This window comes from Oncorhynchus nerka, linkage group LG12, assembly GCF_034236695.1.
Source record: "Oncorhynchus nerka isolate Pitt River linkage group LG12, Oner_Uvic_2.0, whole genome shotgun sequence".
Taxonomy (NCBI): domain Eukaryota; kingdom Metazoa; phylum Chordata; class Actinopteri; order Salmoniformes; family Salmonidae; genus Oncorhynchus; species Oncorhynchus nerka.
The window spans coordinates 65506522-65578610 of NC_088407.1; the positions used below are offsets into that span (position 1 = coordinate 65506522).

At 42.6% G+C, this 72089-nt stretch overlaps 2 protein-coding genes across 3 annotated transcripts in view; one reads left to right on the forward strand and one right to left on the reverse strand.

Annotated features, from left to right (window-relative positions):
* Positions 1-1485: 1485 nt before the first annotated feature.
* LOC115138615 (gamma-aminobutyric acid receptor subunit beta-1-like) lies at positions 1486-57140 on the forward strand. The gene is made up of 9 exons (XM_029675654.2): positions 1486-2135; positions 2231-2322; positions 2453-2520; positions 21822-22042; positions 34675-34757; positions 42595-42729; positions 42975-43127; positions 52496-52749; positions 52915-57140. Exons 1-9 carry the CDS (start codon positions 2056-2058, stop codon positions 53287-53289), a joined length of 1461 nt encoding a protein of 486 aa, XP_029531514.2. The 5' UTR covers positions 1486-2055; the 3' UTR covers positions 53290-57140.
* An 8969-nt stretch (positions 57141-66109) lies between these two features.
* The window catches only part of LOC115138616 (COMM domain-containing protein 8-like), an 8098-nt gene continuing 2118 nt past the window's right edge, over positions 66110-72089 (reverse strand). For both annotated transcript variants that reach the window (XM_029675657.2, XM_029675656.2), the window contains exons 3-5: positions 68272-68424; positions 67841-67996; positions 66110-66548 (exon numbers count right to left, since the gene is read on the reverse strand). In XM_029675657.2, coding sequence (XP_029531517.1) covers positions 66528-66548; positions 67841-67996; positions 68272-68424 — 330 coding nt within the window. In that variant the 3' untranslated portion in view covers positions 66110-66527. The remainder of the gene's footprint in view (positions 66549-67840; positions 67997-68271; positions 68425-72089) is intronic.

Sequence of the window (72089 nt, forward strand, 5' to 3'; positions counted from 1 at the left end):
CGTGAAGCATGGAGGAGAAGGTGTGGGGATGCTTTACTGGTGACACTGTCAGTGATTTGTTTAGAATTCAAGACACACTTAACCAGCATGGCTACTACCACAGCATTCTGCAGCAATACGCCATTCATCTGGTTTGCACTTAGTGGGACTATCATTTGTTTTTCAACAGGACAATGACCCAAAACACACCTCCAGGCGGTTTAAGGGCTATTTGACCAAGGAGGGTGATGGTGCTGCATCAGATGACCTGACCACAATAACCCGAACTCAACCCAATTGAGATGGTTTGGGATGAGTTGGACCGCAGAGTGAAGGAAAAGCAGCCAATAAGTGCTCAGCATATATGGGAACTCCTTCAAGACTGTTGGAAAAGCATTCCACATGAAGCTGGTTGAGTGAAAAACAAATAAGCTAACTGTGGACTACAGAAAACGGAGGGCCGAGCACACCCCCGTCCACACCACAGGGCTATAGTGGAGTGGGTCGAGAGCGTCAATTTCCTCTGTGTCCACATCACTAAGGAATTATTGTGATCCACACACACCAACACAGTCATGAAGAAGGCACGACAACACCTTTTCCCCCTCAGGAGGCTGAAAAGATTTGGCATGGGCCCTCAGATCCTCAAAAAATTATACACAGCTGCACCATTGAGAGCATCTTGACTGGCTGCATCACCGCTTAGTATGGCAACTGCTTGGCATCCAGCCACAAGGAACTAGAAAGGGTCATGCGTACAGCCTAGTACATCACTGGGGCCTAGCTCCATGCTATCCACCAGGACCTCTATGCCAGGCAGTGTCAGTGGAAGGTCATAAAGGTTGTCAAAGACTCCAGCCACCCAAGTCATAGACTGTTCTCTCTGCTACCGCACAGCAAGCAGTACCGATGCACCAAGTCTGGAACCAACAGAACCCTGAACAGCTTCTACCCTCAAGCCATAAGACTAGTAAATAGTTTGTCTGGGTAACAATTGGTTAACTATTTAACTATCTGCATTGAACCTTTTTTCACTAACTATTTTGGCGCATTACACGCTGTTGCTACTGTTTATTATCTATCCTGTTTCCTAGTCACTTTATCCCTACCTATATGTACATATCTACCTCAATTACCTCAGTTCACACACCCACATACACACAGGGATACCCCCTTCACTAATCCAATATTTTGCCATGATAAATACGAGTTGTCATTTGATGGTGGCCAATTATCCACAAATCACCCATTTTCAATACACCACTAATTATGATTGAAATAATCATGTGGTCTAGCACATGGTGACCAGATAAACAGCAATCGATTTGACAAATTAGTCAGAAGTCTGTCAATATCATCACTAGACATAGCAGAACGTGTATTATTATTAATTATGTGGTATATAGCACGTCATGCTGCTGCAAGGGACATTGCATAAGCTATAGCGTATCTTATCCCCTTTCATTAATTATAGGTACGGTTACGATTTTTATGCGTTTTCTGGGTTTTTAACTCATTATTAACTTGTGCTGTAGCCCGTGACGCGTGGGGAATGCAATCCGCTGCGAGGGAGCTCAAGCGTCCAGGTACACCTCAGAAAATGCGCAGCTCCTCAGACGTGCTTGTGTTGCACGATGCCCCACATAGCGCTGACTAAAGGTGAACTGAGAGCCGTGTTCAATGCTTATTCTTTTAAGATCTTTAGCCGATCAACACGGGGAGACCTGCTTGATGCAAATCTGCTCCGGACACTGCTGTGTCTGCTGAAATGCTCGAATTAACCGGAGTGGATGGGATCTGCCTAGCATATTGATACCGTTCAGCTACTGCATGCATCCCGGCGCGGGCTTCTTGCGCCATCATCGACACCTCGGGTGAAACGCGAATAGCCTACCCGTTTTAATTCAAAGCCACCGAAATTTCTACGAAATAGCGTGGTTTTTGTGCAAATACAGTTTTGATGTTGGTAAAAAGACGCGCATGCGTTGGTTTTGGAATAATTGGACAGCCTGTGATTTAAGTAGGTAGCATTCCTTAAATCTTCGCTCAAAGTCATCTCTCTGATCAAAGTTAGTGATGTGCACGGCTTTGGACCGCGGACGCTGGGGGATTTTTTGTCTTTTCCTCATGGTCGCCATGGTCTGCGGCGCTCAAAGGTGAGATCCAACGGGTGTGATGTCTTGTTTCTGCCTGTCCCTTTGCAGTTTTTTTTATTAAGATTCTGAATCAATACCATATCTGTTTCCTTTAGCGCCAACGAGCAAAGCAACATGTCATTTGTGAAAGCGACCGTCGACAAACTGCTGAAGGGGTATGACATTCGTCTGAGGCCTGATTTTGGAGGTAAATACCTTTTTGGTGATGAAGTTTACCCAATGTTGGCTAATAACAAGTCGCATACAGATTCATTTATCGCGCCAGCGAGCTGTCTGATTAAAAAGCCACTGATACCTGTTTTACATGCAATTTAAAGGTGCCCCTGTGGACGTTGGCATGAGCATAGATATCGCCAGTATCGACATGGTTTCGGAAGTCAACATGGTAAGTAGCCTAGCCTACAAAATGTTTTTGCCTCGTGCAACACATGTTAGTGTGAGAACACAGAACACGTGATTACGGCTGTGGTAATTGTCTTCGTATTTGCGTGTTTCATACCACTGTCCTCTAGATGTAGTGATAAATCCTCGTATTCTTGTCTTTGCCCTTGGTTTGGCTACTAGTATAACGTTTTTCCTTTGACCAAAATGGTTCGCTGCATTTCAGCACCAAAGGAGAGCTACCGCAATGTGTGAAATCCAATCCATATGCAGAAACTTCCCTGTGGTGTCAGAACCACTAAAATCAGAAAATTAATCCGGGGGGGGGGGCGCGTTGGTGATGCACATGGATTTACAAGCGCGTATTTTACAGAATTGTGAGGTGTTAAAAATACACATTCCGAGCTATGAAACAGGGTGAATTGACGAGGAGGAGACTAAAAAAATGGTGCTTGTTTGCTGCTTTGGCCTCAATGCAGTAATTACATAATGTTGTCAGTGACTCAACAAGGAGGCCCAGAAAAGCCAAATTGTGACGCTGAATGTGGGCACTTAGTGTGTGCATATGAGTATTGGCATGGTGCCAGTGATTGATACAAATTCATTTATGCTTGGATCAACTTGCCTTAATAAATAATAACAGCAGGCATGACTGTAAAGTGTGTGTGTGTGTGTGTGTGTACTGTCTGAGCGTGTGTGGCGAGGGAGAACATTTTTTTCTACTCAGCTTCCAAGCAAACACTTGGTGTTTATGGAATGTCGGGTAGTTCAATGTTTTCATGATGCTACAGAAAACTGCAGTCTTTACAGTCATATTGCTCAGGGAGCTTTGGCATTCTCATTTTGATTGTAGAACCTTGGTCTGCAGAGATACAGTACCAGTCAAAAGTTTGGACACACCTACTCATTCAAGGGTTTTTCTTTATTTTTTACTATTTTCTACATTGTAGAATAATAGCGAAGACATCAAAACTAAGAAATAACACATGGAATCATGTAGTAACCAAAATAGTGTTAAACAAATCAAAATATATTTTTAGATTTGAGATTCTTCAAAGTAGCCACCATTTGCCTTGATGACAGCTTTGCACACTCTTGGTATTCTCTCAACCAGCTTCATGAGGAATGCTTTTCCAAACCATCTCAATTAGGTTGACATACTGGTTATGTACTGGCCATGCCCATTAAGTTTTTTTAAAATCACAAGTTAACACATACTGTAAATCTTGTCACGAGATAGCTTTACTGTTACTCTGAATAGGACGTACAGTGCATTTGGAAAGTATTCAGACTCCCTGATGTTTTCCCCCCACATTTAGTTACATTACAGCCTTATTCTAATATATATATTTTATTACCTCATCAATCTATCCACGATACCCCATAATGATAAAGCAAAACAGTTTTTTGGGAAAATGTAGCAAATGTATAAAAAAAAAGCTATAATAATACCTTATTACATAACTCTTTAGACCTGTTGCTATGATACTCAAAATTGAGCTCAGGTGCATCCTGTTTCCTTGATCATCCTTGAGATATTTCTACAACTTGATTAGAGTCCACCTGTTGTAAATTCAATTGATTGGACATGATTTGAAAAGGCACACACCTGTCTATATAATGTCCCACAGTTGACCGTGCATGTGAGAGCAAAAACCAAGCCACGAGGTCGAAGGAAATGTCGATTGTGTTGAGGCACAGATCTGGGAAGGGGTACCAAACAAATTATGCAGCATTGAAGATTCCCAAGAACACAGTAGCCTCCCATCATTCTTAAATGGAAGAAGTTTGGAACCACTAAGACTCTTCCTAGCGCTGGCCGCCCGGCCAAACTGAGCAATCAGGGGAAAAGGGCCTTGGTCAGAGAGGTGATCAAGAACCCGATGGTCACTCTGACAGAGCTCCAGAGTTCCTCTGTGGCGATGGGAGAACCTTCCAGAAGGACAACTATCTCTGCAGCACTCCATCAATCAGGCCTTTATGGTAGCGTGGCCAGACGGAAGCCACTCCTCAGTAAAAGGCACTTGACAGCCCGCTTGGAGTTTGCCAAAAGGCACCTAAAGGACACTCAGACCATGAGAACAAGATTCTCTTGTCTGATGAAATCAAGATTGAACTCTTTGGCCTGAATGCCAAGCGCCACGTCTGGAGGAACCCAGGCATAGCTCATCACCTGGGCAATACCATCCACACAGTGAAGCTTGGTGGCAGCATCATGCTGTGGGGATGGTTTTTCAGCGGCAGGGACTGGAAGACTAGTCAGGATTGAGGGAAAGATTAACAGAGCAAAGTACAGAGAGATCCTTGATGAAAACCTGCTTCAGAGCGCTCAGGACATCAGACTGGGGCGATGGTTCACCTTCCAACAGGACAAGAACAGCACACAGCCAAGGCAACACAGGAGTGGCTTCGGCACAAGTCTCTGAATGTCCTTGAGAGGCCCAGCCAGAGCCCGAACTTAAACCTGATCGAACATCTAAGGAGAGACCTGAAAATAGCTTCAGAGAAGAATGGGAGATACTCCACAAATACAGCTGTGCCAAGCTTGTAGTGTCATACTCATGAAGACTTGAGGCTGTAATCACTGCCAAAGGTGCTTCAACAATGTACTGAGTAAAGTGTCTGAAAACTTATCGAAATGTGAACTTTTCTTTTTTTTTTTAAATTTTTTTGCAAAGAAATCTAAAAACCAGTTTTTTCTTTGCCGCTATGGGTTATTGTGTGTAGACTGAGGGAAAAAACGATTTAATACATTTTAGAGTAAGGCTGTAATGTGGGAAAATGAAGGGGTCTGAATACTTTTCGAATGCACTGTAAATTAGAGTGACGCTATACACACTGGAACTCATGTGTTGGTAACACTATAATAACTCCTATAATAAAGTATTTATAATAGATTAGTAAATAGTTTATTCATCATTTGTTAATCATTACTCCCAAATGTGTGCATGTTAGTAACCTAGTTATTCACACATTATAAACAAACTTTAAAGTATTTAATATTGATTCATAAGATCATTCATGAGATTTTTAATATAGGTCCTTATAAACCTTATAAACCATTAGTTGCATATTTTTGTATGGACTCATCTAAAGTGTGGGCTATTCATACTTTATAAATGTTTGAGTGGCCGGTGTAATTTCCCACAAAAAGATGGACATGCCATTGGTTGACATTCCAGCATTACCTGATGCTCCGTAAGGTCTCAAAATGGCCCCTAGAACATATCAATGGTAACAGTATAAGGACACAACACAGGACATTAAATGAATTATATAGAACATTTTATCCCAAAACAGTCACACTGTTGTAATATTGTGATGTGTAACTTCAGACACACTATGCTGAGTAGAATAACATTTTTAACCCAGAAATGCTAACATAAGTGTTTCTTGGCAGTGACTTTTCTACCAAAATCAAACTGTGGATTGCAGTCACTAGTTAGAGCATTCTAATATCGGTTAACCCAGATCTAAAATATTGCATCATTTGGTCCGCTGCATGATTCAATTCTGGGTCCATATGTGATAAAAATTGAGAGTTCCGGTTTGCGATTGTCGAAATAATCAGTGATGTCCGTCGAAATAATAGTGACGAAAACCAAAACACCGGAACTACTGCTGCTCGTTATCCTGCGCTTTCCATCCTGTCGCAACTGATGAATCGGTTTACACAACAGATTAATTAAGAGCAGTCCATAGACTGCTTACAAGGTAAGGAAACAAATATCTGAATACATTATTTCACTCGACGATCATATTAAGTTTATAGAGTTACTACCTTTTAAAGGTCCAGTAAAGGTGCGTGTGAAAATACATGTAACATTTCTACCTCATCAAGGGAGACATAACCACCAGTGCACACACATAGTCTGCAAATCATAACTGTAGGAAAATCGGGTTAGCCAAAAACACTACAGTAACTCATGTAAAAAGGCTAAACATTTGTCCAATGTTCATCATTGGTCAGGTCCCGAAGATTCTCATCTCTATAGTTCTTTCAAACACACACATGGAATTCAAAACTGTCTCTCAAACACCCATAATGAAGCGAGGTTTTTGATTGGTGAACATTTTTAGTTCAATAATGATAATTCCAAAGTAATAGATGTAATAATAGTAATATATCTGTAATGGATTATTGTCTCTGGTTTCAACACCATTGATCACATATGAACAACAGACTATTTGCACGTTGACATACTACAGTAAGTAAAAATAATTTGGTATCTGTGTTTCCAGTCATTCAACTGGCTATTGAGTATCAATGACATTGCCTTCATACATTTCTATATTTTTGGTTGTCTGAAACCCAGTCATCCAAAGAAATGGTCCCGTTACTGAGCAGTCTACTACTGAGTTATTTGTGACATCTGATAGTAGAGTGCCTGCAGTAGTTTTTCACATGTGAGCTGCCCTTCTGAAATTGCCTTTTATTCTTGGGTAGTAAAAGGCTTCATTAAATTATAAATTGGAAGTCACAGGCTTGCACCTGAACAAAGCCTTTTACGTTCATAGCGTTCATACATAAGTCATTTCCACATGATATACTGAATTTGTCAAGTAAATATAGACAGAGTTTGTGGAGTCAATGATGTGCTGTCATCGTGAGCCAAGGCTATGAATTGTTTATTAGGTTGAATTCCTACCGACGAAATCCCCTCTTGGAAAATGGAAGGTGCTTCTTTCTTTGAGCCGGGCCCAGAGGACTTCTGATTGGAAAGCCTAACAGCCTGGACGGGTCATTGATTGTGCCTCTGTGGCCTCTTCCCGGTTTAGCATTTTAATGTGTATGCGACTGGGAAGCTGGAAGGGGTTTTATGCTCTGTCTGATAGACATTTGGCACCGGCTCTCCTTGAGAAAGGCCACACCGAAACATTGGTCATACTGGTCACAATATGAATATCCATCAATAAATTGATTATATACTATACCTATTTCATTTTACCAGGTAAGGTGACTGAGAACATGTTCTCATTTACAGCAGCAACCTGGGGAATAGTTACAGGGGAGAGGAGGGGGAAGAATGAGCCAATTGTAAACTGGGGATTAGGTGACCGTGATGGTTTGAGGGCCAGATTGGGAATTTAGCCAGGACACCGGGGTTAACACCCCTACTCTTACGATAAGTGCCATGGGATCTTTAATGACCTCAGAGAGTCAGGACACCCGTTTAACGTCCCATCCGAAAGACGACACCCTACACAGGGCAGTGTCCCCAATCACCGCCGTGGGGCATTGGGATATTTTTTTAGACCAGAGGAAAGAGTGCCTCCTACTGGCCCTCCAACACCACTTCCCATCCAGGAACTGACCAGTACCAACCCTGCATAGCTTCAGAAGCAATCCAGCAGTGGGTATGCAGGGTGGTATGCTGCTGGCATTACATGTACTTCGCACCCTGCTTCAGCAACATCACTGTCACCCAGTAGACTTTTTGGGGGCAAGCACTGCAGTTTTTATGACAAACTACGTGATACAGAGATTGACTGTATTGGATGTTGGCATCTAGAAAGGGTTCTGAATGTACAACCTTGTGTTTTTTTGCATCACACATCGCAAAACCACACCATAGTTTTGGGTTTTGAGGGTGGTTACTACGGAATAACTGAGTGGCAATTACATTTGTATAAGAACCAGTTGCAAAGTGTACAAACAAATGCAGGGGCAGCACCCTGATTGTGGCTTAATTAAAAGGCCAAATTATAGCTCTTCTGGGTTAAGCTAAGAGCTGTGTGATCATCTGTGCCTTTTTTGGACCTGTTCTCATCTGATGGCAAGATCCCCCCCCCTCTCAATTTCTCTCCAACTCGCTTTGGCTTGTATTGTTATCAACAGGAAGTTTATTTTGAGATCAGATTATGTGCTGTTGATAATGCAGCTATATGGCATTTGTTGTATGGTCAGTCACGTCTGTAAAATTGATCAAATGCATCTGTGATCTTTCCTGGTTAAATAAAGATTGTGAATAAATACCTGACTCTCACTCGACTACCATACTGCAGCATATTTGCACACACACTTACCCCACCAAACATGCCACCAGGGGTCTTTTTACAGTCCCCAAATCCAAATTGAAGAAAGTGTACAGTAGTATAGAGAGCCATTATTACACAAAACTCCCTTCCATCTATTATTTCTCAAATTAACAACAAACCTGGTTTTAAAAAACAGATAATGCCTCTCCCCTATTTGACCAGGTCCCAGTTTATTTATAATGTACTGTTTAGGTGTAAACTTTTAAGCGTTTGATGCTTGAAAGGATAGAAACTGTGTTTTTTTTTGTAGTTATGAAACTGGACGTCGCTCAGTCATAAAGGATGTCCCTCTTAATGAAACTCCTTTTCTTCCACTTTTGTCAAATTCTCTGCAGACTTCACACCCCATTAGCTTTTTGTTAAAGCTCCTCAGCTAAAGCCGCTTGACTATCCCTGACAGATGCCAATGTGCTTCTTTGGTCTAACCTAAAGTGAAATACACTTGTGATAGATTAGCAAAATAAGAATTTAGAGGAGCAAGACACATCTGACTAAGATTATGATTTTATTCAAATAGCGCTTTGGAAATACTCCATTTTGAACAAAAAAGGACATGCCTTAGAAAATGTGATCCGCAAATGCAAGTGAGCCAATTAACAGCCAAATAATGTTACAGGTAAAGTATATAGTATGTGAGCTAATCATGGTTTGGAAGAGCAGTTTACACATGCAATAAAATATGTTGAATACGGGTTATTGGGACATCATTAAGAGACAGTAAATGTGTTGATTTTATTATTATAAGGTCGATCGGCTGCTTACTATCTAACCCTAGAAAGTTGAATGATCAGCATGTGTACTGTATATAAGAAAATGGGCCAAAATGCATCACAAGTGCCGAATACGAACTAAAATAGATATTTACACATCCATCTTAAAAGCACCCAGCCTAGCCTACATAGACTAGCTAAGTGCACATGACTTGTATGTTAGCGTTGAGTTCAGATACTCTGATGCCAACAGTGGTACTGTATTATTTTCTTATAATGCTAGTACTGTTAGTTTGCTACACTGAGATTCTTCCAAGAGATTTAATGCTAGCCTAAGCATGACAATTCCAGGCAAAATCGGGGTTTAATTGTATTCTTACCAAATATCACAGAGGGGTTTCTGATACCCTTACTTCTTCAACAAATCATACAACCTTGCGGTAACATTGAAATTAGTCCGAAAGGCGGGCTGTATGCTGAGTTAGCGCCCGAACGTGGCAATACCAGAATTATTATACAAGTATATTTCAGGTCAGTGTGTTACTGCTCTCACTCTTACTGACCTTAGTAATCATACATGCTATGCTGTGCTGTCAAAGGCAACCGGCTAGTGAACCAGACAACACTGATGTGACATGAGCTGTAGGAGGTTTGCTGTGAGATACCAAGGGTCAGACTCGTATTCTTCCCCACCTTGAGTTGAGTGGTTGTCTGTGGCAACATTTTTGCCTGAGCGACCTCGGACATTCATTGGAAAGGGGCTGCTGCATGTGTTCAGGTCTTCGATAGCCTACATTGTTGAATGCCGTCAGGATGTCACACATGATAGTGGTGCTTTCCCCATGGGGCAGTATGCTACAGTAGTAGTAATAGTCAAGGCTGCATGATTTCTGTTCAGTCAAGAATACATTTCAAGAGATTAAAGGAGTATTTGATTAAGTTAGTTTGTGTTGGAGACTTCAAATAACGGCCCGTGACGGATGTGATCAAGGGAGAGGTGAGCGGTCTTTTTTTCAGATGATTTGATAGTCTGATTCCTGCAGGATTGTAGCGGCAGAGAGATTTGAGCACTCTTTGCTCTACTTAAGACTTTAAGACTTAGTATTGGGCTGAAATAGCAGGTAGTTCTCACCTTGTGGCTGGTGTGAGATACTGTAATGAATTAGTCCTGGTCTCTTTATCTTTCTCTCTCCCTCCCTCTTCCCTGCACTCTCTCTCTTCTCTCTCTCCTTGTCTCTCACTCTACCTCCCTTTCTTTTTTCTCTTGGTTTTCTTCCTTTAACTGTCAGAGTTTTCATATTGCGGACTGTACCTAGATTTTTGTGGTTTGTTTGCTGGACATGTGAAGGTCTCTCTTTTACAAGCTTGAGTGACGACAAGTAAAAGTGGTGTTTGTTAGCAATGTGTGAAAGCTATTTTGTTATCATGACAACCACAGTGGAATTGCTTTGACTTTCTCTCACAGTCCATATATTTGTGGAGATTTGAAAGCGGCAACTCAGTTTCTCAAGGTGAGAGCGGTAGGAGTGCACGGTTAGTACAGCCATGACTCTCATAAAGTGACTGTCACACCCTGACCATAGAGAGCCTTTTTATTCTCTATTTTGGTTAGGTCGGGGTGTGACTAGGGTAGGTAATCTAGGGAGTTTATTTCTATGTTGGCCTGGTATGGTTCCCAATCAGAGGCAGCTGTTTATCGTTGTCTCTGATTGTGGATCATATTTAGGCAGCCATTTCCCCACTGTGTTTTGTGGGATCTTGTTTGTGTAGTTGCCTGTGAGCACTTCATTTTCTTCACGTTTTGTTCGTTCTTTATTGTTTTTGTGCGTTTCATTCATTAAACATGTGGAACCCATATCTCGCTGCACTTTGGTCTGAATGTTCTTACGACAATCGTGACAGTGACGGCCACACTCAACATACTGTAGAACTCTCTCCCAGGCCCTATGGAAGCCCACTTGTGCCAAAATCAATCAACAGCACAGATAGGAAGGCAATAATCGCTTTATTGAGGTGTTAATGAAAATGCAGGTGTCGTATGTTGCATTGGTTAGCCAACAATGTGATTATACTGTGAGAACTCCTCATAGTAGGCCTAGTTGTTAGTATGAGGAAGCGTACGAACCCTCACTATTCCTCCTGTCATGGCACCTTATGTATCTCCACAGCAGCTCCTGTATAGAGCGCCTTATGAAGCCCTCATAGTGGCTTGTGGTCAGGAGTTATTGATCTGTTTGGGAGATTGATGTGTCCGCCGCCTCTTTAGGATGAGGATTTATGTGATGCTCTGCCGATAGCACTTCATCTCACTAGTGAGAAAGATCAAGGTGTCACGAGTGGGTTCTCTGTTCAAACAACTTAATTTGAACTCAAAATCTGTTGCCCATGCTGTGCCATGATCAGGGGTCCAAGCACTGAGGACGTAGGAGCCCACCTGGATTTGATTTCCCCCTGGAATAGAGAAACAAAGGCACTGTACAGTGTGGGTGCAGAGGTTTGTCCAACTGCCCCCCAAATTTACTTCAATAGATCCTATGATTTTCCTATAGTCTCTGGTAGAGGTCGACCGATTAATTAGGGCCGATTTCCAGTTTTCATAACAATCGGAAATCTATATTTTTGGGCGCCGATTTGCCGATTTTGAAATAATTTTTTAAAATTTGATTTTTTTTATACCTTTTTATTTTAACTAGGCAAGTCCAGTTAAGAACACATTCTTATTTTCAATGACTGCCTAGGAACAGTGGGTTAACTGCCTTGTTCAGGGGCAGAACGACAGATTTTCACCTTGTCAGCTCGGGGGGGATACAATCTTACAACCTTACAGTTAACTAGTCCAACGCAATAACCACCTGCCTCTCTCTCGTTGCACTCCACAAGGAGACTGCCTGTTACGCGAATGCAGTAAGCCAAGGTAAGTTGCTAGTTAGCATTAACCTCTTGAAGCTAGGGGGCACTATTTTTATGTTTGGAAAAATAACGTTCCCAAAGTAAACAGCCTATTTCTCAGGACCAGATGCTAGAATATGCATATAATTGACAGATTAGGATAGAAAACACTCTAAAGTTTCCAAAACTGTCAATTTTGTCTGAGTTAAACAGAACTGATATTGCAGGCTAAACCCTGAGGAAAATCCAATCAGGAAGTGCCCCTGTTTTTGAAACCTCTCTGTTGTTATGCATCCCTATTGCCCATTTTAAAAGGGATATCAACCAGATTCCTTTTTCTATGGCTTCCCTAAGGTGTCAACAGCCTTTTAGACATAGTTTCAGGCTTTTATTTTGAAGAATGAGCGTGAACGACCACATTGCGTAAGTGGAGAGGTGGGGGCTCTCAGAGTGAGTTGTGCACAAAAGAAAAAGGTGGCCATTGTTACTCCCGGTCCTAGTGAAAAGCCAACTGTCCCGGTTGATATATTATCGAATAGATACAGTGGGGCAAACAAGTATTTAGTCAGCCACCAATTGTGCAAGTTCTCCCACTTCTGTCATAGTTGAAGTGTACCTATGATGAAAATTACAGGCCTCTCATCTTTTAAGTGTGAGAACTTGCACAATTGGTGGCTGACTAAATACTTTTTTGCCCCACTGTATTTGAAAAACACCCCGAGGATTGATTATAAAAAACGTTTGACATTATGGATATAATTTGGAATTTTTGTCTGCGTTGTCGTGACCGCTCTTTCCGGTGGATTCCTGGGCATAACGCACCAAACTAACGGAGGTATTTGGATATGGAACAAAAGGAGAACATTTGTTGTCTAACTGGGAGTCTCCTGAGTGAAAACATCCGAAGATCATCAAAGGTAAACGATTAATTTGATTGCTTTTCTGATTTTCGTGACCAAGTTACATGATGTAAGTGTACTTATTGTTTTGTCGAGCGATCGATAAACTTACACAAACGCTTGTATTGCTTTCGCTGTAAAGCATAATTTCAAAATCTGAGACGACAGGTGGATTAACAAAAGGCCAAGCTGTGTTTTGCAATATTGCACTTGTGATTTCAGGAATATGAATATTTTCTAGTAATATTATTTGACTGTGGCGCTATGCTATTCCAGCGTTGTTGATGACAATTATACCGGATCCGGGATGGGTGGTTCAGAGAGGTTAAACTTATCTTATAAAAAAACAATCAATCATAATCACTAGTTAACTACACATGGTTGATGATATTACTAGATATTATCTAGCGTGTCCTGCGTTACATATAATCTGACTGAGCATACAAGTATCTGACTGAGCAGTGGTAGGCAGAAGCAGGCGCGTAAAACGTTCATTCAAACAGCACTTTCGTGCGTTTTGCCAGCAGCTACTCGCTGTGTGTCAAGCATTGCGCTGTTTATGACTTCAAGCCTATCAACTCCCGAGATGGCTGGTGTAACCGAAGTGAAATGGCTAGCTAGTTAGCGCGCGCTAATAGCGTTTCAAACGTCACTCGCTCTGAGCCTTCTAGTAGTTGTTCCCCTTGCTCTGCATGGGTAACACTGCTTCGATGGTGGCTGTTGTCGTGCTGTTGCTGGTTCGAGCCCAGGGAGGAGCGAGGAGAGGGACGGAAGCTATACTGTTACACTGGCAATATTAAAGTGCCTATAAGAACATCCAATAGTCAAAGGTTAATGAAATACAAATGGTATAGAGGGAAATAGTCCTATTATTCCTATAATAACTACAACCTAAAACCTCTTAACTGGGAATATTGAAGACTCATGTTAAAAGGAACCAACAGCTTTCATATGTTCTTACGTTCTGATCAAGGAACTGAAACGTAAGCTTTCATACATAGCACATATTGCACTTTACTTTTTTCTCCAACACTTTGTTTTTGCGTTATTTAAACCAAATTGAACATGTTTCATCATTTGGTTGAGGCTAAATTGATTTTATTGATGTATTATATTAAGCTAAAAATAAGTGTTCATTCAGTATTGTTGTAATTGTCATTATTACAAATACATTTTTAAAAATCGGCCGATTAATCAGTGTCTGCTTTTTTGGTCCTCCAATTATCGGTATCGGCGTTGAAAAATCATAATCGGTCAACCTCTAGTCTCTGGTACACCATTTACTGTATATTACTGCAGTAACCACAGTATGAGTGTGTCATGGGGTGTCTGATTAGGTCCTTGTACTCCATAGATTTGATCTCTATGAAAACAGTGAGGGAGTAGGGCGTCACCAGCACTATAGACTGAGATGACGACAACACAAAGATGTTGTCAGAGAGTCTGTTTCTCCATCTTTTTGTCATTTGACACATTAAAGTTGGGGGGCTCATTGATACGTATTCACAGTAATAGGTGACATTTCCCAGTGCGAGGCAGACTGCTGCAGTGGAACTGCACTTATTCTTTGTGCTTTCTCACCATTCAGTCCTGGAAATAATGCAGGTGAAGAGATGAGTTAAGATATTCTTGCGCTAAGAGCTCTGTGAGATTAATTTAAAGCAAGTAACTTAATTTTATTTAACCCCTTGGTGAGCCTGAAGCAGAGCAGATGGGTGAATGCTGCGTTTTATCTAATCTGTCCCTTCGGTTCTGTCTGTACTGTGAAGTCCTGTCTTGTACTGCACTGTACTGATACAGTGCTGATGCTGTCTAGCTGTAGTACAGAACACTGGGCCTTTTTATAAAGCAGTACGAGTGCATTCTGTTCACCATCTTGTTCTGCAGAAGTGGATTAAGAATTCACTGAATATTAGTGTGAAGGAACTTTGAGGGCGTCTTGCTGCTTATTTGTAAGCCTTTTTAGTCAACTAATGCATGTTAGAAAGCACTTGTGTTTGGTAGCTAGTGCGAAAATTATAGATTTAGCATTCCATGGATCCATTTTCTGAATAAGAGTGAGAGCTAGGATTTCATCACACATAGAGTACACACTGAGCCTTTTAACAGCTAGACCTGACCACCGTTCTAGTGTAATTCCATACCAGAGTAAGACCCATTAGACTGGAAGTTAATGGTTCCCCATCTGATTAGATGTCAAGAGGCATTTCCTATAAGGAACATCACAGGCACTGCTCAGTCAGTAGGAGCGTGGGATAAAATAGGAGGCGGCGCGACAGAGGGCACTCAGGGTTAATGCTAAATGGAATCGTTCTTCCCTGACCCAAGCCTCTCAGGATATCTAGAAGATAGTCTGAGAAACGCCTTTCTGCTCTATTCATTACCAAGAGAATCTTCATGATAGTTTTATTGAATTGTCACTTTCTTACATGTGTATGACTTCATGCAGAGGTGTTGGCATGGAAACAAGGGGAGAGACGGGACTAGAGGAGGAGATGGTTATTGGTCTAGGGGACAGGAAGAGGTGGGGGGGGTGTAATTAATTTGAGTTCCAGTAGACTTTATTTTGTCAATTCATTGAAATTTCAATTAATTTGACACCGTCTCTGGTATGCATACATATCAATTCCTTGCCATGCCTGTCTGTTTGTACATTCTAGTACAGACAGTCTTATCCAAGGCTTCAGTCCACTCAAACAGCAATGTAGTCAGTCGCCTGCAGTAACACATGGTGACAAAATCTGACAAGTTCTTAGTTATGCTGTGTACCCAAGTTGCACTCATGTCTCAAAAGGACATTACTAAAATCTTGAACAATAACTCATTGACAGTAAATGTATGAAAATAAGGCCTAGATTCAATCAGATCAAGCACTAGCCGACACCCGAATAGCTGATGTTTTGGCGGTGTAGGCTATATAGAAGTAATGATGCTCAAATTGAAAATCATTGAACAAATGAGGATTTCTCTCAGCCTAATCAAGGTGTAGATTACATCTCACATTCCAGTGTTTCGAACTTCTAAACAAGGCTGCATGGAGTTTATCTTAATGTGACGCCGTGCAGCCAATGGCAATGTGCACTTTAGGTAAACGGCAGAAGCTTGTAGATTTGAAAGCTCAAATGCAGTTGCACCTCTGACACCGCCAAAACAACAGCTATGCTGATGTCGGCTAAAGCGGATCAGATTGAATAGAGCCCGTAGTCTTGGACGTCCTTGAAACATAATAACACAGAACATTATACAGGTTTTTAACTGCAACCAGTGCTGACATTTCTCTGTTACACTAAGCAGATTGGAGATTCCTCTGACTTGTGAGAACCGTTTGGTGGGATCTTCGAATTTGATTGAAAGATGAGTCTTGAGTTGTGTCCTTCACTTTTCTTCATTGGCACGTCCGACAGCAGAAGAAGCTGCAGAGACCTTTGTCAAAACTTTCCTCAGTGGGACTGAATTGCATATCATGTTTGTTTTTGTCAGGGATCCAACCCTGTTTGGATAGTGTCAGCCAAGATGGAGGAATTCCTACCTCAGAATCCTCTTATGTCAGCTAAATACATCATATGCAAGAGCTGAACCATGGGACAGTTAGACAGCAAATCGTTACCAAACCACAACAGGAATAGCCCTAAGCAACATTTCCACACAAGACACCGGGAACGATCAGAAGAGTATACTATTGATAGAGAAGAATAGATGAATAGATGCAGATGTTTGTAGTCTTTTGAGGGTGCTGCACACCATAGTGGAATTTGGTACTTTTGTGTTTGTGTTGGTTCGCTTACTTGTGTGTGCGTCCATGCATGCACGCATGAGTGAACACTGCAATGACGCCCAGCTAAATCTGAAGCAAGTCTGTTCTCATGCAATGAACACCATTCATCCAATGAATATCTGCAGATCCAGTTGCCAGCAACTTTTTTTCATCATGATTGCCAAAAGCCGCAGAAGTTTTGACAGTAACTAGGCTGGGAGGGAGGACTGCGCCACCATCTCTACCCCTCTCCTCCCACCCTCGATCCTGTGATGTCTGCACCCGTAGATGGGCATGGATTGGGAGGAATTAGGTCACGAAGAAGCACACTGCAGAGGGGATAGCGTGGTGCAGACGTGCGTAGGAGAGAGCCCATGTTGTTGTCCGCGGTGCGGTGAAATATGGAGAGGAGTAGAGGAGCACTCACTTAAGGTCTGCCTATCATACATCAACAAAGGAAATGGGGGTGAGAGGAAACATGCCAAGGGCATCGCCTGCCCCTGTTTCCCTTCCTGTGAGAGTGTGTGTGTTTACAGTGCAGCAGCGGGCGCTCTGCTTTAGCGCTCTCAAATGCATAACGGTATTCCACTCACGTTTAAGACTTTGTGCTGTGGAAACGCTGAGGTGCCAGAGTGATGATGGGAAAGCGGGCGTCGAGGGAAACAGCTGTTTCTAATAATAGGCTCCAAGGAAAGTGTTCATCCCCAATGAGGGACAGAGCTGCAACGCCCCCTTCCTCTCCTCCTCTCTCCTCCGTTTCTCTGTTCCCAGCCTTATGAGGCAGCAGTTCTCACTTAAAGTTATGTCATCCCAGGTTTATGTTGCTCACTAACAGTTCCTGTGGATTTCTAATTCCCCTATCTGTTATTTATTGGTTTGCATGTAAGGTACAGTAAGAGGCTTGTAGCTGTACTTTCCAGGTTTATGTAATCATACCTGTTATGATGGTGATAGAGCGAGCATTAAACATCTATCATGTTTTTTTTATTCAGGTTGCAGGTTCTCCTATACAGCAATTAATTAGCAAATCAACTATGTTATGTTCATTTTTTATTTCTTGCTCACATCTTAAAGGCCCAGTGCAGTCAAAATTCAGTTTTACCTGTGTAAGTGTCCTATTGTACAACAGCTGATGAAACTGACACTATAAACATGTTAAAAATGTGATCAGTGTTATTTCTTCATAGAAAATACAATCTGCACAGGACCTTCTCATCAGCCGTTTTTGCAAGGGTGGAGTTTCTTGTCTGGTGACATTACCAGGCATTAAGTTAGTTAATAGACCGATAACAAAGCGAGTTCCAAAATGATTTTCAATAACAGCTAGTTTTCCCCTCCCCACTCAAACCACTCCCAGACAGTCATAGCAAAATTCTTTCTTGCTAAGTAGTTTTTTGCTAAAAAATCAATTTGTTACTTTTTGACAATGTTAATTGAAACCTGTTACAGTAAAGTACTTAATTGACACCCAGAAATGATTTGATACTGATATTAAAACGGCAGAATTGGGCCTTTAATCATGCACATTTGAGTGAGATAGCCTGTATTTAATTTATTATGTGGTTATATGAATCCAATGTGAGATTGCTGTGTATGATCAGGACCCCCACAATTGAAGGAGGGTTCCATATTCTGGGTAATAGTGAAAATAATTACTGTGACATCTGCATTCTAGAAGCAGTTATATCTGACACCTGGTGGAGGGTTGACAGGTACAGATCTCTTGGCCCTGATCATACACATCAATCTCATATTGCATTCATCATGTTGTCTCTTTCAACTGTCTGAAGAAACTACTTTTAATTACTAGTGCAGTCTAAGCCCAAGCAGCAGGCATGTTTTAAAGCAGGTACATTATTTAGTTTGTCCAAACATTTAGTTTGTCCATGAATAACCAACAAATTGTTCCTTCATAATTGAATAAGAGAATAAAATATGAAAATGTAACTCCAATAAGCTTTTTTCCCCAGAAAGTTGATTTCCCTGAAGCATGTTCTGAAATGCCTGTATAAAGCATCTTCACAAACTGCAACGAATACTGGAAAGCTTGAACGCTGTGAGTGGAATCTTAACTGCAGCTTTGCAACCCAGATTAGATTGATAGAAACCCGAGTGATGCAACTCTGCCCTGCCAGCCCTCAAAGAATGTTACCAGCAGTTAAGTGAAGCATTTTGAAGTGCGTTTCATCAAAATGCCTGCAGGGCTTTTTGGATGGCTGATATAAATGATCTCCATTCATTGTTAATCCTTTGTTTTTGGTTGGCTCTGTTCCCGCTGTCCCGTCAACAGCAAATCTTCAGATTGGGAAAAGACGCTGCAGTGCTGTCACTAAGATCAAACCGCAGCAGCGGCTCATAAAGAGCCATATTTAAGACGGGCCCAGAAAAGAGCCCTGGGGAACACCTCACTTGACCTTTGATAAAAAATCTAAAGCGAGCTAATTGAACATTAGATAACGTATTCAATCCTGCCAGATTAAACATTTACTATTATTATCTTCAAAGGCAATGGCATTTATTGTATACTGTATATAACAAAGAACTTTGAAATGAGACATGGGTATTAAAATGTACCGTCTCATGTTAGTTCTCATTTCTTTCCCACAGTATGTTTTACTTTTTGTCCTCTCTTTATTTGTTAGGAATTTCACACTGGTGCAAACGCTGGGTAAACCTGGCACACCATTTTCAATATCAACGCAGTACCAAATTACAAACACAGTTAAGGTCTTTCTCATTTAGCTGGTTTGCTGGCACGTCTCTTTCTCAACAACCTTGAGTGATCTTGAGGACCTTGGCAACTGTCTCTGTCGTCTAATGATCAGCTCTGTTATTGTTATTCCCCACCCTCCTCTCACTCTCTTGCACTGTGATACACACCACTCGATATGCAAGGGAAGATACCCTCTGATATCGGACAGTGTGTTATGGCAGAGCCAAAATGTTAGCCCTTCATGTTGCACCTCCAGGTTTATTGAAACATCATCCTTCTTCTCTCTCATCAGTAACTTCCCAATGACTTATCTAAACTAGCTTGAAACCCGACTGAACGTTCAAACTTAGCCATTGATAGTCACAACAGTGCTCGTGCATGTAGCTGTTATAAGTATAAATGCAAACCCGAGAGAACAACAGAACAGAGTAAACAGGTAAAAAGAGGCAAATGTTCAGATTGACGTTTGGGGTGCTGATGCAAGGGTAGAGAGAAAGGGGAGAGTTTGAGGGCAGGACTGGATGGAGGGCTTGACAGGAGTGACAGTGGGGCAGGTGATGGAAGTAGAGTACTGTATCTGCTCAGCCTCTCCAAGGAGCAGAGGAGCCAAGTGTAGCGAGCGAGAGTCGACTGTTTGCTGCGCTTAATAAGAACTGACGTTACACAACAGAATCCACCTCAGCAGTATGTGGCCTTATTGCAGTCTGTGGTTACCATTTTTAAAAAGGTGTGCACTGTGTGGGAGACTGCAGTGCAACCCCGACTGACAGCAGAGATTCAGTCTGGAGCATTGGTAACACACTCACACATATACATTTAGTCATGCACTCATCCAGGGAGTCATACACAGAGACAACCAGACAACACACAAAGGACATACAATACATTTAGAAAGTGTTCAGACCCCTTTTTCCACATTTTGTTATCTTACAGCCTTATTTTAAAATGGATTTAATCGTTTTTTTTCTCTCTCATCAATCTACACACAATACCCATAATAACAAAGCAAAAACATGATTTTAGAAATTGTTGCAAATGTACAAAAAATAAAGCATAAGTACATAACTACGTAAGTAGTCAGACCTTTTGCTATGAGACTAGATATTGAGCTCAGGTGCATCCTGTTTCCATTGCTCATCCTTGAGATGTTTTCTAAGATTGGAGTCCATCTGTGCTAAATTCAATTGATTGGACATGATTTGGAAAGGCACACATCTGTCTATATAAGGTCCCACAGATGACAGAGCATGTCAGAGCAAAAACCAAGCCATGAGGTCGAAGGAATTGTCCGTAGAGCTCCGAGACAGGATTGTGTCGAGCACAGATCTGGGGAAGGCTCCCAAAAAATGTCTGCAATATTGAACACAGTGGCCTCATTTCTAAATGGAATAAGTTTGGAACCACCGCCTGCCAAATTCAGCAATCCGGGGAGAAAGGCATTGGTCAGGGAGGTGACCAAGAACCTGATAGTGACTCTGACAGAGCTCCAGAGTTCCTCTGTGAAGATGGTATAACTTTCCAGTTCTACTATTGCTGCAGCACTGTACAAAAAAGGCCTTTATGGTAGAGTGGCCATACGGAAGCCACTCCTCAGTAAAAGGCACATAACAGCCCGCTTGGAGTTTGCTAAATGGCACCTAGACTCTCAGACCATGAAAAACAAGATTCTCTAGTCTGATGAAACCAAGATTTGATCTCTTTGACCTGAATGCCAAGCGTCGTCTGGAGGAAACCTGGCATCATGCTGTGGGGATGTTTTCAGAGGCAGGGACTGTGAGACTAGTCAGGATCGTGGGAAAGATGAACGGAGCAAAGTACAGAGAGATCCTTGAGAGGATCTGAAGGGAAGAATGGGAGAAACTCTCCAAATACAGGTGTGCCAAGCTTGTAGCGTCAATTTAATCGCTGCCAAAGTTGCTTCAACAAAGTACTGAGTAAAGGGTCTGAATACTTATGTAAATGTAATAATTCTGTTTTTTATTTTCAATACATTTGCTAAAATAAAAAAATAAAAGGTTTTTGCTTTGTCATTAAGGGGTGTTGTGTGTAGATTGAGGAAAAAAACACAAATTAATAAATGTTAAAATAAAATAAGGCTGTAACGTAACAATGTGGAAAAAATTAAGGTGTCTGAATACTTCACAAATGAACTGTACACACAGTGCCACAGCCAACAGGCACACTGTGAACACTCTAACAACAGAGCGCTAATCCCTCCCATAAACACTATACGCCATGTACTTTCCTATTGTGTGCCTAATCATCCCACCCTTTCCTCTTCTTCATCTTCCACCCCCCTAGGATTACACCATCACTATGTACTTCCAACAGTCCTGGAGGGACAAGCGCTTGTCATACACAGGGATTCCCCTCAACCTGACACTGGACAACAGGGTGGCAGACTCACTCTGGGTCCCTGACACCTACTTCATCAACGATAAGAAGTCCTTTGTGCACGGGGTCACAGTGAAGAACAGAATGATCCGACTTCATCCTGACGGAACTGTGCTCTACGGCCTCAGGTGAGTGTGTGTGCATCAACGTTATGTGTTTTTGTTTGAGGTTTGTGTGTCTTTGTCTTCGTGTCTGTGTGTGGCTGGTTGAAAAACATGCAACCATAGCTCCTACACAACATCTCTTAGTGTGTGGGTGCTGCAACTCTACTGCAGAAACATGGGCAAGGAAACCCTCCATTCCTCAAAGCCCTCTCAAACAGCCGTTGCACTTTCTCCTCTGCCTCTGGAGCGTGAGAGGAAGACCCAGGTGGTGAATTATTTATGGAGCCGTGCTCCCCTGCAGTCCAGAGCACAGCAGCAGTGTAGCCTCGTACTCTACATGCTCCCCTCCTCGCCTCTGCAGGGCTGAGCCGTGCTGAAGCCAGCCGCGCCGAGCTAACGAAGGGAATTGAAGGGCAGCCACTGTCAATAATGCTGTGGAGATCAGAGGGATTCAGCGCTTTGGTGGGGGGGAATGATGACTTGACAGTTTTTCTAGTTAGATATACTTTTTTGGAGCTACGAGGCAGAACTGTAGGCTTGGTAGGGAAGATCCAATACATGTTTATTACTTCAGTCGGGGGGGCATTTCTTGTAATCATGCCCGCGCTGAATGTGGATTCTGTCAAACGTGCTCTTTTGAGGGGGTTTGTTCAAGCCAAAAGGAGTAGTTTGTTTGGGAAGACATTTGTGTTGTTTTCGTTATCCAGCAGTACCCTGGACCATCAGGGTTGGATTAAAGTAGTCCTGCTCTACCAAATCACTGACATTAATTCATCAATTAAGTGTGAGGGAGAAAGGAAAACCAGTGGACACTGAGGCCTTTGAGGACAGAAGTTAGTCACCCTCTGCTATAGCAAGTTAACTGACTTAGTTAAAGGCTAGCTGGTAGTTCTGGGAGATAACATCTGTCTCAAAAATTCAGGCAAGATTACATCACCACAATAATCTGACTCAGATTGACCTCATCTGCTGAAAAGACACTAGGGGTTGTGATCTGAGTCACGGAACCAATGTGACCGTCAACTGGAATCAAACCCGTGTTGACAGCGAGATGGGCCCATCACAAAAAGGACAGTGTTAAGTCTGATCTAGCCATTAGCTCTGAAAGCTAACATCTGGCGCCAACATCTGTCTTCGGGTCTCCGGGGTAGGTTACATCACGGCAGAAGCTAATGACAAGGCAATCAAGCCCATGAGCTACGTTAGCATGAGTTTCTGTGACTGCACTCGACGTCTAGATGAGGGCAGTTTGTGTGGTTCAGATCTTTGTGAGGGAGCTGCAGTGTTTTCTTCAACTCCATGTGACTTGTTAGGTTAATTAGGGCTGAGGGGGAGTCGTGCGTGGAGTTAACCTAGTATGGTGGTGGAAAAAAAGGTCTTTGGTGTGTCATTTGATTAAGCATTGGTTTAGGCAACATACATATTGGCTGTGCCCATAATACATCTGAGGGGTTATTTTTGGTTTATAGGCCTGTAGTATAATTTGGTGGCAAGGCAAATTTAAGATCATTTGTTCTTGTTTCAGTTGTCGCTAAAGGATTTGGTAATATGTATTAGATTGCTGAACAGCATGCTCCTGATTGTTTACTGGCATGAACATGTATGACAACAAAAACATGGTTATCAAGGTAACATTTAGGACCGGATTCAAACCTACCAAAGCAATGTTTATGCAACTGCTTTGTTTACACGTCGAATTCCAATTCACTCCATGAATGGACTGAATTCAAATTAAATACACACCATCCCCGTCTTTAGGCAAACACTCAACTCACCTTAAGCCTTCCTTAGTCCTTTGAAGGGCACATTTAAAGGTAGACTGATCAACATGACATCATCCTACACAGCAGGACAGATTGCCACTATTGGCTCTTCCCAGTTTGGGCATGCCCACATACTGATAGTCTTGGCAGATTTGTATTCTGTTGTTATTGACGTCTGTAAGCAGGAAGTAGCCCTTCTGTGCATGATGACGTCTTATTGCCTTGTGTACCTTTAACAAATCCTATTGATTGACATTTCAAGCTAGCCTACTGTAGAAAACCACGTTAGCTTGGTTTGAGTTGAGTGGTCTGCCTGTTGCTTGAGCAGCAGTGGCCTGGGTACTGGCTGGCACAGGCCTGTGGAGACATTCATTAGCGATAGCCATGCCTCTCAGGAGGATCAGGTGATTCACCCTGCTGGCGCCGGCAGCTCCAGTCTGCCTCAACCATACGCTGCTCTCCCCAGGAGCACTACCAGGAAAACCTGCTCCGCTCGCCTCTCATCTCCAGTCCCCATCTCTTTTGTCTCTCTAAGAGGTAAATGTTGCCCAGTGCATGCAGTTATCCAGTGGTACTGTACTGAAGTGTAGATCCCGTGTTGGTACCAGTTTAGAGTTACAGTAACTAATAATGCTTCAGCATCATAGTTCTCCCCATGTCCCTGACCACTGCCATAATAATTAGTTTTTTAACAATAAACAATATATCTTTGTTATGGCGTTGTCATTTCCTAGGATACGTTATACGTACAGTGTATTTGGAAAGTTTTCAGACCCATTGACTTTTCCCACACTCTCTCTTACATTACAGCCTTATTCTAAAATTGATTAAATTAATTAATTTCCAAATCAATCTACACACAATACTGACAAAGCAAAAAACGTATCCTGTTTCTTTAGACATTTTTGCACATTTATGAAAAAACATGAGGTCGAGGGAATTGAGGTCGAAGGAATTGTCCGTAGAGCTCAGAGACAGGATTGTGTCAAAGCACAGATCTGGGGAAGAGTACCACAAAACTTCTACAGCATTGAAGATCCCCAAGAACACAGTAGCCTCCATCATCCTTAAATGGAAGAAATTTGGAACCATCAAGACTCTTCCTAGAGCTGGCTGCCTGGCCAAACTGAGCAATATGGGGAGAAGGGGCTTGGTCAGGGAGGTGACCAAGAACCCGATGGTCACTGTGACAGAGCTCCAGAGTTCCTCTGTGGAGATGGGAGAACCTTCCAGAAGGACAACCATATCTGCAGCACTCCACCAATCAAGCATTTATGGTAGAGTGATTAGACAGAAGCCACTTCTCAGTAAAAGGCACATGACAGCCTGCTTGGAGTTTGCCAAAAGGCACCTAAACAAGATTCTCTGGTCTGATGAAACCAAGATTGAACTCTTTGGCCTGAATGCCAAGCGTCATGTCTGGAGGAAACCTGGTACCATCCCTACGGTGAAGCATGTTGGTGGCAGCATCATGCTATGGGGATGTTTTTCTGTAGCAGGGACTGGGAGGCTAGTCAGGATGGAGAAAAGTACAGAGAGATCCTTGATGAAAACCTGCTCTAGAGCGCTCAGGACCTCAGACTGGGGTGAAGGTTCACGTTCCAATAGCACAACGACCCTAAGCACACAGCCAGGACAATTCTCTGAATGTCCTTGAGTGGCCCAACCAGAGCCCGGACTTAAATCCGATCAAACATCTCTGGAGATACCTGAAAATAGCTGTGGAGCGATGCTCCCCATCCAACCTGACAGAGCTTGAGATGATCTGCAGAGAACTCCCCAAATACAGGTGTGCCAAGCTTGTAGCATCATACCCAAGAAGACTCTAGACTGAAATTGCTGCCAAAGGTGCTTCAACAACGAACTGAGTAAAGGGTCTGAATACTTATGTAAATGTGATATTTCAGTTTGTCATTATGGGGTATTGTGTTTAGATTAATGTGGGTGGGGGGGGACACAATTTAATCCATTTTAGAATAAGGCTGTAACGTAACAAAATGTGGAAAAAGTCAAGGGGTCTGAATACTTTCTGAATACACTGTACATAACATTCAGTTTGTGGCAAGAATTTTGTATAGTAATTTAAATGTAAAAACTAAATTCTGAATCAAGTGTTCTTTTGCATATCAGTTCATAAACCATGTGCCACGGAATCGTCACATCGAAGATCTCATCCCAAATATTTTGCAACCTCTATGGCGCCGCGATCAACATTTTGGTCCTTTAGTAAAACTGATGTTTTTTTTATTTTATTAAAAAATACAAATCTACAATTTCGTCTTTAATAATGGGCAAACAAACACGTTCCCTACCTTCTCCACCTACCACTTGCCTCCTCCATTTTTTGTGGTAATGCTGCATTGTTGGTTGTTATTTTAGATAGAGCAAACATTTCCAAAAATGTTTGTTATATGCACCTGTGATATCATCAGCAAAGATAATTATTTTCTTTTTTCCCATTTTTTTTCAATTAGTATATTTGAATTTAACCATATTATTTGTTGTAATATTTGTTGTCTTTTCTGGAAGATGAAACCAGCTTTGTGTGGCTTGTTTTTAGAAAGGGAGATATTTTGACAAAGGTCCCATTTTTCAATTAACTGAAATACCTAGTTAAATAAATGTTACATTTTTTAAAAAATAAAGTGAGAGGATGTAATCTGGATAAAGGGAAAATGACATTTTTGAACAAGGGATGAGCCATTCTTACTAATCTACTGGAGAACCAGTTCGGGTGTAAGTATAATGTTTGTATGATGGTTTTAGTGAGAGGTTTAATGCTTTAATATTTAATCATTTTAGCCCCCCAAACTCATATTCGTTATAGAAATAATCACGTTTTGTCTGGCTTGCCATTCCAAATACAGTAAAATCTTTCTTGCTTAAATAAATTAAAATACAAATTGTTCGGCGTAGGCAGGGCCATAAGTAAATGGGTAAACTGGGTTTTGACAAAATAACTAATCAGGGTGATTTTTCTACAAATAAGACAGGGATTTACCTTTCCATGGTAGCGAGACCTTAGCTGTTTTTGCTAAATTTCGGTTCAAATTTGTTGTAGTAATGTTCCTTTATTTCTTTAGGGATATGAATACCGAGTATGTCCACTTCACCTTCAGACCATTTTATTGGTAAACTCAGTGGAGGAAAAGTACTCAATTGTCATACTTAGTAAAGATACATTAATTTAAAAAAATACTCAAGTAACAGGGAATGTCACCCAGTAAAATACTACTTGAGTAAAATATTTTAAATAGCATTTTTTTTAAAGTATTTGATTTGAAATATACTTCAGTATCAAAAGAAAATGGAATTGCTATGTACTTAAGTATCAAAAGTAAAATTTATAAACCGTTTCTAATTCCTTAAATTAAGCAAAGTATTTTTTATTGACGTATATAGCCAGGGGCACACTCCCACAAAGCATTTGTGTTTAGTGAGTCCGCCAGATCAGAGGTAGTAGAGATGACCAGGGAAGTTCTCTTGATAAGTGTGTGAATTGGACCATTTTTCTGTCAAAATGTAACCAAGTACTTTTGGGTGTCAGGGAAAATGTATGAAGTAAAGTACATTATTTTCTTTTGGAATGTAGTGAAGTAAATGTTGTCAAAAATATAAATAGTAAATTAAAGTACAGATACCCACAAAAAACTACTTAAGTGGTACTTTAAAGTATTTTTACCTAAGTACTTTACACCACTGGGTAAACTACACGGTAATGTAAAAGTTGTATTTTTTTGCGATCCAAAACGTAATAAGGTACACTTATCATAGTTCGGTTGTAATCCAGAGAGGTTAGAAAAGTTATCTAGATCCTTTATGAGGCTGTGCAGGGATCCAGATTGTGGATTTAAGAGGAAATGTGAGTCATCAGCATACCTTTGTTTTTAAGACCTGGATGTCTAGCTCTTCTATATTATTATTATTATTATTATTATTATTATTGGATCTGAATTTAATAGCTAATTTTTGATGACCATAATAAATAGATATGCTGACAGTGAACAACCTTGTTTTACTCCTCTTGACAGTTTAATACTTTCTGAGAAGCCATTACTTATTATTTTAACCCTGAGGTTACTCTACATAACTTTAACCCATTTTATAAGAGATTCTCCAAAATTAAAATAGTCCAGGCATTTATATATAAATTCTAGCCGTACTTTATCAAAAGCTTTTTCAAAATCTGCTCTGAATACCAGACCTGGTTTCCTAGATTTTTCATAATATTCTATTGAAAAAACCCTGTCTGGTCAGGATGAATAATATCCGACAACACCTTTTTAATTCTATGTGATTAATTCTATGCATTTTGCAAGTATTTTTACATCACAACACTGAAGTGTAGGGGGCCTAATTTTTTTTTTTAGATAGACTGGAAATTTATACTTACCACCTGGGTCCTGGTTCAGTAATAGTGAAATCAAACCTCGCTGAGCACCTGATAGTTTACCATTTTTATAGGAATGGTTCAAATGTGCTAATACTGGATCTTTGAATAGATCAAAAAAGGTTTCATATTTTTATTTCACCTTTATTTAACCAGGTAAGCAAGTTGAGAACAAGTTCTCATTTACAATTATATACCTTAACTGCTATGCCATCTAGCCCTGGAGTTTTCCCTGGCCTAAAGGCTTTAATTGCATCAATACGTTGCAATACATGTCTTTCTGTACAGGTGTTAATTTTACTCTATTATTAGGAACAAATTCCTTACAGTTAACTTTAGCTTGTGGAAATGGAGGAGACTGAAAATAGAACATATGCTTAAAGTACTTTTGCTTTCTCTTTCATATAATTTGGTGAATCATGGATGACTCCGTCATCTGTAACAAGTTTCTGTAAATAGTTTTTGGTAGCATTTCTATGTTGAAAATTCAAAAATAATTTGGTTCATTTTTCACCATTTTCCATTCAACTCGGTTTATTTTTGTAATACATTATACTTTATTGTTCCCGAATAAGTTCCAATTTTTTTTTCCTCCCTCTAACTTAATCTGTGCCTTTATGGTACAGTTTTTATTGCTATCCATCTGTATTGTTATTTCTTCTATTTCCTTTGTTAATATGAACTATTTTGGCCCAAATATATATATTTTTAAAGATGAATATTGAATTGCATGACCTCTTAAGGCACATTTTAATAGTGTCCCATACAATAAGGGGATCTGCGGTCTATGTTATGCAGGCAAAAGTCAGTTATAAATGCGGATGCCAAATACAGTATTTGATGGCTCGACTGCATTCTGTCCCCTATCAAAACTTTCCTTACTTTTGGTGCCAGCGCGAAGGATACAAGAAAGCAATCAAGACCGCTAGCTTGATTAAGCCTCCTCCATGTATATCTCCCTGAGTCTGGATTTTTAAGCTTCCATATATCCACTAATTCTAATGTGTCCATAATATTCGTAATTTCCTTAATTGCACGAGGGTGATAGTTTGTAGCGTGATTTCCTTTACGATCCATTGAGGTACTTAAACTGTATTATAATCTGCTGTCATAATAATAGAGTAATTGGTTGCTTTTGAGCTCGATAGATTAGTACAGTATATATCATTTTGAAGAAGTATAGATCATTATTATTTGGACCATATAGATTAATTAGCCAAATGTGTTTATTGTCCTATAGCATATTTAAAATTATCCACCTTCCTTTCGGATCTGTTTGCACATTCGGATCAAAATAGTTATTTATTAATATCATCACCCCTTTTGAGTTTCTTTGACCATGACATAAATATATTTCCCCCTCCCAGTCCTTTTTCCATACAACTTCATCTGTATTTGTAGAGTGAGTTTCCTGTAAACAATATATATTATATTCCTTCTCTTTTAGCCAGTTAAAGACTGATCGTCCTTTTCTTATTATCTCCTAAGTCATTACAATTATAACTAGCTATACTTATTTCACCACTTACCATAATGGCATAATGTTTCAATGCTTACCATACGATATGCCTGTAAACGTACTACCACAAATGACCATGATGATCAAGCTGCTAGAATTTATCCATACTTACCAACACTACCAGAATCAATGTCTGACATCTACCCATGTACCTCTACCATAATATATGCACTGCTAAACATACTGCAGCTGCAACTGATTCTAAGTAAACCTCCAATTGTCTTCCAATATCCCTCCCGTGAAATCAAATCAAAATCAAATTTATTTCAAATTTATTTATATAGCCCTTCGTACATCAGCTGATATCTCAAAGTGCTGTACAGAAACCCAGCCTAAAACCCCAAACAGCAAGCAATGCAGGTGTAGAAGCATGGTGGCTAGGAAAAACTCCCTAGAAAGGCCAAAACCTAGGAAGAAACCTAGAGAGGAACCAGGCTATGTGGGGTGGCCAGTCCTCTTCTGGCTGTGCCGGGTGGAGATTATAACAGAACATGGCCAAGATGTTCAAATGTTCATAAATGACCAGCATGGTCGAATAATAATAAGACAGAACAGTTGAAACTGGAGCAGAAGCACGGCCAGGTGGACTGCGGACAGCAAGGAGTCATCATGTCAGGTAGTCCTGGGGCATGGTCCTAGGGCTCAGGTCCTCCGAGAGAGAGAAAGAAAGAGAGAAAGAGAGAATTAGAGAACGCACACTTAGATTCACACAGGACACCGAATAGGACAGGAGAAGTACTCCAGATATAACAAACTGACCCTAGCCCCCCGACACAAACTACTGCAGCATAAATACTGGAGGCTGAGACAGGAGGGGTCAGGAGACACTGTGGCCCCATCCGATGATACCCCCAGACAGGGCCAAACAGGAAGGATATAACCCCACCCACTTTGCCAAAGCACAGCCCCCACACCACTAGAGGGATATCTTCAACCACCAACTTACCATCCTGAGACAAAGCCTTCCCCCATCCCAGAAGGAGGTGTTGTCACTGAAACTATCATACCACCCCTGTACCTGTAACGCTCCTTTAGCATCCTAAAACACTTCTTCAACCACCTATCCGCGTGGTCCAGGTAAAAACCCGGGACTCTCCCATAAACCTGTTTTCAATACTGCCACCCCTCAAGTGCCCAGCCAAAACCCCTATAAGTCTATGGCATGACCACGAGAGGAGCATCCTCTTTAGGAATTAGCCACATAACAAATGGAAAAATTTAAAAAGAACAGAGTGAAAGTTTAAAAAATAATTGGGTAGTACTGAGGACAATAAGCCCTACAAAATGTACAAAAATACCCAGAAAACAACATTACTAAGTTATTAACGTCCTGAACCACGGCAATGTCTTAAGCACTGTCATACTAGATTGCACTAACAGACAGTTACTCTGCACCATGAGCATGTAATTCATGTGGCTATCTGTCAGTGTCAGTGTTTCCCCTGCTCTCATGTCTTTCTCTGTATAATGTGAATACCACTCTGCCTCTCGTTGTCTTCCTCCCTTCTTCTATCCCCGCCTCCCTCACAAACGCACCCAGAAATAACTTGCATGTCATTATGGCAACTTTTCTCCTTTGCTTCTCACACACAATTCTCACAGTTTCACATTGAGCAGTGAGACCTCTTCACATTCGAATGCTGCAGAATTATTATTCCCCGCAGACTAACAAACTTATTCAGCCAGTGTGTTGCTGCCTGCTGTCTACAGTGAGCCAGCTATATTTAGGCTGACTGGAATGACCTCACCAGTTACTGTAGTGTACACATGTCTGCTGTTACCTTCACGTGTTTATAGTATCCACCCATATGCATATGGTCTGAATGGTCACTGCACACGCTATCAAACAGTAGGCCTATTAGTTATGCTCAATGAAGATTGATTGAATATTGCAACGTATTTTTAGTTCAACCTTTTAATCAATCTAGCATCACGTTCATATCTGGTAATTACTCATTTTTAGGCAGCACTGACACTTCTTCTCCCGGTGCTTCAGCATGTGAAGGAAAAGAGTGTGTGTGTGTGATTTAACATTTCATGAAGTATAGCGGTCATGTAACAAAAAGCTTTATGCTCAGTCAAATTTGACAGGTTATTTAACAGATCAGCGCTCTAGCTAGCACACTTTTTCAGTAAAAAAAACAAACACCGTAAGACAATAGAGTTGAGCATGTCTTACCTTCATCTTCCCCTGGAAAACAGTATCAATTGTTACTGAGTGGACTATCCTGGTTAAATCACTATACTAGTAGAACTGCAGACATTTCAATAGCATCACTTCTCCAATATCAGTAATGATTCCTCTCACATTAACAATGCATTACTCTCGCCAGCTGCATTCGCCATCTCAGAAAACACAATCCAATACTAATGCTGCAGTCAGTCACGCCTGTAACATCTATCACGTATCAATCATGACGCTCATTACCATCACGGATGCAAAGCCCACCTCTGTTCCTGATGTGTGTTTGATCTGTATTGATCTGATGTGGAGGGGATGTTAAACACCAGGGTAATTGGGAGAGGGTTTGGCGCTTATAGCGAGCTCTCTGCTGGACGGTAGGGTACACCCTTACTGACGCCCCTACGGTGCTCTATTTTTACCCCATCTCTGCAGCTGCTTTATAATTCATCCAGACTTCCCTAATGCATTTGGTGTGTCCGAGACATGGTCCACAGTCACAGAATTTTCAGCTGCAGTGTAAGATAAATTATGCCCAGAGCTTTTTACTTCACAACATCGTTGCGGCTGAAATTGACAGATATTGGTCCCACTGGACACTCGCTATCACTTGGTGAGGAAAGTGGCTATGGGCCAGTGAGATTAGCTTTTACAGGGCAGGGCTTTTTGGATTGGACGAAGACCAGAACTAATGCACTGCAGACAGCCACTGGACTTTGGGATGCCCTTTACCTGTGCATGGTTATAATGCTACATTCCAAATCGATTCCTAGCCTCTAGCCCCTTGGCACTACATCTGGATCTGAAAGGATTGGATTGGTATACTGAACTGCATGGTTATAGCTCAGCCTTGCCCTCTAATAGGCAATAACTATCCAATACTTTCAGATCAGCGTAGGTAGTAGGGGCTAGGGGAGGATTCAAAATGTAGCATGTACTACTATGCTTTCCAGGTTTTGGCAATAGGTTCTTCCCTCAAACTGAGCAAGTGGCAGCTTGAGTGAGTTTTAGGCGCTCAGCGATGTTTGACATTTTGCGGCAGGAGAAGCTAGAGAGTAATGGGGAAACAGCAGAGGATCAATGGAAATGTCTAAAACAGCTAGGGGACTCAGGTTGGGTTAGGTGAATTCATTGCTGGCTATTACTCATATATCGGCAGTCTCACTGTATGAGTGTGTGTGTGTCTGCACGCTCTTTTTCTGTCTCAGGTCTCCTCTCATTTTAAACAGGGGTTATGCAGTGGAAAATGGACACAGAAACTTTACAGTAGTAGTTTCCTGTTCACAATGATAAACCAATGTGCAAACATGTTAGTTGTACAGGGCAACAGGAGCTTGGTGGCACTTTAATTGGGGAGAACGGGCTTGTGGTATTGACCGAAGCGGAATCAGTGGAATGGGATCAAACAAATGGTTTCCATGTGTCTGATGCTATTCCATTTGCTCCGTTCCGGCCATTATTATGAGCCAGAACAGTAAAGTGCATATGTTGTATAAACAAATAGACTTCTCTGAACGTCTAATGTTATCTGTGAACAGTGACACCAGCACACTATCTAAAGTAATCCTTTACTCAACATAAGCGGTTTACATAAAAATCTATGAAATTGACCTATTCTCATCGTATGTGGTTTGTGAACATTGAGAACTCCACAAGGGATGTGACTCTGACCCTTCCCCCCCCCCCCCCCCCCCAAGGGCCAGCCAACCCCTCGGCAAACAGCTTGTAATAAAATGTGGTCACAACCTTGACCCTTTTCTCTCAGAGACCAAATAAACGTCATGAATACATAAGCACAGCCACTAACTTCACTGTTTGCCAACATTTTGGGTTTAATCAATACTACAAGAATAAAGCACTCACAATCCACAATCGTCAAATTGAAGTGTGCTCTTTCAAATGACACCTAAGAGTGAAGAAGTCACAGATTTTAAAGTCCGCCAGTGTTCATTCTTAAATAATCGTAGTGGTAATTAAGATAGAGCATTTTAAATAGGGAGGGCGCAGTATGAAGGCAATTATGGGAGTGAAAAATAGTTAAATTTCCAGTGAAACCATGGAGAGATTTGTGCGACAGAACGCTGAGTACAGTATGTACTTTGTGTGCTTCCTGAGTCAATGTGTGCGAGATGGATGCGTTTTTCATTTCTCTCTGTTATTAGGTCAACCTTTTTCACTGCACCTGGAAGGGTTTACATGACATTTTATGAAATGTAATACATCTCCGCCCCCCAAAAAAACATTTAACGTAGGTCTCATATTTAACTCTTGTTTCTCAAGTGTTCCTGACCATAACATACTACTCCTGATTAATGATGTCTTCACACATATTGTATACTATATGACCTGCGCTTATAAAGACACACAGATGTAGCATCTTAATTTGAACCAGTTTGCTACAGCAGGAAAATAATCCTGCAACAACCTGGAATTGTGAGTTATTATGTGGATTATAATTAATGAACTTTTTTGTAGGGATTAATACATTTTTCGTAATGAAAATAAAGTGGAAATTGCAAACTTTCGAATCCTTTAACATCAAATACACTACAAGTTTCCTGCATTGCAAGTCTAATGGCAAACAGGGTGATCAAATTAAGATCCTACATCTGTACATTATGGTAAGGGTTAGTGAGATAGTAGTCCTATCGGATGTGGGGGTATATTTCACATTTCTGTGCTAGATACAGTATATGCAAATGATGGAGAGAGAGGGGTGGGGGAAGGTAGAGATTCTCTCTCTCTCTCGACATACCCACCCACCCCCCTCACTCTTTATCTCTCTCTCTCTCTCTCTCTCAGGATCACCACTACTGCAGCTTGCATGATGGACTTGCGTAGATACCCACTGGATGAGCAGAACTGCACCCTGGAGATCGAGAGCTGTGAGTGACATCACTGTAAAATCACTGTAGTGTAGAGACCTATCTCAGCTTCATGTGGGCTATTTATCACTACTGGCAGAGCCACCCCTAGCCTTTTGGGGGCCTTAAGATACATTTGTTTGGTGGGCCCCTCCCACCTCGCAGGCAAAACATTTTAGTGTCACCCGCCTTGGCAGCGATAATTTCCTGCAATTCTATACATGTGGACATGGCATAAATCATTCATGCCAAAATGTGTAGAATTGCAGGAAATTTGCTTTAAAATGGTAAAAAAAACAAAAAATAAACACTAATGTTCTCTCCACCCCATCACAAAATGAGTATCTGAGAGAGATATCAATGGGAGCCCCCTGGAGGTCAGGGTCCCTGGGCGCATGCCCTGCGAGCACTGGTCAGTAATTTGGTGATGATTACTACAATGTTTCGATAGCTGGCTAGACTACCGTACCAAGCAATCTACAAAAAAATTGCTGACATGGGCTAATTGAGTGGCTGTCAGTGATTGACATAACAAGTGAAAACTGCTGATGCACAACCAAATTTTGAATGTATTGGGAAGTATTCTACTTTTCAGTAGGTTGAGACTCTGACTGAGTTCCCCAAAACATTTAAAATATATATATTTTGTATATTTTTGGGGGTCGAGTCCCCCTAGCGGCCGCGGGGCTCTACACACAACGCGTAGTCTGCGTATAGGCAGAGGCGGCACTGATTACTGGGCATGTTTTTGAAAGCTTGTGCCTATACATAAATCAAAGGTCTACATGACTATGGGTGCTTTTGAATACATCCTAAGTACCAGTTTCCCTGACCAAGATTGAGCCTATTCATGGACTAAAAGGCACTTTCAATGGAGATTTTCTATTGAGCATGCTTTTTAATCCAGGAATAAACATAATCTGGGTCACTGAAACCGGCACTAGCTACATCCTTCAATTATAACATTCTTCTCGCTCTGTTTTAATGAATCTACACATCTCGTGACAACTTTCTCTCAAGTCGGTAAATTTTCACACATTATTCTGTTAAACAGGTCTATGTACCTCATTTAAGGGATAACTTTTTTCCAAATCATGGCAAAATATCTTCCCAATTGACGACATGACGTACATTAAGCAGGAAAACAAACAGCACTTTACTACTTTTCAGCACTTTTCAACTATGCAAACTGGCATTTTTTGTTAAATCAAACTTGGCCGGAGTGTTTCAGTTGAATAATACATGCTACCTGCATGGATTGTTAAATCGGTGCAACAGACATGGATGCTTAGCTTTGGTCATTATGACAAGGTTATAGCAATCACTATAAGGCCCTGTGGAGCTGCTGGATTGACCGGGTTGATGTATATAATCATTTTGACAACACCTTACTCAAACCCTCTATCATATCATTGGTCTTAATTATGAGATAGTTACCTAGGCGCAATAATAATTTTTGCAACAATCAAGACTGCAAGCCAGACAAAATTAAACTGGCCTATTTATTTATATAATGAATATTAATTTGGAGGGCAGAAATAATTAAATATTAAAACATTGGACCTCTCACTAAAGGCTTCAGTCATACACAAACTATACATACATTTGAACTGGTTCTCTAGCAGATGAGTAAGAATGGCTCACCTGTGTTCAAGAATGGCCTTTTTCCCTTCATTCAGATTACAACCTCTAACTTTTAGTTATTTGAAAATGAAAATCTCAAATATCGCTATTTCTAAAACAAGCCATAGAAAGCTGGTTCCAATTTCAGTGTAATCCACCTGAAAAGACAGAACAAATATTATGGTTAAACTCAAATATAGTTTTTGATAAATGTTTTTTGTATACATTTTGTAAATTATATCATAAATAGGACAAAAATTATGGAAACGTCTGCTCTATCCAAAATTACAACCAACTGATTGCAGCATTAACACAAAAATGGAGGAAGCATGTGGAAAGGGAGGCACTTGTCTGTCGGCCCTGCATTAAAGACCAAAATTGGCAAAAAAAAAAAAAGTATACCAGTTCCATTTAAGGACCCCAAAAAATTACAGATGCACCATACATTTGCCAGCAGCATACCACCCTGCATATCACTGCTGGCTTGCTTCTGAAGCTAAGCAGGGTTGGTCCTGGTCAGTCCCTGGATGGGAGACCAGATGCTGCTTGAAGTGATGTTGGAGGGCCAATAGGAGGCACTCTGGTCTAAAAAAATCCCATTGCCCCAGGTGCAGCGATTGGGAACACTGCCCTGTGTAGTGTGCTGTCTTTTGGATGGGATGTTAAATGGGTGTCCTGACTCTCTGAGGTCATTAAAGATCCCATGGCACTTATCGTAGGGGTGTTAACCCCAGTGTCCTGGCTAAATTCCCAATCTGGAGATTTTGAATGTACCTATTCCATGGAACATGGTTTATGAACTGATAGTCAAAATGATGCCAGATTCAAATCTTAAGAGTATTTAAATGATACAAAAGTCTTGCAACCAATAGAATGTTATATACAGTGCATTCGTAAAGTATTCAGACCCTATAACTTTTTGCAAATGTTGTTAAATTACAGCCTTAATTCTAAAATTGTATTACTTTTTTACACACCATACCCCATACTGACGAAACAAAAACAGGTTTTTAGAAATTGTTGCTACTTTATTAAACATAACACTAAAATATTACATTTACATAAGTCTTCAGAAGCTTTACTCAGTACTTTGTTGAAGCACCTTTGGCAACAATTACAGCCTTGTGTCTTCTTGGGTATGGTGCTACAAACTTGGCACACCTGTATTTGGGAAGTTTCTTCCATTCTTCTCTGCAGATCCTCTCAAGCTCTGTCAGGTTGGATGGGGAGCATCGCTGCACAGCTATTTTCATGTTTCTCTAGAGGTGTTCGATCGGGTTCAAGTCCAGGCTCTCTCTGGGCCACTCAAGGACATTCAGAGACTTGTCCCGAAGCCACTCCTGTGTTGTCTTGGCTGTGTGCTTCGGGTCTTTGTCCTGTTGGAAGGTGAAACTTCGCCCCAATCTGAGGTCCTGAGCACTCTGGAGCAGGTTTCCATCAAGAATCTCTCTGTGCTTCATTCATCTTTCCCTCGATCCTGGCTAGTCTCCCAGTCCCTGCCGCTGAAAAACATCCCCACAGCATGATGCTGCCACCACCATGCCTCACAGTAGGGATGGTGCCAGGTTTCTTCCAGACATGACACTTGGTATGTAGGCCAAACAGTTCAATCTTGGTTTCATCAGAAAGAAGAAACTTGTTTCTTATGGTCTGATAGTCCTTTACCTGCCTTTTGGCAAACTCCAAGCGGGCTGTCATGTGCCTTTTACTGAGGAGTGGCTTCCGTCTGACCACTCTACTATAAAGGCCTGATTGGTGGAGTGCTGCAGAGACGGAACGGATTCTTGGTCACCTCCCTGACCATGGCCCTTCTCCCCATATTGCTCAGTGTGGCCGGGCGGCCAGCTCTAGGAAGAGTCTTGGTGGTTCCAAACTTCTTCCATTTAAGAATGACGGAGGCCACTGTGTTGGGGACCTTCAATGCTGCAGAACTGTTTTAATACCCTTCCCCAGATCTATGCCTCAACAAAATCTTGTCTCTGTGGTTTACAGATATTGACCTCATTGCTTGGTTTTTGCTCTGACATGCACTGTCAACTGTGGGACATTATATAGACAGGTGTGTGCCTTTCCAAATCATGTCCAATCAATTGAATTTACCACAGGTGGACTCCAATCAAGTTGTAGAAACATCTCAAGAATTATCAATGGAAACAGGATGCACCTGAGCTCAATTTCAAGTCTCATAGCAAAGGGTCTGAATACTTATGTAAATAAGCTATTTCTGTTTTGTATGTTGTATAAATTTGCAAACATCTCAAAAAACCTGATTTCGCTTTGTCATTATGTGTAGATTTATGAGGGGGAAAAATAAATTGAATACTTTTTAGATTAAGGCTGTAACGTAACAAAATGTGGATAAAGAGAAGGGGTCTGAATACTTTCTGAATGCCCTGTATATAGGGGATATAACCATCACATCTCTGCAGATTATTTTGCAACAGAATCATTAGATTACTTGTTTTGGTACTACCCATATTTAGCTTGTTTTGGTCGCAGATTCAGGAATGTCTGAAAAATTGCAACATTTACTTGGTGCTAACTCTGCAAATAGCACTGCTGGGTGAATTGAAAAGTCATAGTCAATTGATCAATAGTATAATAATACTCTTAGCAAAAATGTGTATTTTTTAGTTGCAATCTGTAGAAGCTATGAGAATAGGAAGATTCAGATATTTTGTGAAACATGACAGTGGAAAAATGTATGGCAGCTAGAAATCAAAACTCCAAGATCTTCAGAGATATATTGGAGGGGTTGAGGGTAGCTAAAGGCTGGGACTAAAAACAAACAAAATAATAATTAATATATGTACTGTGTCGGGGCCTCCCGGGTGGCGCAGTGGTTAAGGGCGCTGTACTGCAGCACCAGAGACTCTGGGTTCGCGCCCAGGCTCTGTCGTAACCGGCCGCTGTGTTAAGAAGCAGTGCGGATTTTCTGTATCGGAGGACGCATGACCTTACAGGAGTTGTAGTGATGAGACACACACACACAAAAAAAATGTACTGTATATAATATATATATAAGCTGAAGTTTATTGTTGTCCATTGGTTTATTCCAATTAGGGGAGAGGTTATGGGAAAATAATAAAGAATTTAAATATATATATATATATACCAGTCAAAATTTTGGACACCTACTCATTCAAGGACTTTTCTTAATTTGTACTATTTTCTACATTGTAGAATAATAGTGAAGATATAAACTATGAAGTAGCGCACATAGAATCATGTAGTAACCAAAACCAAAAAAGTGTAACGCACTTTGCACCTTCTTGGCATTCTTGGCGGCAGGTAGCCTAGTGGTTAGAGCGTTGGACTAGTAACCGAAAGGTTTCAAGATCAAATCCCCGAGCTGACAAGGTAAAAATCTGTCGTTCTGAACAAGGCAGTTAACCCACTGTTCCTAGGCCATCATTGTCAATAAGAATTTGTTTTTGACTTGCCTAGTTAAATAAAGGGGACTTTTGTTTTTCTTCTCGCAATCAGCTTCAAATGGAATGCTTTTTCTACAGTCTTGAAGGAGTTCCCACATGCTGAGTACTTGTTGGCTGCTTTTCCTTCAGTCGGCAGTCCAACTCATCCCAAACCATCTCAATTGGGTTGAGGTCGGGTGATTGTGGAGGCCAGGTCAACTGATGCAGCACTCCATCAAATAGCCCTTGCACAGCCTGGAGGGGTGTTGGGTCTAATGTCCATTGCTCGTGTTTCTTGGCCCAAGCAAATCTCTTCTTATTATTGGTGTCCTTTAGTAGTGGTTTCTTTGCAGCAATTCGACCATGAAAGCCTGATTCACGCAGTCTCCTCTGAACAGTCGATTTTGAGATGTTGGTTAATTGAACTCTGTGAAGCATTTATTTGGGCTGCAATTTCTGAGGCTGGTAACTCTAATAAACTTATCCTTTGCGGCAGAGGTAACTCTGGGTCTTCCATTCCTGTGGCGGTCCTCATGAGAGCCAGTTTCATTTCAGCACTTGATGGTTTTTGCTACTGCAATTTTCTGGATTGACTGACCTTCATATCTTAAATTAATGATGGACTGTCGTTTATTAAAGCTGTTCTTCTCAAAATATGGATTTGGTCTTTTACCAAATAGGGATATCTTCTGTATACCACCCCTACCTTGTCACAACACAACTGATTGGCTCAAACGCATTAAGGAAAGGAATTTCACAAAGGAACTTTTAACAAGGCACACCTGTTAATTGAAATGCATTCCAGGTTACCTCATGAAGCTGGTTGAGAGAATGCCGAGTGTGCAAAGCTGTTATCAGGCCAAAGGGTGGCTACTTTGAAGAATTTCAAATATAAAATATATTTTGATTTGTTTAACACTGTTTTAGTTACTATATGATTCCATATGTGTTATTTCATAGTTTTGATGTCTTCACTATTGTTCTACAATGTAGAAAATAGTCAAAATAAAGAAACTCTGGAATGAGTAGGTGTGTCAACTTTTTACTTGTACTGTATGTATGTGTGTGTGTGTGTGTGTGTGTGTGTGTGTGTATATATATATATATATTTATTGCAACAAAAATATGGGTTATTGAAAATGATGCAGACAATTACATCGATAGAAGCCACAATATACTGTACAGTATCTACAATATTAATGCCGATCTACCCTCTAAAAAATACAAATAAAACAACAATCAAGACTAAGGTTACTGCTAGCGTGGATGTCATTATATTTACATTTAAGTCATTTAGCAGACGCTCTTATCCAGAGCGACTTACAAATTGGTGCATTCACCTTATGACCTATATATATTTTTCATGTTATACCCCCACGGAAATAGCAGGTGCAAAATTTCTAGCTGTGGGCATTCTGGTCCAGTTTCTGGCTGTGGGCATTCTGGTCCAGTTTCTGGCTGTGTGCATTCTGGTCCAGTTTCTGGCTGTGTGCAGTCTGGTCCAGTTTCTGGCTGTGTGCAGTCTGGTCCAGTTTCTGGCTGTGTGCAGTCTGGTCCAGTTTCTGGCTGTGTGCAGTCTGGTCCAGTTTCTGGCTGTGTGCAGTCTGGTCCAGTTTCTGGCTGTGTGCAGTCTGGTCCAGTTTCTGGCTGTGTGCAGTCTGGTCCAGTTTCTGGCTGTGTGCAGTCTGGTCCAGTTTCTGGCTGTGTGCAGTCTGGTCCAGTTTCTGGCTGTGCAGTCTGGTCCATTCTGGTCCAGTTTCTGGCTGTGTGCAGTCTGGTCCAGTTTCTGGCTGTGTGTGCATTCTGGTCCAGTTTGCAGTCTGGTCCAGTTTCTGGCTGTGTGCAGTCTGGTCCAGTTTCTGGCTGTGTGCAGTCTGGTCCAGTTTCTGGCTGTGTGCAGTCTGGTCCAGTTTCTGGCTGTGTGCAGTCTGGTCCTGTTTCTGGCTGTGTGCAGTCTGGTCCTGTTTCTGGCTGTGTGCAGTCTGGTCCTGTTTCTGGCTGTGGGCAGTCTGATCCAGTTTCTGGCTGTGGGCAGTATGATCCAGTTTCTGGCACTGGGCAGTATGATCCAGTTTCTGGCACTGGGCAGTCTGATCCAGTTTCTGGCACTGGGCAGTCTGATCCAGTTTCTGGCACTGGGCAGTCTGATCCAGTTTCTGGCACTGCAGTCCAGTTTCTGGCACTGGGCAGTCTGATCCAGTTTCTGGCACTGGGCAGTCTGATCCAGTTTCTGGCACTGGGCAATCTGGTCCAGTTTCTGGCACTGGGCAATCTGGTCCAGTTTCTGGCAGTGGACACAGATACATGTGCTGCTGTGCTATTCTTCGTAGTCTCATTGAAATCAACTATCTCCATATTGGTCTACACATTTCTTTACATGTCATTCTCCCATACTCTTATGGCATCAGGGGTGATGTGATAACCCAAGACCCTCTCACACATAAATTAAATGAATGGGAAAGAAAGACAAAACCACTGATTGAGTACAGGCAGTAATGAGAAGCAACTAATTCCCTGAAATCCTGCGGTTCCCTTTAGATAAGCGGAGGAGTCTGACGGGAGAAAAAAGCCAACCCAGTCCAATTAAGTTTGCCTAATTACTGAAAGGCCAATAACTGACTGTTTCATTCATTTTCCAACTAAGACCAGGCAAAGAGAAGTGTTAGAAAAAGACTTGAGCCACCGCTTCAGACAAGTAAACTCTCAATGACACAGGTTTCTGCCTGTTCATGTTGAATGACGTTCCATTCTGTTAGATTCTCAGCTGGGTACACTGGCCGTCTGTCCATTTTAGATGATGTAACAGTCTCTCCCTCTCGCAGATGGGTACACCACTGATGACATCGAGTTCTACTGGAAAGGTGATAATTCAGTGACTGGGGTGGAGAACATCGAACTGCCCCAATTCTCTATAATAGACTACCACATCCAATCCACAAAAGCAGTGTTTGCTACAGGTAACAATCTGATTACTAACCCTTACAAGAGTGTATTATTAATTAAAGTTTCTGATGTTCCACTTAAGAGTGTCTAACGTTAGAGAGTGTGGCAGATTGTAACTGCCACATAAGCACCGGGTAGAAGTTCTCTCAGGCACAGAAAATAGGATAATCTTACCCCTAAATGCTAAACTGACCTTAGTTCAGCGTCTAGTGGGAAACTTCATCCTACTCCGACGTGAAAACTGTGTTTGGTCTCCCAGGCTCCTACCCGAGGCTCTCTCTGAGTTTTAAGCTGAAGAGGAACATTGGCTACTTCATCCTACAGACCTACATGCCCTCGACCCTGATCACCATCCTATCCTGGGTCTCCTTCTGGATCAACTATGACGCGTCTGCGGCCAGAGTCGCTTTAGGTCGGTGTCTTTGGGTTATTCTATGGGTTGTCCTTGTGGAGGGGTTCAATAAAGAGTCACGTCTGAATGTCTTTAGTAGCTTTGGGTTACCAGGTGTAGGCATGTGTTGTACTGCCTTCCAGGCAGGCAGAATGTGCCCCTTCACACAGCCGAGCAAATACTTCTAGTTATAGTGAGTCCCTCGACGGACAGTCCCCATGGCAGTGTGTACTTGCACACAGCCTCTTAGGTAGAGTGTATATTTACACACTTCCCTTCTTGGCAGAGTGTACCCTTACACAAAGCCCCTAGGTAGAGTATACTTACACACACACACAGTTCCCCTTAGGCAGAGTGTACACCAAGGTTATTTTAGTAAACTGAAACTAAAAATAACAATAAATAATTTTGGCTACCTAGCACCTAGCTAATACGTATTCACAATGATTCCTAAATCATTGCTAAGAATAGTGAAAATGACTGCAGTTTCTACTGGCCATTGTTTTCAGGATGGTTGTATTGGTGCTATCTAGGTACCAAGATAAAGCTAGCTAGCTACCCCAGAAGTTGCGGTCGAACAAATAATGCTTTATTACCAACGCGGTTTTGTAAACGCAATGTTCGTGGCCAGTGTTTGCTTGTTTGTACAGCTTTTACAGTGCTACTGATAGTAGTGGTGGTGCTTGGCTTGCACGCGCAAATTCAAAACACACAACATTCTACAATCGAACTGGGTTATTTGACATGTCAAATGAAAAGCTTCTTTAACACATGAAGTAGTGTTATCGTCAAATAGTGTTATTTGACGTGTATCTTTTTTGACATGCAAAAACCCAAACGGCATTCCATAGTATGTTGTGAAGCTAATAGCAGGGACACTATTACTGTAACTCCGGTAGGGCAACATCTGAACAATAGCGCACTTGGTAACGTTAGTTTGTACCGGTGCTCGACTAGTAAAGAAAGCCATCATCACCCACGACAGAGAACGGTTGATTGTCAAGGGCAATGAATTCCATTATCTTGCCGTTAATGGATTACCCCTTTGAGTGAAATGTTCTTACTCTTTCAAATGACTGCTCTACTTGTTGACTACTCGATCCACACAGCAGACATTGTGGGCTAGGTTCGGAATGCTGTGTTGCACGTATAGTGCAAAATTTTATGTGGCGTCATTATGTCATGTACCTACGTTATATAGGTATTCACATCAGTTTTTGACATTGGCGTTAAAGTAGACATCGGGCCGATACCGATGTTGGCATTTTTAGCTAATATCGTCCGATTGCAATATGTTCAGCGATTTATATTGTGCATCCTTAATTAATACCATTTAAATGTAGATGTTTTTTGCATTGGATATATTTACCATATCATATGGAGACAAACATTTTACCTTATCATAAGTAGACATAATTGCAAATTATTAAATCCTTCCAATAGAAATAAAACATTTTAAAAATGGTTACGAATTGAACTTTAATTAAATGAGTTTACTCTTCACATGGGGTGATTTCACTGAACAACAAAAGAAAGAGAATATTGAATGATCCACAATGATCCATCGCATCTCCCAAAAACATTTTCAACATACATCTGTAAAATGATAGTCTAGACACTAAAGCTTTGGTCGTCCCTCTCTCAGGCTTCCATGTCTTCTCCCTGGACCTCCTCAATGTCCACTCTGAGGCCTCATCTTCACTGTCACTTTCCAACCTTGTTGAGGATGGCTCGTTGTCGGGCTCAAAAGGCCTCAAATTTGCCCAGATGGCCACCAATTTTTCAACCCTTGTATTGGTCAGCCTGTTGCGTGCTTTGATGTGTGTGTTCCCAAACAAGGACCAGTTGCGCTCTGAGGCAGCTGATGTTGGTGGGATTTGGAGGACGATGTAGGCAACAGGGGAAAGAGCCTCAGATCCATAAAGTCCCTTCCACCAGGTGGCTGATGAGATATGTTGGCACGACTGCCATATTGCATCTCCATCCCAAAGCCCTTGCTTGGAAGTGTACATCGCCAGACTGCCAAGAACCTTGCCTTCATTCAGGCCAAGGTGGCGAGACACAGTAGTGATGACACCATAGGCCTTGTTGATCTCTGCACCAGACAGGATGCTCTTGCCAGCACACTTGGGGTCCAACATGTACGCTGCAGCGTGTATGGGCTTCAGGCAGAAGTCTTCACGCTTTTTGATGCATTTCAGGACTACAGTTTCCTCTGCTTGGAGCAACAATGAAGTGGGCAGGGAAGTAAGAGAATAAATCCGTACATCTGCAAGCAGAGACTGAACATCTGACAGGATGGCATTGTCTCCCTCAATCAGTGCAATAGCTACTGCTACAGGTTTCAGGCTGCTTACTACTCTCTCTCAAAATGCATCATCCATGAGGATCCTTTTGATGGGGCTGTTCATATCGGCAGACTGTGATATGTCCATTTCTTGGCGATACTCCTTCCCCTCCAGGAGACTGTCAAACAAGATGACAATACCACCCCGACGGGTGTTGCTGGACAGCTTCAATGTGGTGCTCTTATTCTTCTCACTTTGCTTGGTGAGGTAGATTGCTGCTATAACTTGATGACCCTTCACATACCTAACCATTTCCTTGGCTCTTTTGTAGCGTGTATCCATTGTTTTCCGTGCCATGATGTCCTTGGAGAACAGATTCAATACATGAGCATCACAGCCAATGGGTGTGATGTGAGGGTAGGACTCCTCCACTTTAGACCAAGCAGCCTTCATGTTCGCAGCATTGTCTGTGACCAGTGTAAATGCCTTCTGTGGTCCAAGGTCATTGATGACTGCCTTCAGCTCATCTGCAATGTAGAGACCGGTGTGTCTGTTGGCCCTTGTGTATGTGCTCTTGTAGAATACTGGTTGAGGGGTGGAGATGATGTAGTTAATTATTCCTTGCCAACAAACATTCGACCACCCATCAGAGATGATTGCAATACAGTCTGTTTTCTCTATGATTTGCTTGACCTTCACTTGAACTCTGTTAAATTCTGCATCCAGCAAATGAGTAGATAAAACATGTCTGGTTGGGGGGGTGTATGCTGGGTGAAGAACATTCAGAAATCTCTTCCAATACACATTGCCTGTGAGCATCAGCGGTGAACCAGTTGCATACACAGCTCGAGCAAGACATTCATCAGCATTTCTCTGACTACGTTCCTCCATTAAGTCAAAAAAGCTGTTGTTATCGATAAGGTGTCTGATTCATCATTTTTCATCAAGTTGAGGGACTTTTGTCAGAGGTTGCTTGTTTTTAGCGCTGAGGGAACTTTATGCACTTGGCCAGATGATTCTGCATCTCTGTGGGATTCTTCACATATGATTTGGCACAGTATTTGCAAATGTACACAGCTTTTCCTTCTACATTAGCTGTAGTGAAATGTCTCCACACAACAGATAGTGCTTGTGGCATTTTCCTGTAAAGATTTGAAAAAAAATTGAAAATATACAATTCAATGTACAGATAGTTAGATTAAACAACTCCTTTGTAAGATAAATGTTTTAAAATGGAACATGTATGGAATTAACACCTCAATTAGCAGGCTCAAGCAAGCTAAAACCCACATGGTAGCAAAAACTAACTAGCGGAAATTGATAACAAGTTAGATATGATTTAAACACACTTTGCTGTAGGCTACTATTTACTAGTTAATAAAAATGTATGTATGTCATATAGAAAATATTCACCCCCCCCAGTATTGTAATCAAAACTTACCAGAAAGCATGTAGTCCTTGGCTCAGACAGTGTAGTAGTGTGGGCTTAATAGCATCTCATTGCTGTGCAAGATCTTGAGAATCAGCTGTGGTGGAAAAAAGCACTGTGCATGCAGAGGGTTGCAATTCCATTGAATTGGGGATAGTTTAAACAAAATAACACAAGACCTAGAATTGCCTCGTGTATCCCACAAAAAAAGTCGCTGTCGCTATAAGCTAACCTTTTTGATGAATTTAAGCAAAATCCCAGGACGTTTCCGACCCTTTGCAGCCCTACTTGTAGCGTCATTTTTTGTATTTGGTTTTTACATTTTAATTTAAGCACGTTGCGATTATTCTGTATAATGAAAAGCGTGTTTACAAATGTAATAAATTATTATTTGTATCACCTTGTGCATTACTGCCCCACAGTGACATGAAGTGACCTCTCAAAAATCACAAAAACTATACAACACATACATGGCTCATAGTCTCCCAAGCATAGGTTTTTTTGTCCCTAAAACTGAAATGAAATCATATAAAAACTTAATAGAAATGTTTTTATTAAACTTGTCAATCAGATCTGAAAACTAACTGAAATATTAAAACGAACAGAAATAAAAACTAATCTAAAAACACAAAACTATAATAACCTTGGTGTACACTTACACACAGCACCCTAGGCGGTATGCATCCATGCACACGGACACAGTCTTAAGATAGACTGACACACACAGCCCCAAAGGCACAGTTAAGGGCTACCTATTCATCCTCCAAAGCACAGTGATTCTTTAGGTGCTTACTACCTCATCCAATATGGGGTTCCTTGCAGCCACGACATGGAGGTCAGAGATGAATCCTGAAATGCTCATTGTCATCAAGGTCGAGTGTACACAAACACACACCCCTCAGCAGAGTGTGTCCTTGTGTCCTCACATGCATGGTTGCCCTACCCCTGAGGCAGTTTGTACCCTTACAAAACACACAGTGGACTAGCTACTGACTCATTTGGTGAGCATCAGTGATATAACCTGAGTTTAAGGTGAGAGCTGAAATGTACCAAAGCAAAGAAGCAGAGAACGTTATCTGTGGAACAACTAAAGAATCAGTAAATAACATTTTGAGGCATTATAAGGGGGCGTTACCGTAGCTAGCGAAGAAACGGTTGCTAACTAACTGTAAAAGTGTAAATATTTCACGCCACAGTTATTAAGCTAGCTAGAGCTACTGATGCTCCTATATTTTTTAGTAAAATACCATAACGCTGCTTCCGATCTTTGTTCCTGCCTACAAAAAGGGTGGCTCCAGTTTTGTTAACATTTTGCTGTTTGTGAAGTATCAACTTTCACAGGTTATTGGGTTTAAATAAAACACATACAGCAGACACTGCATTTGCTTTGAATGGTAAGAGGTTGCATTCTCCAAGTATTTCACACTCTTCTGTCAGCTTGTCTACTGTTCATAGTGTGCATACTGGCAGGCTTACTGTTATCAATATGATGACACGCTTGGGAGTGTGCTTTACCCAATGATGCATAGTAAACCCCAGATGCATATATATAAAATGCATGGATATACTTTTGTGTGTATGATATATATATATATATATGTACAGTTGAAGTCGGAAGTTTACATACACATAGGTTGGAGTCATTAAAACTAGTTTTTCAACCACTCCACAATTTTCTTGTTAACAAACTATAGTTTTGGCAAGTCTGTTAGGACATCTACTTTGTGCATGACACAAGTAAATTTTCCAACAATTGTTTACAGACAGATTATTTCACTTATAATTCACTGTATCACAATTCCAGTGGGTCAGACGTTTACATACACTAAGTTGACTATGCCTTTAAACAGCTTGGAAAATTTCAGAAAATTATGTCAGAAAATTGTCATGGCTTTAGAAGCTTTTGATAGGCTAATTGACATCATTTGAGTCAATTGGAGATGTACATGTGGATGTATTTCAAGGCCTACCTTCAAACTAAGTGCCTCTTTGCTTGATATCATGGGAAAATCAAAAGAAATCAGCCAAGACCTCAGAAAACAATTGTAGACCTCCACAAGTCTGGTTCATCCTTGGGAGCAATTTCCAAACACCTGAAGGTACCACGTTCATCTGTACAAACAATAGTACGCAAATATAAACACCATGGGACCACGCAGCCGTCATACCGCTCAGGAGGGAGACACGTTCTGTCCCCTAGAGATGAATGTACTCTGGTACCAAAAGTGCAAATCAATCCCAGAACAACAGCAAAGGAATTTGTGAAGATGCTGGAGGAAACCGGTACAATGTATCTATATCCACAGTAAAACGAGTCCTATATCGACACAACCTGAAAGGCCGCTCAGCAAGGAAGAAGCCACTGCTCCAAAACTGCCAATAAAAAGCCAGACTATGGTTTGCAACTGCACATGGGGACGAAGATTGTACTTTTTGGAGAAATGTCCTCTGGTCTGATGAAACAAAAATAGAACCGTTTGGCCATAATGACAATCGTTATGATTGGAGGAAAAAGAGGGAGGATTGCAAGCTGATCCCAACTGTGAAGCACGGGGGTGGCAGCATCATGTTGTGGGGGTGCTTTGCTGCAGGAGGGACTGGTGCACTTCACAAAATAGATGGCATCATCAGGTAGAAAAATTGTGGATATATTGAAGCAACATCTCAAAACATCAGTCAGGAAGTTAAAGCTTGGTCGCAAATGGGTCTTCCAAATGGACAATGACACCAAGCACACTTCCAAAGTTGTGGCAAAATGGCTTAAGGACAACAAAGTCAAGGTATTGGAGTGGCCATCACAAAGCCCTGACCTCAATCCCATTGAAAATTTGTGGGCATAACTGAAAAAGCATGTGTGAGCAAGAAGGCCTACAAACCTGACTCGGTTACACCAGCTCCATCAGGAGGAATGGGCCAAAATTCACCCAACTTATTGTGGGAAGCTTGTGGAAGGCTACCCAAAACATTTGACCCAAGTTATATAATTGAAAGGAAATGCTACCAAATACTAATTGAGTGTATGTAAACTTCTGACCCACAGGGAATGTGATGAAAGAAATAAAAGCTTAAATAAATAATTCTCTCTACTATTATTCTGACATTTCACCTTCTTAAAATAAAGTGGTGATCCTAACTGACCTACGACAGGGAATTTGTACTAGGATTAAATGTCAGGAATTGTGAAAAACTCAGTTTAAATGTATTTGACTAAGGTGTATGTACCTTCCGACTTCAAGTGTGTGTGTGTGTATGATATATATATATATATATATATAATATATGTGTGCACCCTTTCAAATTAGTGGATATGGCTATTTCAGCTACACCTATTGCTGACAGGTGTATAAAATCGATTAACACAGTAATCTCCATATACAAACATTGGCCTTAATGAAGAGCTCAGTGACTTTTCAATGTGGCACTGTCTTAGGAAGCCACCTTTCCAACAAGACAGTTTGTCAACTTTCTGCCCTGCTAGAGCTGGCCCGTTCAAATGTAAGTGCTGTTATTTTGAAGTGGAAACGTCTAGGTGCAACAACGGCTCAGCCGCGAAGTGGTAGGCCACACAAGCTCACAGAATGGGACCGCCGAGTCCTGAAGCACGCAACGCTTAAATTGTTTGTCCTCGGTTACAACACTCACTACCGAGTTCCAAACTGCCTCTGGAACCAATGTTAGCACCACAACTGTTCGTCAGGAGCTTCATGAAATGGGTTTCCATGGCCAAGCAGCCGCACACAAGCCTAAGATCACCACGCACAATGCCAAGAGTCGGCTGGAGTGGTGTAAAACTCCCCGCCATTGGACTCTGGAGCAGTGGAAACACATTCTCTGGAGTAATGAATCACACTTCACCATCTGGCAGTCTGACAGACTAATCTGGGTTTGACGGATGCCAGAAGAACGCTACCAAATTAGACTGTAAAGTTTGGTGGTGGAGGAATAATGGTCTGGGGCTGTTTTTCATGGTTTGGGCTAGGCCCCTTAGTTCCGGTGAAGGGAAATCTTAACGGATAACGCTACCTGCCCGAATGCATAGGGGCAACTGTAAAGTTTGGTGGATGAGGAATAATGGTCTGGGGTTGTTTTTCATGTGAAGGGAAATCTTAACGCTACAGCATACAAGGACATTCTAGACGATTCTGTGCTTCCAACTTTGTGGTAACAGTTTGGGGAAGGCCCTTTCCTGTTTCAGTATGACAATGCCCCAGTGCACAAAGCGAGGTCCATAGAGAAATGGTTTGTCGAGATCGATGTGGAAGAACTTGACTGGCCTGCACAGAGCCCGGAACACAACTCCATCGACCACCTTTGTGGTGAATTGGAATGCCGACTGCAAGCCAGGCCTAATCACCCAACATCAGTACCCGACCTCACTAATGCTCTTGTGGCTGAATGGAAGCAAGTCCCCGCAGCGATGTTTCAACATCTAGTGGAATGCCTTCCCATAAGAGTGGAGGCTGTTATAGCAGCAAAGGGGGACCAACTCCATATTAATGCCGATGATTTTTTAATGATATGTTGGACGAGCAGATGTCCACATACTTTTGGTCATGTAGTGTACCTGCAAAAATGTGGCATTTTGTCCTTAAAGTATATAATGTGGAACTGATTGTGCATGGCTGATTATAATATGAGTTTGTTTCTTACTTTACATGTTTACTCTTACATGAGTCTCAGACCTAAGTAAGTAATATAAATAATTGTATACAGTTCATACATGTAGCCTACATGGGTGTAGATAGTTTTGTAAACCAAAGTCTAACAAATCTATTAGTCTTATATACTGATGTCGTTATTTTGATCTAACAGTTTTGTGTAGACCAAACATTGTATGTATAGACTAAAACAATGCCTAAACGAACAGTGATCTTCCATCTTGTGATCCCAGTTCACATATCTAATGCAGTAACGCAGGGCACATTTTTACATCCATCTGTTTGTATGAAGTGAGCAGTTGTGAGATGAGGTGAAGTGTATGAGCAGTGAGTGATTGGAATGCCTGTGTGCTGAGCCATGTTGAGTTGGGTCAGCTTGTTCTTGTTAACTCCCAAGAGTCAGTGTCACAGTGAATGTAGCATTGTGGCTGAGTGACAACTTCACACCAAGGCACTATCTAGTTGTGCATTGCTCTTCTGAGAACTGTCTCACTTGAATACAATATAACACTGTTCTGGATCTATGCTTGTCCAGTGTTTTCGCCTGGAGCTCAGAGGTGTCATGCATGTGACGGGCACTGATGGCAACTGTCATTTGGCATTTTCACAGGTAAATGTAAATAAGGTATGTATCAGGTCAACGTAGGTAACATATTGGTATGCACTACCTTCAGATCGAAGAAATAGTTTTTTCCCCCCTTGTTCCCACACCTTGGTTTAATACAGAGACAATAATATGAGTGGTATATTAGCATTCTGACCTTGTTCCCCATACAGAAGTCCATGCATTTAGAATGCAGCTTGGGACTGGATTGAATTATCGAGATCATCAAGTCATGTAGAGGTCTTTTCCACATCCTTGTTTCTATGATACCCAGAAGTCTCCCATTTCTTAGGGCACGTGTCTTGAAAGACAAAAGCCTGTGCACCGTGTATAGGAGCTTAAGATCCCTCATCTAAACCTTAAACTAACCATGACTCTGAGCCATTCCTTCCTTTCCCTTCCTCCCCCAGGCATAACCACTGTGCTGACCATGACCACCATCAACACCCACTTGAGAGAGACTTTACCCAAAATCCCCTACGTCAAGGCTATAGACATCTACCTGATGGGCTGCTTCGTGTTCGTCTTCCTCGCTCTGCTGGAGTACGCCTTTGTCAACTACATCTTCTTCGGACGGGGGCCTCACTTGCAGAAAAAGGTGGCAGAGAAAGCAGCTCAAACCAATAATGAAAATAAGAACCAATTGGAGAGTAACAAAGTGCAGGTAGGAGTGGGGGGTCTTGCGTTTCGTATTCAAAGTCTCTGGCATATGAAAATCAACAAAAAAGACGAGTTGGCATAAATGTTTTCCAAATGATCAAAGCTCATGGTCTGTTGTGTTCTGTAATATATTGTGACCTCACTTCCTTGTCCCAATCTCCCTCACCAGGTGGACGCCCACGGCAATATCCTCCTGACCAATCTGGAGATCCGTAACGAGATGGGCGGGATGGGTGGCATGGCCGGGATGACCGGGGCTGAAATGATAGGGGCTCTCAATGACCCGCGGGCCACCATGTTCTCCTACGACAGCGCCAGCATACAGTACCGTAAGCCCATGGCCAGCCGAGACCTGTACGGTCGACCAGCCCTCGACCGGCCAGTCGGCCACAAGAAGAGTCGTTTGAGGAGGAGGGCATCGCAGCTCAAAGTCAAGATCCCTGACCTGACGGACGTCAACGCCATAGACAAGTGGTCCCGTGTCATCTTCCCTATCGCCTTCACCTTCTTCAACCTGGTCTACTGGCTGTACTACGTCCACTAGGGTGCGTGGCTATTCCCGCTAGAGGTTTGTTTAGCTAGCTAGGTTCTTGTACAGCAAGGGTAAAAGAGAGGGGAGTTAAATTCTGCCCAGTTTGTATGACTTCTGATTGAGGAATGCGAGGCGAAGCGGATGTCTTTTCAATGTAAATACAATTTATTATATGAAATAAATATATATATATCTATATATATATCTATATATATATATATATATAAAAAGAGAAGTGTAATTTAATAAATTCTCTCACCTTTTTGCTGTATTTATCCGTACAAAATAGAAATAGTGAAAATTAGTACAGAATTAAGAGGCGGTGAATGTGTTCACCTGCATTTGTAAGTCTGAACTTTGTGCCAAAAATTGACTTTGGTGACTTCATTGTTACTCTTAGGCTGCAACTGCATTTTATTTATTAAGAAATCCTGTTCTCACCTTATTTCCTCTCAGCCTCTGCATGTGGTCCGTAAAAGAACTTTTATTTGCTTCTAAAGAGAAAAAAAACATTGCAAAAACTGTGGGTAATAACAAATACAGTTTTCTCTTAGGGTTTAACTATCTTGTTATTGAAGCAAATCCTTGCTGAGTAAAACTTCATCTTGTGGTTTAGGAAGTCCTTGTTTGGTTGAACTCATCTCTGTGAATAAGGTAGTTCTCATTTGTTTTAACTATGAATACGTTCATCCTCAATTAAGTATTTACTCTTCCTCCCATGATTAAGGCAGTTCTCATTGTGTTGAGTCCACACCTTGTGACTAAGGCAGTATTCAGTGAGTTGAAGAACATGCTACTTTGCATGTTCTTAATGTGTGACTTGATTTTGTTGGTTAATGCTAGATGCATGTGTGCTTACCGGCTTTTTGCACTGTAAAACAAAGCCCGTTTTCTTTCCTTTGTATGAAACCTGAGCAAAGGCTCCATAGTTGAGCCTACATGTATTACTGTATGCTTTTGAACAATCATTGCATTTAGGGTAACTACAGGACAGAAGTGAATTGGAAATCAACTAATCTTAAAAATCTAAATTTGTTCAAATTTGTATCTATTCTCACAGCGTCTGTGAGCATGTAAAATGTAATTTTCTTTAAAAGAAATCAGGTAAAGAATGACTTATGATGTCACCATGCTTTCGAAACCACATCAAAATGCGCAAGCCCTGATAATACATGCTGTAGAAGGTTGAGCCAAGTGCAGCCAACACAAAATCTCTGTTCAAATACACAGTACTGTACAGCGTATTTGCACATAGTATAGTAACCTATAGTGCAGCTCGACTATTCAAAAAGTTATGTTAAATGGCAAACACAAGTAGATATACTAACATTAACATTATACTAAATGATCTCCACTCATAAACACCTTGGCCTCTGAAAACTGTTCCAGCATCAGAAGAACTGGCATAGCATAAAACGGGATATTCGACAGCTATAAGATTTGCCATGGAAATCCTTTGGCCTCATTGCTTTGGTGCATAAAAAGAACAGGAGCGGCGCGCTGAGGTTATTTATTTATTTGGATTTCAATGAATTTGTTCACTTCCTTGTAATTATACTCAAACCTGATGATCAATTGTATGAACCTGAACAATTCCCTGTAATTCCCACTTGATTCATTGCTATTGTAGAAAAGGCTGTGCCAGAATGGGTACTATATCAGTTCAACAAATAAGATAAGTAGTTATAGCCTTGTAACGGTGTAATTTGGTAGCATTAAAGGGCAGCAATTAGTGTCACAATAGATGCATTTAGTAATCTTATAAAGTATGCTATGTGGCTGTAAATTAAATTAGGTTGGACTCTATTACATCCTTTGGAACCTTACAATTTGGATGATGGGGAAAAAAGCTAAACTGGCCTCGGCAGTATTCTAAGCAATCCTACCTTTTTATTTACACAATGATAATATCCTGCAGTTCTTTCTGTTTGGCAGGCCATGTTACATTCCAATCTGGCCAGTGAATGTCTACGGCTCTCAGATGATGACAATTTCTCACATTTGAAACTAAAATATCTTCATTTTTCTGAATAAACAATGGTAGTGTTTCTTTCCCTTTATAATATAACAGGGTACTTTACCATGGCTAAAATGCTTTTGCTCATGACTATTGCTTTGCTTAGCTATCACAATGGCCAGTGACTATTTTGATGTAACTACTTTATTATTATAATAATGGGTGGATTCCAAGTAGACATCTGAACTGCTTGTGTTATCAGGGCTTAAAAGAAAAGCTAAACCAGATAGGCTTCTACAGGACACAATAAGTAGCAGTGTGCTCTCTTCTCATGGCTAAATATTGTGCCTTTAACAAGAATCTCAATATTTTCACAGGGTTTAACTTATCTTATAACTAGTGTGTAGAATTTAAAAGAAAGAACTTGTACTTTTTTTAGAGAAGAAGAAGAAATGAAACTGTGGTCAACTAGACCGAGACTGACTTTTATGATGCTTTAAATACATATTCAAATTAGATAGTGGTCAGACATTCCAGCATTTATGATGACAATCTGTAAATTCAATGCAGAAAATGTCCTGCAAGTTTGGTTCTGTTGCTGTTACTGTCATTGTTTTCAGGTGGAATGGAATTCTATGGACTGGTGAAAGAAAATATTGGCTTTCCACTCAGCAAAGACTCGCTTAACAGATGGGATGTGTTTTCTTTGGTTGGCCATAGAAAAATGGAAGCCTTAACAACTGGCTTCCCTCAAGCTTCCAAGGGATAAGGAAATGTACTGAACTCTATTGTGTAAAATTACTGTAAAAATAATTATGATGCTCTATATGTGCTCTCATGTGTAAAGGAGAGTGTGTGTTTCTGAGAGAGTGTGTGTTTGAGTGTGCCAGGGTGTTTGTACTGCAAGCATGTGTTTTTCTGCTTGGTAACGTGTACAAGCAAGCATTTGCGACTAGGAATGTGTGTGCAAGTATATTTGTGTCTGCGTGTGAGCGAACATCTTCGTACAAATCCTTTGTTTGACATTGTAAGGACTTTGATCAAAATAGAATTCAAATAAAATAACTGACATCTCACCAACCCAATAAAAGACTGAGCTTCACTCTCATTTAACAATATTAACTGCAAAAGTGGCTTAGTTTGTCTGCTAAATTGTATCTTCAATTCGGTGCTAAAACTTGAAGCCTGGGAGACATAACTTGAACTTCCACTGGTATACACCCATTCTGTACTGGCATATTTAGAAGTACATTTTTATTATCCTCAAGTGATCTAAGATAAAACTCAAGCTACTGAGCAAGGAGGAATCAGTCTCTCCACGAGTCTGTGATTACTTTTTTTGTTGTTGTGCAAAATCAACAATTCCCTGCATATTATGCGAGGGCTTGCAAATTTGACGAATCACCGAACTAAAATCATCGCAGTATTATTGCATGAAACTGACTCAACACCTCAGTACAAAAAAAATAAGGCTTGCACTTTCAACCAATCACCACATAATATGGTTAAATGAAGCGACACGTCAACAATCCTTTTCCCTTGTCAGCACATTTTGGCAACAATTTGGACAAAATCACTGCATATTGCCATGCTGAATTGCTGCAGCAATGTACGCAAATATCACAAAAACGTCCTGTGGAATCATACAAAGACAGAGTAATGACAGACCAGTTAGTAGGGCCTTGCACTGTAGTGCCAATCATAAAAAATCAGCTGCCATCTAATCTACTGTAGGGGCACGGCTATGACACAAACGTCACCTTGTGATAACGATCCACAGTTACTCAGAGTTTACGAGTTTTGAATTTAATTGCCTTTATTCCACAAAGTGGGCAGTGTGTGTGTGTCCGAAACCATGTGACAATTTTGGGATGGGTCTTCAAAATAAAGACTTCGGACATTTTTACCTTATTGCATTGAGGGAAAAAAAAGAGTTATTTGTTTTTATGTCCTATGTTACATATCAGCGCAGTTCAGTTTGCATGGTTACCATGACCTATTAGGACAGCCTCATGAAGACAATGACATAAGCTGCGAGATGATCAAATCATAAGCAACATTTGGCAGGCCGTTTGGACACTTCTATTAAACAAGCTTTAGGGCGGCACGTTCTGGTTTTTGCGCTAACACTACACTGCTGATTCAAATGATCAAAGCTTGATGATTAGTTGATTATTTGAATCAGCAAAAACCAGGCATTTTGCTTCTGGTTGTGTGTTTGCGTATGCGTTCAGGCATTTTGCATCTGGTTGTGTGTGTGCACAATCAGGCATTATGCTTCGTGTTGCGCGCGCAATCAGGCATTATGCTTCTGGTTGTGTGTGTGCGTGCGCTTTCAGGCATTTTGCTTCTGGTTGTGTGTGTGCGCGTTCAGGCATTTTGCTTCTGGTTGTGTGTGTGCGCGCGTTCAGGTATTATGCTTCTGGTTGTGTGTGTGTGTGTGTGCTCGCTCGCACATTTAGACATTATGCTTCTAGATGTGTGTGTGTTTTCCAGGCATTATGCTTCTGGTTGTGTGTGTGCACACATTCAGGCATTATGCTTCTGGTTGTGTGTGCGCATTCAGGTATTATGCTTCTGGTTGTGTGTGCGTGTTCAGGAATTATGCTTCTGGTTGTGTGTGTGTGCGCGTTCAGGCATTTTGCTTCTGGTTGTGTGTGTGCTCAAGCATTTTGCTTCTGGTTTTGTGTGTGCGTGCGTTCAGGCATTATGCTTCTGGTTGTGTATGCGTGAGCGCGTTCAGGCATTTTGCTTCTGGTTGTGTGGGCACGTTCAGGCATTATGTTTCTGGTTGTGTGTGCGTGTTGAGGAATTATGCTTCTGGTTGTTTGTGTGGGCACATTCAGGCATTATGCTTCTGGTTGTGTGTGTTCGCGCGTTCAGGCATTATGCTTCTGGTTGTGTGTGTAGGCACATTCAGGCATTATGCTTCTGGTTGTGAGTGTTCGCGCGTTCAGGCATTATGCATCTGGTTGTGTTTGTGCGCTCGTTCAGGCAATATGCTTCTGGTTGTGTGTGCGCGTTCAGGCATTTTGCTTCTGGTTGTGTGTGTGTGTGCTCAGGCATTTTGCTTCTGGTTTTGTGTGTGCGCGCGTTCAGGCATTATGCTTCTGGTTGTGTATGCGTGAGCACGTTCAGGCATTATGCTTCTGGTTGTGTGTGTAGGCACGTTCAGGCATTATGCTTCTGGTTGTGTGTGTGTGTGCGCGTTCAAGCATTATGCTTCTGGTTGTGTGTGTGTGCGCATTCAAGCATTATGCTTCTGGTTGTGTGTGTGTGCGCGTTCAAGCATTATGCTTCTGGTTGTGTGTGTGTGTGCGCGTTCAAGCATTATGCTTCTGGTTGTGTGTGTGTGCGCATTCAAGCATTATGCTTCTGGTTGTGTGTGTGTGCGCGTTCAAGCATTATGCTTCTGGTTGGTGTCGCGTTCAAGCATTATGCATCTGGTTGAGTTTGTGCGCTCGTTCAGGCAATATGCTTCTGGTTGTGTGTGCGCGTTCAGGCATTTTGCTTCTGGTTGTGTGCGTATTCAGGCATTTTATTTCTGGTTGTGTGTGTGTGTGAGCGCATTCAGGCATTTTGCTTCGGGTTGTGTGTGTGCATGCATGTTCAAGCATTTTGCTTCTGGTTGTGTGTGTGCGTGCACGTTCAGGCATTTTGCTTCTGGTTGTGTGTGTGCGCGTTCAGGCATTTTGCTTCTGGTTGTGTGTGTGCGTGCACGTTCAGGCATTTTGCTTCTGGTTGCCTGTGTGCGCGTTCAGTCATTTTGCTTCTGGTTGTGTGTGTGGGCATGTTCAGACATTTTGCTTCTGGTTGTGTGTGTGTGTGTGTGTGCGCGTGTTTAGGCATTATGATTCTGGTAGTGTGTGTGGGCACGTTCAGGCATTATGCTTCGAGTTGTGAGCGCGCGTTCAGGTATTATGCTTCTGGTTGTGTGTGCTCACACGTTCAGGCATTATGCTTCTGGTTGTGTGTGCTTGCCCGCGTTCAGGCATTATGCTTCTGGTTTTCCACGCGCATTCAGACATTATGCTTCTGGTTGTGTGTATGCGCGCGTTCAGCTATTATGCTTCTGGTTGTGTGTGTGCGCGAGTTCAGGCACTATGCTTCTGGTTGTGTGTGCGCGCGTTCAGGCATTTTGCTTCTGGTTGTGTGCGTGCACATTCGGGCATTTTGCTTCTGGTTGTGTGTGTGTGCGCATTCAAGCATTATGCTTCTGGTTGTGTGTGTGTGCGCGTTCAAGCATTATGCTTCTGGTTGGTGTCGCGTTCAAGCATTATGCATCTGGTTGAGTTTGTGCGCTCGTTCAGGCAATATGCTTCTGGTTGTGTGTGCGCGTTCAGGCATTTTGCTTCTGGTTGTGTGCGTATTCAGGCATTTTATTTCTGGTTGTGTGTGTGTGAGCGCATTCAGGCATTTTGCTTCTGGTTGTGTGTGTGCGTGCACGTTCAGGCATTTTGCTTCTGGTTGTGTGTGTGCGCGTTCAGGCATTTTGCTTCTGGTTGTGTGTGTGCGTGCACGTTCAGGCATTTTGCTTCTGGTTGTCTGTGTGCGCGTTCAGTCATTTTGCTTCTGTGTGTGCACGCGTTCAGGCATTATGCTTCTGGTTGTGTGTGTGTGTGTGTGTGTGCGCGTTTAGACATGCTTCTGGTTGTGTGTGTGTGTGTGTGTGTGTGTGTGCGCGTGTTCAGGCATTATGCTTCTGGTTGTGTGTGTGGGCATGTTCAGACATTTTGCTTCTGGTTGTGTGTGTGTGTGTGCGCGTGTTTAGGCATTATGCTTCGAGTTGTGAGCGCGCGTTCAGGTATTATGCTTCTGGTTGTGTGTGCTCACACGTTCAGGCATTATGCTTCTGGTTGTGTGTGCTTGCCCGCGTTCAGGCAATATGCTTCTGGTTTTCCACGCGCATTCAGACATTATGCTTCTGGTTGTGTGTATGCGCGCGTTCAGCTATTATGCTTCTGGTTGTGTGTGTGCGCGAGTTCAGGCACTATGCTTCTGGTTGTGTGTGCGCGCGTTCAGGCATTTTGCTTCTGGTTGTGTGCGTGCACATTCGGGCATTTTGCTTCTGGTTGTGTGCGTGCACATTCGGGCATTTTGCTTCTGGTTGTGTGCGTGCACATTCGGGCATTTTGCTTCTGGTTGTGTGCGTGCACATTCGGGCTTTTTGCTTCTGGTTGTGTGTGCTCGTTCAGGCATTATGCTTCTGGTTGTGTGTGTGCACGCATTCAGGCATTATGCTTCTGGTTGTTTGCGCGTTCAGGCATTAGGCTTCTGGTTGTGTTTGTGCGCACGTTCAGGCATTTTGCTTCTGGTTGTCTGTGTGCGCGTTCGGGCATTTTGCTTCTGGTTGTCTGTGTGCGCGTTCGGGCATTTTGCTTCTGGTTGTGTGCGCTCCATCAGGCATTATGCTCCTGGCTGTGTGCGCACCATCAGGCATTATGCTCCTGTTTGTGTGCGCTCCATCAGGCATTATGCTCCTGGTTGTGTGCGCTCCATCAGGCATTATGCTCCTGGTTGTGTGCGCTCCATCAGGCATTATGCTCCTGGTTGTGTGCGCTCCATCAGGCATTATGCTCCTGGCTGTGTGCGCTCCATCAGGCATTATGCTCCTGGTTGTGTGCGCTCCATCAGGCATTATGCTCCTGGCTGTGTGCGCACCATCAGGCATTATGCTCCTGGCTGTGTGCGCTCCATCAGGCATTATGTTCCTGGCTGTGTGCGCTCCATCAGGCATTATGCTCCTGGTTGTGTGCGCTCCATCAGGCATTATGCTCCTGGCTGTGTGCGCACCATCAGGCATTATGCTCCTGGCTGTGTGCGCTCCATCAGGCATTATGTTCCTGGCTGTGTGCGCTCCATCAGGCATTATGCTCCTGGTTGTGTACGCTCCATCAGGCATTATGCTCCTGGCTGTGTACGCTCCATCAGGCATTATGCTCCTGGTTGTGTGCGCGTTCGGGCATTTTGCTTCTGGTTGTGTGCGCTCCATCAGGCATTATGCTCCTGGCTGTGTGCGCACCATCAGGCATTATGCTCCTGGTTGTGTGCGCTCCATCAGGCATTATGCTCCTGGTTGTGTGCGCTCCATCAGGCATTATGCTCCTGGTTGTGTGCGCTCCATCAGGCATTATGCTCCTGGTTGTGTGCGCTCCATCAGGCATTATGCTCCTGGCTGTGTGCGCTCCATCAGGCATTATGCTCCTGGTTGTGTGCGCTCCATCAGGCATTATGCTCCTGGCTGTGTGCGCACCATCAGACATTATGCTCCTGGCTGTGTGCGCTCCATCAGGCATTATGCTCCTGGCTGTGTGCGCTCCATCAGGCATTATGCTCCTGGTTGTGTGCGCTCCATCAGGCATTATGCTCCTGGCTGTGTGCGCACCATCAGGCATTATGCTCCTGGCTGTGTGCGCACCATCAGGCATTATGCTTTTGGTTGTGTGCGCGCGTTCATGCATTATGCTTTTGGTTGTGTGCGCGCGTTCAGGCATTATGCTTCTGGTTGTGTGCGCGCGTTCAGGCATTATGCTTCTGGTTGTGTGCGCTCCATCAGGCATTATGCTCCTGGCTGTGTGCGCACCATCAGGCATTATGCTCCTGGTTGTGTGCGCTCCATCAGGCATTATGCTCCTGGCTGTGTGCGCACCATCAGGCATTATGCTTTTGGTTGTGTGCGCGCGTTCAGGCATTATGCTTCTGGTTGTGTGCGCGCATTCAGGCATTATGCTCCTGGTTGTGTACGCTCCATCAGGCATTATGCTCCTGGCTGTGTACGCTCCATCAGGCATTATGCTCCTGGTTGTGTGCGCGTTCGGGCATTTTGCTTCTGGTTGTGTGCGCTCCATCAGGCATTATGCTCCTGGCTGTGTGCGCACCATCAGGCATTATGCTCCTGGTTGTGTGCGCTCCATCAGGCATTATGCTCCTGGTTGTGTGCGCTCCATCAGGCATTATGCTCCTGGTTGTGTGCGCTCCATCAGGCATTATGCTCCTGGTTGTGTGCGCTCCATCAGGCATTATGCTCCTGGCTGTGTGCGCTCCATCAGGCATTATGCTCCTGGTTGTGTGCGCTCCATCAGGCATTATGCTCCTGGCTGTGTGCGCACCATCAGACATTATGCTCCTGGCTGTGTGCGCTCCATCAGGCATTATGCTCCTGGCTGTGTGCGCTCCATCAGGCATTATGCTCCTGGTTGTGTGCGCTCCATCAGGCATTATGCTCCTGGCTGTGTGCGCACCATCAGGCATTATGCTCCTGGCTGTGTGCGCACCATCAGGCATTATGCTTTTGGTTGTGTGCGCGCGTTCAGGCATTATGCTTTTGGTTGTGTGCGCGCGCGTTCAGGCATTATGCTTCTGGTTGTGTGCGCGCGTTCAGGCATTATGCTTCTGGTTGTGTGCGCTCCATCAGGCATTATGCTCCTGGCTGTGTGCGCTCCATCAGGCATTATGCTCCTGGCTGTGTGCGCACCATCAGGCATTATGCTTCTGGTTGTGTGTGTGCGTGCACGTTCAGGCATTTTGCTTCTGGTTGCCTGTGTGCGCGTTCAGTCATTTTGCTTCTGGTTGTGTGTGTGGGCATGTTCAGACATTTTGCTTCTGGTTGTGTGTGTGTGTGCGCGTGTTTAGGCATTATGATTCTGGTAGTGTGTGTGGGCACGTTCAGGCATTATGCTTCGAGTTGTGAGCGCGCGTTCAGGTATTATGCTTCTGGTTGTGTGTGCTCACACGTTCAGGCATTATGCTTCTGGTTGTGTGTGCTTGCCCGCGTTCAGGCAATATGCTTCTGGTTTTCCACGCGCATTCAGACATTATGCTTCTGGTTGTGTGTATGCGCGCGTTCAGCTATTATGCTTCTGGTTGTGTGTGTGCGCGAGTTCAGGCACTATGCTTCTGGTTGTGTGTGCGCGCGTTCAGGCATTTTGCTTCTGGTTGTGTGCGTGCACATTCGGGCATTTTGCTTCTGGTTGTGTGTGTGTGCGCATTCAAGCATTATGCTTCTGGTTGTGTGTGTGTGCGCGTTCAAGCATTATGCTTCTGGTTGGTGTCGCGTTCAAGCATTATGCATCTGGTTGAGTTTGTGCGCTCGTTCAGGCAATATGCTTCTGGTTGTGTGTGCGCGTTCAGGCATTTTGCTTCTGGTTGTGTGCGTATTCAGGCATTTTATTTCTGGTTGTGTGTGTGTGAGCGCATTCAGGCATTTTGCTTCTGGTTGTGTGTGTGCGTGCACGTTCAGGCATTTTGCTTCTGGTTGTGTGTGTGCGTGCACGTTCAGGCATTTTGCTTCTGGTTGTCTGTGTGCGCGTTCAGTCATTTTGCTTCTGTGTGTGCACGCGTTCAGGCATTATGCTTCTGGTTGTGTGTGTGTGTGTGTGTGTGTGTGCGCGTTTAGACATGCTTTTGGTTGTGTGTGTGTGTGTGTGCGCGTGTTCAGGCATTATGCTTCTGGTTGTGTGTGTGTGTGTGCGCGTGTTTAGGCATTATGCTTCGAGTTGTGAGCGCGCGTTCAGGTATTATGCTTCTGGTTGTGTGTGCTCACACGTTCAGGCATTATGCTTCTGGTTGTGTGTGCTTGCCCGCGTTCAGGCAATATGCTTCTGGTTTTCCACGCGCATTCAGACATTATGCTTCTGGTTGTGTGTATGCGCGCGTTCAGCTATTATGCTTCTGGTTGTGTGTGTGCGCGAGTTCAGGCACTATGCTTCTGGTTGTGTGTGCGCGCGTTCAGGCATTTTGCTTCTGGTTGTGTGCGTGCACATTCGGGCATTTTGCTTCTGGTTGTGTGCGTGCACATTCGGGCATTTTGCTTCTGGTTGTGTGCGTGCACATTCGGGCATTTTGCTTCTGGTTGTGTGTGCTCGTTCAGGCATTATGCTTCTGGTTGTGTGTGTGCACGCATTCAGGCATTATGCTTCTGGTTGTTTGCGCGTTCAGGCATTAGGCTTCTGGTTGTGTTTGTGCGCACGTTCAGGCATTTTGCTTCTGGTTGTCTGTGTGCGCGTTCGGGCATTTTGCTTCTGGTTGTCTGTGTGCGCGTTCGGGCATTTTGCTTCTGGTTGTGTGCGCTCCATCAGGCATTATGCTCCTGGCTGTGTGCGCACCATCAGGCATTATGCTCCTGTTTGTGTGTGCTCCATCAGGCATTATGCTCCTGGTTGTGTGCGCTCCATCAGGCATTATGCTCCTGGTTGTGTGCGCTCCATCAGGCATGCTCCTGGTTGTGTGCGCTCCATCAGGCATTATGCTCCTGGCTGTGTGCGCTCCATCAGGCATTATGCTCCTGGTTGTGTGCGCTCCATCAGGCATTATGCTCCTGGCTGTGTGCGCACCATCAGGCATTATGCTCCTGGCTGTGTGCGCTCCATCAGGCATTATGCTCCTGGCTGTGTGCGCTCCATCAGGCATTATGCTCCTGGTTGTGTGCGCTCCATCAGGCATTATGCTCCTGGCTGTGTGCGCACCATCAGGCATTATGCTCCTGGCTGTGTGCGCACCATCAGGCATTATGCTCCATCAGGCATTATGCTCCTGGCTGTGTACGCTCCATCAGGCATTATGCTCCTGGTTGTGTGCGCGTTCGGGCATTTTGCTTCTGGTTGTGTGCGCTCCATCAGGCATTATGCTCCTGGCTGTGTGCGCACCATCAGGCATTATGCTCCTGGTTGTGTGCGCTCCATCAGGCATTATGCTCCTGGTTGTGTGCGCTCCATCAGGCATTATGCTCCTGGTTGTGTGCGCTCCATCAGGCATTATGCTCCTGGTTGTGTGCGCTCCATCAGGCATTATGCTCCTGGCTGTGTGCGCTCCATCAGGCATTATGCTCCTGGTTGTGTGCGCTCCATCAGGCATTATGCTCCTGGCTGTGTGCGCACCATCAGACATTATGCTCCTGGCTGTGTGCGCTCCATCAGGCATTATGCTCCTGGCTGTGTGCGCTCCATCAGGCATTATGCTCCTGGTTGTGTGCGCTCCATCAGGCATTATGCTCCTGGCTGTGTGCGCACCATCAGGCATTATGCTTTTGGTTGTGTGCGCGCGTTCATGCATTATGCTTTTGGTTGTGTGCGCGCGTTCAGGCATTATGCTTCTGGTTGTGTGCGCGCGTTCAGGCATTATGCTTCTGGTTGTGTGCGCTCCATCAGGCATTATGCTCCTGGCTGTGTGCGCACCATCAGGCATTATGCTCCTGGTTGTGTGCGCTCCATCAGGCATTATGCTCCTGGCTGTGTGCGCACCATCAGGCATTATGCTTTTGGTTGTGTGCGCGCGTTCAGGCATTATGCTTCTGGTTGTGTGCGCGCATTCAGGCATTATGCTTTTGGTTGTGTGCGCGCAATTCAGGCATTTTGCTTGTGGTTGTGTGTGCGCACGTTCAGGCATTTTGCACATCTAACCAAGCTTGCAAAGTCAGGTTACCTCTTAAAAAAAGACTGCTCTAATAGCAAGTCCTGTATATTCCCAACTAGAACACGCACCAGGTTCTCATCCAACACTAGAGACTTGGACTTTTTTTATATAACTCATTAAAATATTAATGCATTATAACGCTGCCATATTGTGGTCCAGATGTGATGAATTTAAGAAGAAAAAGGGAAATTAGGCCCTCCATGACTCTACCCCCCACTGCTGTTTTGGTACATAACATCATAGGCATGAAGATTTTGCACACAGTGTGATCTGTATTAAATATTCAACAGACAAAAAAAATGGAAGGGGTATTATTTGGTCTGATATATAACATTTCCTCTGGGGATGACCTTGACAATCTTTTCACCTAGCCAATCATCCGAGATCAGGAAGGACAAGAGAAAGAGATGAAGCCATTTCAGAGTATGGAGACAGTCTACATCTCTAATATATATTCCATTGATGAAAAGGTCAAACGTTAATATTTATTACACAGTAATAGAATGGATTACAAAAAAAACAGCAAAAATAAAAAGTACAAAAGACTACTTCTTACTGCAGTCTATTAGGCTGCAGTATGATTCTATATCCTTTTCCCTAAAATGTGCACTCATTCACACCCCCTCATGGATTGAAAATAAATGGAATATGGCGCAACACCCACAATCCCATGCTTACACAAATTCAATGATTTTGAATTCATTAGGGGAAGCGTAGGAATCAGTGCCTAAGGGAGTTGAAGGCTAAAAGCTGTATCTGGATCAGACCACTGTTTCCAGAAAGACACTGCATCATAGTTCAGTGTCCATCTATGATGAAATAGCACGTCCCCTTAAGAGCCATAGATGAAAGGGCACAGTGAAATAAATGTCTATCGCCACCATCACTTCAGCTGTAGTACCACCTGTAAGGACACAAATACACACTATCAGGATACATACACACAGAGTTGGCTAGAGGGCTCTTGTGCCACAGAGCCTGCTTTAGCATAGACAGTGGCATTGAGGGCTTCCACCATTTTAAAGTAGTCAACTGGATGAGACTTACTATGGGTTAAGAAAGGAGTGGTCAACTAATGAATTATACTCCTGAACAAACAGGTGGCAGTAAATCACCAACATTTGATTGATACCTATTCAGACAAAATACACTCCAGCACGGTAGACAGTGGTATGCACATTTTTTGTTTATTTATGAACTACCAATACACTCAGAAGTAGACTACTTTATAATGGAGATAGCATGGGCAACGCCATTGAGGGCTGTAGGTATTGACGTGTTGAAAGTACCGAAATGTCTGTTCAGCCAGTTAACACAGCTCCAAAACCCATACAAGACACTCAATCAGGGGTCTCTTCACATTTCCCAAGTCAACAACAGAGGCTGGGAGACACAGTGCTGTATAAAGCAATGACTACATCAAATTCTCTTCCAGCTCAGGTAACTCAGGCAAGCAATAAAATCAATAAAAACCACCTCGAGAAACAACGCGGACTGTGGAGACACGCACCCCTCCACACATTATTCATAGTATTCTCTTTTCTTTTTTAAATAGTCGCAGTGTTCTTAGTTTAAATGTGTTGCTGTTCTTGTCCATTAGTGTATTTTGGCATGTTCTATGTTTTGTGTGGACCCCAGGAAGAATAGCTGCTGCTTCTTCAACAGTTAACTGGGATCCAAAGAAAAATCATATGAGATGGGCCGTCTAGAAGTGTGTATCAAATGTGCACTGCAAAAACCACACACACGAAAAATTACACAGTCAGACTAAACTGCTGTTGGGATACAAATATATTTTTGGGGATAAAAGCCCTTCTGTAATACACAAATGTCTTCTAGGACAGAGGGAATATGGAACGATTAGTCCCTTTAAGTGAACGAGAGCGCAAAAACTGGCAGAAATCACCAGCTATTATGCTCCTGACATCAGTAGGTGAAAAGATAATGATATTAAACTATTGGTGGAACTGCCAAGAAAACTCTTCTCAAGCCATCCAAATCACACCCTCCACTGATGCTGACCAAACGCTCACACACGCATACATGCGCAAGCACTCATACACACATGCTGTGCATAACTATGCACCACTAAAACATTGGACAAACAACATGCTGACACAAACACATTTGATTGGCAATGATAATACCCTAATTGTCATAATATGTGCGCATGTACGTGTGTCCCTGAAGGTTTACCTTATTGGCAGCCTCCATTGAGCTGATGAGTGTTTGTAATTCCTCTCGGTTCATCTCGACAGACACAGGCTTCAGGGCCCCGTTCTCCTTCACGTCCAAACTGAGGTTGAGTAGAGGGGTCTGGAGAGACGAGATCTTATCGCTGGCCAATGCCAGCTGAACAGAGACAGAGAGGCATAGGATTCTAGTGTATAGAAATCATTGTGGTAGCAGTAGACGTGGTGAACCATACACATCAGCATTTCACCCCGGATTAATTCATGACTGATATCACATAATGTGTAAAACCCAGTTGAAACAACACTTTTTTTCATTTGACCTGTATGTCCCATTGAGATAAAATAAAATATATTTTTCAAGGGAGTCCTGATCAATCAGTTTACCAATCAAACAAATATTGTGGTCTCCTCACTATAGTCCAGGGAATTCACCTTTATATGCCAGTCAAAGTCCTGGAGGGTGGAGCTGGACACGTTATTGGTCCTCTCCACCAGCGCCTGGCGGATCTCCTCCCGTCTGGCCCTCAGGACGGTCAGCACGGCCTCCCCGTACCCCCAGCCCACGTCTGCCAACGATGCCAGCACCTGCCCAAAGCAGAACAGGCTGGCAGTTGCACTAATAAATAATCACTCATACTGTACAGTTAAAATTCAAAATCATTTAGGAAATAGGACTTTATTGTGTGGGATAATACATTGGCCGACATTACACAAAAACTGTCAACACAGAAGACACAGGACAATATTAATTTAAAAATGTTTTTTGTAAATATGTTCCTTTGCTGATCTGGTGCAACAGCTCCTGTTGATTATGCAATGAATATCAAATGGCTGGTCTTGTTTCAATCTGCCTGTAATTCTATTTACACATAAAATATTCAGTTAATTAGTTTCTCAACTGAAACAGATGAGTTTGTGTGTCCCTGTAATTGTTCATAAATATTGTCAATATGGCTGGAGGAGATGGTTGCTGTTTTACAGTCCCCTAACCAATGTTTTCTCGCGTTATTTGTAACTTATTTTGTACAGAATGTTTCTGCCACAGTCTCTTATGACCGAAAAGAGCTCAGGACAGCGATTACTCACTTCGTACTGGAAGAAGATTTTTTTTCTTTAACGAGTTGGACGCAAAGGATTTACTTCAGACACCCGACAAGGCCCTCGTCCCCATCATTCGCAGGAGAAAGAGACAGAGATATCAGGGACGTAGGTCGGAGTGCCTTGTAAGGATCTGGCGGAGAGTTGGTAATCTGCCTTTACCATCAGTCCTATTAGCCAACGTACAATCATTGGATAACAAACTAGACAAACTACGATCACATATATCCTACCAATGGGACATTAAAAACTGATATCTTATATTTCACCGAGTCGTGGCTGAATGACGACGTGAATAACAGCTGGTGGGTTTTACACTGCATTGGCAAGATAGAACAGCCGCCTCCAGTAAGAGAAGGGGTGGCGGTCTGTGTATATTTGTAAACAGCTGGTGAATGAAATCTAATAGTAAGGAAGTCTCGAGGTTTTGCACGACTGAGGTAGATTATCTCACGATAAGCTGTAGACCACACTATTTACCATGAGAATTTTCATAAAAATTATTCGTAAATGTCTATTTACCACCACAAACTAATGCTGGTACTAAGACCGCACTCAATGAGCTGTATACGGCCATACGCAATCAGGAAAACTCTCATCCAGAGGTGGCGTACCGAGTGGCTGAGGACTTTAATGCAGGGAAACTTAAATCCGTTTTACCTCATATCTACCAGCATGTTAAATGTGCAACCAGAGGGGGGAAAAAAAACTCTAGACCACCTTTACCCCACACACAGAGACGCGTACAAAGCTCGCCCTCCATTCTATCCTCCTGATTCCTGCTTACAAGCAAAAACTATTCAGGAAAAACCAGTGACTCTGTCAATAAAGAAGTGGTCAGATAACGCAGATGCAAAGCTACAGGACTGTTTTGCTAGCACAGACTGGAATATGTTATGGGATTCTTCTGATGGCATTGAGGAGTACACCACATCAGTCAATGGCTTCATCAATAAGTGCATCAATGATGTTGTCCCCACAGTGACCGTACGTACATACCCCAACCAGAAGCCATGGATTACAGACAACATCTGCACTGAGCTAAAGGGTAGAGTTACCGTTTTCAAGGAGTGGAACACTAACCCGGAAGCTTATAAGATATCCTGCAATGCCCTCCGGTGAACCGTCAAAAAGGACTAAGATTGAATCGTACTACAAACTATTACAGACTACAAAGGGAAGCACAGCTGCGAGCTGCCCACTGACAAGAGCATACCAGACGAGCTAAATTACTTATATGCTCTGATCGAGGCAAGCAACACTGAAGCATGCATGAGAGCTTCAGCTGTTTTGGAGCGACTGTGTGATCACTCTCTCCACAGCCGATGTGAATAAGACCTTTAAACAGGTCAACATTCACAAGGCCAGACAGATTACCAGGACGTGTACTCCGAGGATGTACTGACCAACTGGCAAGTGTCTTCACTGACATGTTCAATCTGTCCCTGACTGAGTCTGTAATACCAACATGTTTCAAGCAGAACGCCATAGTCCCTGTGCCCAAGAACACTAAGGTAACCTGCCTAAATGACTCGTAGCACTCACGTCTGTAACCATGAAGTGCTTTGAAAGGCTGGTCATAGCTCACAACACCATTATTCCAGAAACCCTAGACCCACTACAATTTGCATACCGCCCCAACAGATCCACAGATGATGCAATCTCTATTGCACTCCACACTGCCCTTTCCCCCCTGGATAAAATGAACACCTATGTGAGAATGCTATTCATTGACTACAGCTCAGCTTTCAACACCATAGTGCCCTCAAAGTTCATCACTAAGCTAAGGACTCTGGGACTAAACACCTCCCTCTGCAACTGGATCCTGGACTTAATGACAGGCCGCCCCCCAGGTGGTAAGGGTAGGTAACAACACATCCACGCTGTTCCTCAACACGGGAGCCCCTCAGGGGTGCGTGCTCAGTCCCCTCCTGTACTCCCTGTTCATTCATGACTGCATGGCCAGGCATGACTCCAACACCATCATTAAGTTTGCCGATCACACAACAGTGGTAGTCCTGATCACCGACTACGGTAAGACAGCCTATAGGGAGGTCAGAGACCTGGCTGTGTGGTGCCAGGATAACAACCTCTCCCTCAATGTAATCAAGGCAAAGGAGATGATTGTGGACAACAGAAAAAGGAGGACCGAGCATGCCCCCATTCTCATCGATGGGGCTGTAGTGGAGCAGGTTAAGAGCTTCAAGTTCCTTGGTGTCCACATCACCAACAAACTATCATGGTCCAAAAGCACCAAGACAGTAGTGAAGAGGGCACGACAAAGCTTATTCCCCTTCAGAAGACTGAAAAGATTTGGTATGGATCCTCAGATCCTCAAATAGTTTGAAGGCTGCACCATTGAGAGCATCCTGCTGGTTGCATCACTGCTTGGTATGGCAACTACTTGGCCTCCGACCGCAAGGCACTACAGATGGTAGTGCATATGACCCAGTACATCACTGGGGCCAAGCTTCCTGCCATCCAGGACCTCTATACCAGGCGTGTCAGAGGAAGGTCCTAAACATTGTCAAAGACTCTAGCCACCCTAGTCATAGACTGTTCTCTCTGCTCCTGCACGGCAAGCGGTAGTGGAGCGCCAAGTTTAGGTCCAAAAGGCTTCTTAACAGCTTCTACCCCCAAGCCATAAGACTCCTGAACAGCTAATCAAATGACTACTCAGACTATTTGCATTACCCCCCCCTTTTTTACACTGCTGCTACTCTGTTTATTATGTATGCATAGTCACTTTAACTCTACCTACATGTACATATTACGTCAATTACCTCAACTAACCTGTGCCCCCGCACATTGACTCTGTTCCGGTAGCCCCTGTATATAGCCTTATTTTACTGCTGCTCTTTAATTATTTCATATTTTTTACTTAACTCTTATTTTTCTTAAAACTGCATTGTTGGTTAAGGGCTGATCTTAAGATGATCTACACCTGTTGTATTCGGCGCATGTGACATAAGATTTGACTCTTTACTGAAATAACTATGTAACTTTTAGCGCTTGAAAATGTAGACCTAGATGTTAGCATTGAATGTTACTATGCTGTGTCAAAGAAATTCTATGGGAACAGTATGATTGATGCCTGGTTGAACTTTCCTCCTGAGTGCCAAACAACACAGCAACTTGAAACCAACACACTG

What these genes read in the sequence shown, in the direction of transcription:
- LOC115138615 (XM_029675654.2), top strand. Translation starts at nt 2,056, where the DNA reads ATGTGCACGGCTTTGGACCGCGGACGCTGGGGGATTTTTTGTCTTTTC. An exon ending in TCTGAGGCCTGATTTTGGAG is followed by an intron (nt 2,323 to 2,452) that starts GTAAATACCTTT and finishes TGCAATTTAAAG; the next exon opens with GTGCCCCTGTGGACGTTGGC. An exon ending in TGGTTTCGGAAGTCAACATG is followed by an intron (nt 2,521 to 21,821) that starts GTAAGTAGCCTA and finishes CCACCCCCCTAG; the next exon opens with GATTACACCATCACTATGTA.